Source organism: Euphorbia lathyris, chromosome 6, assembly GCF_963576675.1.
Source record: "Euphorbia lathyris chromosome 6, ddEupLath1.1, whole genome shotgun sequence".
NCBI lineage: Eukaryota > Viridiplantae > Streptophyta > Magnoliopsida > Malpighiales > Euphorbiaceae > Euphorbia > Euphorbia lathyris.
Genome location: NC_088915.1, coordinates 66,025,714 through 66,097,802, shown reverse-complemented (window position 1 = coordinate 66,097,802; position 72,089 = coordinate 66,025,714). Strand labels below are relative to the sequence as shown.

The following is a 72,089-nucleotide window of genomic DNA, read 5'->3' as shown; positions in this document are numbered from 1 at the left end:
AAATTATGTGGAAAGGTGTTTCAACAAGTACTATAACCGAGTACTCAACCTCTCCTTTCTAATCTCTAGAAATAATAAGTGTTTGTCCTAAACAATGATTGCTAAGACACCTTAGATGATTGAATAATCACTCTAGACTTTTACACAAAAGATATGAAATTTAGTGTAAGATTGCTTTGCTTTTGCTTGGAGAACTTTGCGTAGAAATTTGGTTAGCGTAATGGCTTGATCAAGTTCTCTGTTGAATGAAGCAACTGAATGGCTCTATTTATAGAGACGTCTGGGGTGTCGGTCATTTTGAATTTCGAAATAACCGTTGGAGGGAAACGGCTTCCTGTCGTTGTCATCCTGACTTGCTCATAGCTCTTGGCCAATCAGATTTGAGTATCTTCTGTCCTCGGTCAGCTTTTGGTCAGCTCGGCAGAGTGTCTCTCCATTTATGGTAATGTCAACTAGACAGCTTACTGTGTCTTCTGAACTTTACCCAAAGTGGAAATACTTTATCTGGAAGTTGTTCTTAGCCAGCTGCTGTCTTGTACTGTTTGTCGAATCAACTCAGCAGCTTCATCCCAAAGTTGTTCCTCGAAGGTCTTCTAGATCCTTCTTCCGCTGAGCTGTGTTTTGTACATAACGACAGCGTTTTGACATACGCGGGCCGAGTTGCTTTAAACTGTTTGACTTGGGCTTTGACTTCCGTATTGGGCTTGGGCCTTTTAATCTTGTGTCTTATAAACAATTTAACTCAACATTGAACAAACACATTAGTAGAATAAATCAAAGCATTTAAACTTAGTGTGTTTTAGAATATGTTTTTAATTATACTTAAACAATTTTGTCAAATCAAAATTATGTGGAAAGGTGTTTCAACACCAAATGCCCTGTATATGTGGAGCAAGAGGAGACGGATAACCATTTATTTGTTGATTGTTGTTTCGCAGGTGACATTTGGCGCATTGCAGGAGTACCTTTTCCGATCCTGGACAACATGAATTTTGACGATTGGCTCCTGCATGCTTTAAGTGGCTCAAACCAAGATTTGATCATCAGAATATGTTGTGCCCTGAAAGCAATTTGGGACCATAGAAACAGAGTCCTCTGGCACATGAGATGGTGGCCGGTAGATACCAGTTGGCGTATCAGCTTGGAAGCAGTTCAGGATTGGAGGGCCTATCAACACAAGGCGTCAACCAGAAGCAGCGGAGGGACGGTGTTGGCTGCGGTCACCGGAGTGGCGGCATCGAATAGTGCGGCGGAACAGCAGAACCGAATTGGCCTCGACGGCCCACCGCAAGCGCAGGTGATCAGACCCGCCCAGCAGACGCTGTCGTCGTCTATATTAAATCGGCAGCAGGCCGCGGAAGCCGCCCAGCAGCAGTAGCGGGCACAAAGGGGAACGACTGGGGGCGATGCTAATCCGCCAAATGACCCCGTGATGACAGAAAGACGTACCGCGGGGCAGATTGTAGTAACTCAGATATGGACAACACCGAACCCAGGCTTTGTCAAATGCAATATCGATGGGGCAATTTTAAAGAACTAAGGAGCAGTGGCATGGGAGCGGTTATCAGAGACGAAAAGGGATCATTCTTACTATGTAGTAGCAGTTTTGTCCGAGGTATCAAAGAGTTTCGTGTCATTGAAGCTCTTGCAATTCGTACGAGCTTACTCTGGCTTTCTAATATGGGATACACATCTGTTGAATTTGAATCTGATGCTAAACTTGTGGTAGATGCTATTCATTCTGGAAAACAAGATATCTCCGAGTTCGAAATGATAATAGAGGAATGTCGAGCAGTGTTAAGATCCATCCCATCATTTAAATTAGTTTTTATTTCTCGTGTAGCGAACAGTGCAGCTCATTTGGTAGCTAGGCTTGCCTGTTCCAATGCTAGCGATTTCTTTTCAACTGTAGTGCCGGAATGGCTTGTGAACACTATTTACATGGATGCAAATCCATCAGTTATATGATCTTCACTTTCTGGTTAAAAAAAAACATGAATATCACTAAGTTCAACTTGCAATACATTAAAAGTTTAAATCAATAAAAATGCATTTGTCAAAAAAAAAATCAATAAAAATGCATTAAAATTAACTTAATTTTTTTTTTGGTAAGAAGGGAAGAGAAAAAAAAACAAACAAACAAAAACCTAACCCGGGATCAGTCTAGGAAGACTGACCCCAATCCTATCCTCAAGAAGAGAAGGTAACAGAAAAGAAGGAGGAACGGAAAGGGTAGAAACACCTAACATCCCCCCATGCCCAGCAGCTGCCAAGCGATCCGCCACGCGGTTTTGCTCCCTATAAATATGGGAGAAGGTAAGAGAATCGAAGGCAGGACGAAGCCTCAAGATGGCTTTAATGAGATTCTGACTCTTAAGACAAACAGCCTGTCTATCCGAAATCCTGTTGATAGCCTCCAAATTGTCAGACTCCACCGAAAGTCTTTTAACACCCATGCGAATGACGAGTTTAATGCCAGACAAGATCCCCCAGAGCTCTGCAGTAAAATTAACTTAATAATAAGATTAAAATAGGCATTTGACAATAATTTAAAGTGATATGGATAAAAACAAAAGTTAATTTGTTTAGATTAACATGAAAATTATAATGTTGAAAGTTTTGATTCTAAAGAAATAAAGGTAATTTTCAAGAAACTCCCCAATGGATGAACTCTAGCCCTCGAAAGATTTTCAGAATTCCATTTGATAAAAATTTGATTACATTACGCAAAAGAAATTAATTTACCCTTATGGGGTGTTTGTTAAAAGAGATATAAGAGGTGGGATAAAGATAAAAAAAATACGAGATAAGTTCAGGGTCGGCTCCAGGGGGAGGCCGCCTAGGCGGCGGCCTAGGGCCTCCGATCGGAAATTTTTTAAAATTTGATAATTATTAAAAAAAAGTTATGATTAAAAGGCATATAGAATTAAATATATAACAAGAAGTAGTGATAGCTTGGATGGTAAAGACATAGTTGAGATGTTCACAAGGGTGGGAGATTAATTCCCTAGATTAGCATTTTTTTTGTTCACATTTTTTCTTATTTTTTCTTTTTTTCTTTGACATCACAAATGTATAAATTATTACTTTGTTATTATAGTTATTTTTAAATTTTTTATTTTTTTTATAAATTACAAGATGAAATTCACTTATGAATTACAATTTGTAATTTGGTATAAAATGTTATTTAGACTCTGATTTATTTAAAATTTTAATATTGGACTACTAATTTATTATTTGGTCACATTTGGACCATAAGCATTTTTTTGTTCACATTTTCTCTTATTTTTTCTTTTTTGCTTTTACATCACAAATGTATAAATTATTACTTTGTTATTATAGTTATTAAATTTTTTATTTTTTTATAAATTACAAGATGAAATTCACTTATGAATTACAATTTGTAATTTGGTATAAAATGTTATTTAGACTCTGATTTATTTAAAATTTTAATATTTGACTACTAATTTATTATTTGGTCACATTTGGACCATAAACTATTCAAATTGATGAAATTCTACTTAATTATGGTGAAGTCTTGATAAAAATTGTTTCCTTATAATATGTGCTGATATTTTGACATATGAGCTTGACATGTCGTACGTTTTAAAGTTGATTTACCCAAATAATTAATGAGATTAAAACAAGAAAACAAATCTCTAAACTAAAATTTATCAAGTCTAATTATCAAAATATCATCATATGTCAATAATTCTATTAAGTTTTCATCCAAATTGGATTGAAATTTCACCAATTGGGATTGTTCACTGGTCAAATGATAAAATTTTGGATAGATCAAGCGCCAAATGACAAGATTCCTTGGATCAATCGATGCCAAATAGTGATTCAAGCATGTAATTCATAATAAATATGCGACTCAACCAATTTTTAATCTCGAAGATAAATTCTTCTCTTTCTTTCCATAGAATCTTGCGATTAAGTTCGAGTTCAGCCGTCCAAGATTAATTTCCAGAAATTATAACTTTGTCGTCTGCTTGCTTCTCGTATGACTGGTGAGAAGAAACTTGATTTTAAATATATAAAAGAAAACTCGATTTTACATATACAAAAGCAAGAAGAATAATAATTTCTTAGCTTTATGTTATTATTATATGACTTGAATTGTAATCATATATTGGTTTAGGATTTAGATATGGAAAAAAAGTGCACAATGCGCCTAGGGCCTCCAAAATGCTGGAGACGTCCCTGGATAAGTTATCCGTGTTTATTTGGGAGATAGAAGAGTGAGACGGATGATGGATAAGCTTCTTATCCCTCAAATCATATACCTAGGAGGGGGTGGTATAAGGAGGTGAGATAAGCTCATGCGATTTTAATAGGATGGAAAAGTCCATCTTAACCCTCAAATTAATGTTATATAGTTTAAATAAGGTTAAAATAGTAAAATGTATTATTTTATCCTGATCCCTATCCCACATATCAAACATTGAATAATATTTCTCGACTATCATATTTTTATCCTTATCCCAACCATTTATCATTATCCCTATCCCAACCTTTATCCATATCCCTATCCCAATAAAATACAAACGCCACGTTAATCTAAAGGGTAAAATTACATCAAAGTCCAATTATGTAAGCCTAATCTAATACAAAGAGAAGGGCCAAAATAAGGGAAAATTATAAAACTGGGTCAAATGGGAGGCCCATTTACATATTAAACCCATTTACTAATTCTACTACATATCTAGACTGATTTTGTGTGACTTTCCAAAAATACCCCTGACCTTCCCACTTCCACCACTTGCGAATTGCCGCTCCCTCTATCTCCTTGGTTATGCGAAAAGTTGCTCCAGCATTAATGATTTCAAGACTTTTGATCTTCCTTTGTTCCTTTAAATTGCACGAAATCTGTACCATTTAGTCAAAATCATAATGAATTTCTCTTTTTCATCTCTTCATCTCTTGATTCTGCAACTTCCCAACCCTAGAAAACGAGTAAATGGTTTTTCATCTTCCTGTTCGTTGCTTGGTTTCTTTCTTCTTGTTATCATCAAAGAAATGGTTTTTCTACGTTATTTCCTTCGTTCTTCCCATGTTATCATATTGTTATTGTCGCTTTTGGGGGTGAAAGGGGCGAAAAATGTAAGTATCTGTTTGTTTTTTCTGCGTTTTTTCATGAATTCACTTCGCAATCGATGGTTTCGCTAAGCTTTGCGAAGAGAACGAGCCTGGAAACTGATGATCTACTTCGTGAATTGATGATTTTGTGAAGTTCTGCGAAGAGAAATAGTCTAAAACGTATGGATCTACCTCGCGAATCGATTAGTTCGCGAAGTCTGTGAATAGATCCTCACGTTTCAGACCTCGCAGACTTCGCGAAAGCAGCGATATGCGACGTACATAGCCACATTTCAAACCTCGCAGACTTCGCGAAAAAATTGATATGCGAAGTAAAATCACCTCTTCCCCTGCACATTTACATTCGCATGCTTCGCTAATTTTCATTTCGTGAAGCCAAAATCGTCTTTTTTCCTAACTAACACGGTTAATTTTTTCTGTAGATGGTTGACTACGTAACATCCCTTTCTGGAAGGCGGCGTACTGTGCTGCAGGGGAGATGATTTTCCTTCCTGTATAGGGATGAACTTCCCCAAGATTGACACATTCACTCCTGAAATGATTCGTTAGGAGAGGTTGTGTCAATCTCGGGGTGCACCATGGGACACCTCCATCCTATGGTGCCAATCTTCAAAGTGGACCTAATTTAATCCGGTGCCAATTTTGAAGCGGATGCGTAATCTTGGTGCGCACCGTGCGACACGTCCAGACCTTTTGGGATGGATGTGTCACATGGTGGACACCAAGATTACTCATTCGTTTCAAAATTGGTACCGGATTAGTTAGTTTCACTTTGAAATGATTAGTTAGTAGAGTTCATTGTGTCAATCTTGTTGTAAATTTTGATAATATTATGATTTGAATGTTGTTATTGTGGCAATCTTGTTGTAAATTTTGATAATGTTATGATTTTAATGTTCGAATCCGTTGTTGTTTGCCAATTTTTGCTATATACCACTTCGCGTATTAGCTTCAAATCATATCCAGCATTCGCATATGCGAACTAAATTCATCAAGCAAAACAAACTTCAGCTTCGCAGGCTTCGCATATGCGAACTAAATTCATTAAGTAAATTAAAACATTAACTTCGCAGGCTTCGCATATGGGTGAATATGCGAAGTCAGATGGGATGGGGCGAGCTCCGCGTAAATATTGAGGGTATTTTTGGAAAGTCGCACAAAATCAGTCTAGATATATAGTAGAATTAGTAAATGGGTTTAATATGTAAATGAGCCTCCCATTTGACCAAGTTTTGTAATTTTCCCGCCAAAATAATTATAAAACTATTAACCTAATGCCATATTCGTAATTTCAGTAAAAGAAACTAAATACATAAGATAAGGGTAAATTGGTAAAAAAGGAATAAAGAGCAAGTGTAAAAGGATAGTTTTCAAAATAAGTTATGAGGCCCAATTTACTAAAGATGTGTAGCCTTTTTTTTTTTTAAAATTGAATAAGGACAGTCAGTCTCACTTCCCGTACCAGGGTCTTGATGGGGTCACGGACCATATAGAGGTCGGCGGCCCTAAAGCTTGCTGCTTTATTAATTTGGGCTCACGGGTTGGGCCAGAGACTTCTGTCCTGAAATGGCCCAATCAATTCATTTTCTTACTATTGCGTTATCGAGACTTTCGACTCTTTCGGTACTTCTCGACTCTTTCAGTAAACTCATTATGATCTCTGATGCTTCATCGCGGCTTTGATTTGAACCTTTTTTACTCGATTTCTCTCAATTACCTGTTTTAACATTTTTTGTCAATTCTCTTTTGAAAAAAATTGATCCTAAATTGTTTGTTGAGTATAGAAAAAGCTCATCATTCTTGACCGGACTCAAATCTTTCATATAGAATGAAAGTGTTGTTTGCAATGAAATAGTCCAGAAGTAAATTATATTTATGATCTTTTTAAATTTTAATTATATTGTTGTTACAACTTACATTATAGTCTTTAAACTTTATTTTTTTGATATGCAAGTCATGAGTTTTATATTACTCAAATATATTAAAGTCTAAGGAATATTTCCTTTAGTATTAAGTATAATTTGATGTGCACAAATTATTCTTTTGAATGTAGTTTGTAGTCTAAATGGAACCTTATTGTACTTTGTTCTACGGGTTGTTTGTTATCTAATCAAAAGTTTTTGGGTTTTTTTTTTGTTTTGGATAATTACCAAAAAAAATTACCGAAGAACTAATTTGTAATTATTGATAGATTTTCCAATGAAAACGACAAAATTGAATTAATTTTGTTTTGTCGATTAAATTACATTAATGGTATCTGAATTTTACCTTAGTTCACATTTTGGTATCTAGATTACATTTTGTCTCAAAAATATACCTGAAGCAACGATAACCGGACAATTTAGTATATTTTACCGGTCAATGGCCGCTCAGTGTGAGTTTGATGAGTAAATTACATTGATGGTACCTGAACTTTACCCTAATTCACACTTTGGTACCTAGATTTCATTTTGCCTAAAAAATATATTTCAAGTAAAGATGACTCAAAATTTTAGTACATTTGACTGATCAGTGATCGTTCAACACGAGTTTGACCATTTTAAATTAAAAATTGAGATTCATCATACACTCAATTAACAAAAAAAAAAGTATTGTAATTTTATGTTAATTGAGTGTATGGTGAGTCACAATGTTTAGTTCAAAATGGTCAAACTCACATTACCCGATCACTCACCGATCAAATGAACTAAAATTTTCAGCCACCTTTACTTGAGTTATGTTTTTAGGATAAAATAAAATCTAGGTACAAAAGTATGAATTATGGTAAAGTTTAGGTACCATTAGTGTAATTAACTCATTAAACTCTTATTGACCGGTCATTAACCGGTAAAATATATTAAATTATCCGGTCATCGTTACTTCAGGTATATTTTTGGAACAAAATGTAATCTTTGTACCAAAATATGAATAAGGTAAAGTTCATGTACCATGGGTATAATTTACCCTTGTTTTGTCATAAAATCAATATTGGAGTGTGATTATACGTAAATGTTATCTCTAAGGCTTCTGAGAGAAACTTGGATTGGATGCTCCAGATTTGCATGATGGGTATCCAGCATATAACTATCTGAATTTCTCTAGATGGCATGTCAGGAATTCAGGCAAGAGTCATCAAAGTAGTAATTATCAAATATTCGGCTAAGAAGGACCGATATGGATATATCCTTAGAAATGTGGTAAACATGGAAGTTTATTATTGGAATAATTGTCCTCCAATAATAGGATTTGCATGGAGACTATAAACAGAGGACTAAGATAGTCCTCCACGTGTGCTGAAAAGTTCTAACCTCCATTGCTTTTATTATTCTTGAGAGATATAATAACTTTGGCATCAGAGTGTCTACACCGAGCAATCGACACTTCAATTGTTTTGGAGGAAAGTATTTGGATGGCAAGGGACCTTACGAATCTGTACATCAAAAATACACATAAAATATCACTAGTGTGGTGAGCATGGAGTTGAGATTTCCTTATGACCTCATAGACTCTAGGGATGACAATCGTTGATGGCGGTTCTAAGAAACAGTAGGAGGTGATGGTCATCGAAGACATTACAAACGAGGACGACTCTGACATTCCTCTAGAGAACACTCCACTCACAGAATCCATAAACAGATTCCTTTAGAGGGCCGAATCTAATATGAGGCCAGAAGATGCAAGTATTAGAGAATATTTTCAGTTATTTGTAGATAAGTATGTATCACAACAATCCTCCTACTTTATAGGCTAGTATCTAGCTTAGTATTTGAATACAATTGTAATCTGTATAAATACACATTGAGTGATCAATAACAATTACGGAATAATCCTATTTGTTACATGGTATCAAAGCCTAACTCAATTTCTTAAACCTAAATCTCCCTCCTTCCTTCCCGATCCCGACCACCACGGCCACCATTGCCGTTGCTCGCCAAGCTCGAGCTTTTGTTCCTAAACACCGAACCAACCCTAACCTCCCTCTCTTTTGCAAACGAAACACTAATCGATTCTCACCTCTCCTCCCAAAGTCTCCGAAATACAGACCGATCTTCTCCTCTGCAAAATTAAACACCGGTCACTCCCAAACTCCGAAATACAGACCGATTTTCTCCTCCCCTCCCAAAAATCCAAAACATTGAATCGATTCCTCTCCCCTGCAAATTTAAACACCGATCCCACCACAACAGCCATGAGAAACACTTCAAACAATTCCAACAATTCTTCAACCGGGCCGAACAACACAAACACGGTCAACTCCCACACCAACAACATAGAAACCGCCATCACCAACCATCCCTCCCTCACTGTTTCGAACATTTCTACATTTATCAAAATAACCTTAGACGTTGAAAAAGGGCACTATCTTACATGGGCTACTCTCTTCAAACTCCACGCCAAAGCCTTTCAAGTCCTCGACCACATCATTCCCCCACCTACATGTTGGAAATTAGTGCATGTATGTTTTTATGTGCATAATAAATGAAGCATTTAATATCAAGAAGATGGAGGATTATGCTTTGAACCTAGTCAAGAAGTTAAAAGGTTACATTGATCTCTACAACACATTAATTGAAGATGGAGATTACGAAACATCACATTCTATTTATAGGGTTCTTTGTTTCCTATAAATAGAGGCTCCATATTTCTGGAGAATTAAGAGAGAAGAGTTGAAAAAGGGTGTGAGTGTTTGCTTAGAAGTATTGCAGGAATTCTCACTCTGCACATTTGTGTAAATTGTGTTTGATCAAAACTGAGTAGGGTATACTTGGGTTTTGGATAGTGAGTGAGTGATTGAGTGTTGTAATACTTGTACTCCATTCTCCTATAGTGCAAAGAGCTTCTTGCAGTAGCTCCAAGGATTAGCCACTGTTTTGTGGTGAACCTTGTAAAAATTCTTGTGTTCTTTCCTCTTTGTTTATTTCTATATTCCGTGTTTTAATTCCGCATTTTGCCATTGTGTCCTGGAAGAGGAATTTGGTTTTTGTGTTTATTTTATAAATTCCTAACAACTAGTATAAGAGCTATCTGGTTTGGACAATGACAGGGTTAGACGGAATAAGTTCTGGAATAAGCAAGTTTGATGGAACTGACTTTTTATTCTGGAGATTACAGATTATAGACTATCTGTATAGCAAAAAGCTGCACTTGCCGCTTTTAGAAGTGAAACCAGCAGACATGAGCCAATAGGATTGGGAACTTCTCGATCGACAAGTGTTGGGCGTAATCAGATTGACGCTAACACGGAATGTCGCTCATAACGTAGCAGAAACCAAGTCAACAGCCGAAATGATGAGACTTTTATCAGATATGTACGAGAAGCCTTCCACAAATAACAAGGTACATCTGATGAAAAAGTTATTCAATTTAAGAATGGGTGATAGTTCTTCAATTGCAGAACATATAAACGAGTTCAATACCATTGTTACTCAACTAACGTCTGTTGATATTACCTTTGATGATGAGGTACATGCTTTAATTCTTTTGGCTTCATTACCTAATAGTTGGGAGCCTATGAGGGCTACGGTTAGTAATTCTGTTGGCAAAGGAAAATTGTCTTTTAGTGATGTCAGGGATCGAATTCTTGCTGAAGAAGTGTGAAGGATTGATTCCGGTGAAGGTACATCGACAAGTTTTGCCTTAAATGTTGAAAATAGAGGTAGAAGCAATAAAAAGAATTCTAATCGAGGACGAGGTAGATCGAAGTCAAGGAATGGTAGATTCAAATCAAGAAATGGATGGAAATTGGAGTGCTGGAATTGTGGAAAGCCTGGACATGTGAAGGCTAAATGCAGACTTCCAAAGAAGGAAGACAATAAGAAAGCTGCAAATGTTGTAGCAGATGAAGTACAAGATGCCTTACTTTTATCTGTTGATTGCTCTATTGAATCTTGGGTATTAGATTTAGGTGCTTCTTTTCATACGACATCAAACCGTGAAATCATGGAGAACTACTCAATTGGAAACTACGGGAAGGTGTATCTCGCAGATGGTGAGCCATTGGAAATAGCCGGAATTGGTGATGTTCATTTGAAGTTAGAAAATGGAACGGTGTGGAAAATCAATCAAGTAAGACATGTGCCTAGGTTAACAAAGAACCTTATTTCGGCTGGACAACTTGATAAAGCAGGTCACAGTGTGCACTTTACTAATGGATCTTGGAAAGTCAGCAAAGGAGCAATCGTTGTTGCTCGAGGTAATAAAACTGGTACTTTGTACATGACCACTAATTGCAAAGATACTCTGGCAGCTATTGATGCAGGTGTAAACTCAAGTCTATGGCACTGTAGACTTGGTCAAATGAGTGAGAAATGGATGAAGTTGATGCTATCAAAAGGTAAACTCCCTGACTTGAAAGGTGTAGAACATTGCATATGTGAAAGCTGCATCTTTGGCAAACAGAAAAAAGTGAGTTTCTTGAATGGTGGAAGAAAGCCTAGAGAAACAAAGTTGGAGTTGGTTCACACGGTCTCCTGTGCCATCTCTTGGAGGTTCAAAATACTATGTTACATTTATAAATGACTCAAGCAGAAAGGTATGGGTTTACTTCCTAAAAAATAAATCTGATGTGTTTGATACCTTCAGGAAATGGAAAGCTTTAGTAGAAAATGATACAAATTTGAAGGTGAAGTGTATGAGATCTGATAATGGTGGAGAATATGAAAATAGTGAATTCAAGAAGTATTGTGCACAGATGGGCATTGATGCGTGCGACGCCTAGTGGTAGAGTTTCTACGACGAAATGTATATATTATGAGTGCGGACTCTATATCTATGGATGTGATCTTTATATATTGCTCTTAACTCTACTAGACGCTACGACTACTTAGGGGCAAGTGTACCCCGTCGTATCAAGTAATAATTCGGTTAAGACCGGGTATCGAATCCACGGGATTTATAATTGCAAGTATTAGACGACTCGATTTTATACGTTATCTAAGCGGTGGATACTTTGGGTTGGTGTGAGACACAACTACAAACTACTCCTAACCTATTGGTGACACAGATTTATGTAATGGAAAACTCCACGGAGTGATATGGGTGACGATAAGTTATAAATATAATATGCAATAACCCCGAATATATTCGATTGACGATTTACTCTTGCAAAGACGACTACGTGTAGTTCGACCGACCCGTGAAGTACTTAGACTACGTGGTTCCTAGTCAAGGCGTGTCTAATGCTGGGGATCAGAAACTAGGGCCCGTAAGTTCCGTGGCTTGTCAATTCCTACGGTTTCCGGTTTGTCACTTCCGGTAAGGCAACACCTATATGAATCCCTAAAGATAGCCCGAATGGCGTCGAAAATCGCGTTCCCCTACACAATAATCAATTAAGAGTATCAAAACAAGCAATAAACATCAACACGTATATAGAAACGGAAATTGCAAATCATAAATTATAAATATGGAGGATAAATATATAGAATACAACCAAGCCTAGTACATAGGAAGAGTGCAAGCTAATTAGCAAGCGAAGAGGGAAGAATCGGCCCTCGGAACTAGCCAACCGGACTCAAGGCCGTCTCTTAGGACTTGGAGGTGGAACTCTCGAGCTTGGTGATGAATGATGGAGCGGAACGTTGATGGAACGCCGGAATAACCGAACAAGCTCTCGAGGTGGGAGAGTTTTTATTACATAAACTGAATCTAAAACCAAAACTATACAACAACTATCTAGAAGAAGCAAAATGTATCTATGTTCAAGGTAAGGTGTCTAAATGAGTGCTAGTCACTCTTATTTATACATCAAGCTAGGGGTATAATTGTAACTTCATAAGGTACAAGTATGGAGCAACATTATTTGGTAAAGAAATCCCATGATACGCCCCGCGTAAGGTGATATACGCCCCGCGTAAGTGCCCATTCCGTCAGAAATCTCCTGCATGTGGACCAATTCTATGTCTAATTGTCTCAAATACGCCATGTGTAGCTGAAGTACGCCCCGCGTAAATGAGTCTCTGATCTTTTTACGTTGAAGAACTACCTTTTACGCCCCGCGTAAATGGTGATACGCCCCGCGTATGGAGAGTTGACTCCGGGAGACAATGCAGTCTGACTTACAGGATTAGGCCAATCATTTCCGACATGTGTCATACGCCCCGCGTAAGGTGTCATACGCCCCGCGTATGCTGAGTCATTTCCACATGGTGCCTGCGGATAAGGCAATTATTTCTGACACCATGTTTTATGCCCCGCGTAAATGACGATACGCCCCGCGTATTTGAGTAGATTTTCACTCCTTCCTCGTACCTGAAATACAAATCTTTGAGAGCTGAGTTAGCTTGACGTTTTATTTTCTAATATTAATCAAAAATAAGGAAAATTATCCGAAAGTAAGGAATTTATTTTTATTTTGTTATTTTATTAAAACACTCTATTTTTTTAATTAAACTTATTTATTTCTTCTAAAATTAAACCGTAAATCACGCTAAAAGATAGGGACGAAACACCCCTATCAAACCTCATCGGACTTTAAAGTTTTACTTGTCCTCAAGTAAAAGAAATCGAAAGACAAGGGATTGAGATAATTGAGAAACAAACCGAAGGTTGGTTTTACCCAGTGCGTGATTTCAAAGTTACGGTTTTATGCAAAGGTTTCGGTAAGTAGCTACGCAAGCAATTGAGTACAAAAACTTATTTGAGACCTCCATGATTAAGTTTAATAGGCGATATTAACGGGAGCCGATCATCTTTTGAGAACTCGGTAGTACCTCACCAAGGAATTTCACTCTTACGCTCAATTTTTGGTGGGTCGGTGTTTTAGCACTCTTCTTTGCACTTACTCAAGATCATGTTGAATTTGCATTTTCATCCGGGTTTTTCCTCCTATAACATGGTTAGGCAACATTAAAAATGAACCCGGAGGGGGGTTGTAATGTGGGTGGCTTTTTAGTGGTTAGTTTAAAGAGACTCAAGTTCCAAAATACCGTTTTGTGATTGCACCGTGTTTTTATTTATTTCGGCCTTGGCGATTTTTACAAAATATACTTCAAAATTGCTCGGGTGGAGCTTGAGAATACCTTTTCGTTTTTATTGTATCCTTTGTTTTGATAGAGGCACAAAAACAATATTTTGAAGGCTTATGGTGCTCATTTGTTAAGGCTGTGACTTTTTCCAAGTGATTTGGGTGCAAATTGATTTTGTCGGTATTCGAACAAGAGGAAAAAGGGTTAAATGTTAAAAATGATATTAACAAAAAAGTTGGTTAATAGGCTCGAAGGGGTTTCCTAATGTTTAGTGAAAACGAGAAAAATAAATTAAGAAAAATTAGCCTAAGTGGGTTCGGTTTATCATCTATTGCCTTTTTACCAAAAATAAGTGTACTTAACCCGGTATTAGATGCAAATTCTATGAGTCGAGTGAAGTCAAAGCTCTCGAAAAATTGTGAAAGAATTAGAGTTCTCGTACGAACTCTTTTAGGCTCAAAAATACCTCACAAAGATTCGGGTTTAAATTGTGTACTATCAAGTCTTCGCTAAATTCTCGACTATCCCGTTTTTATTGCCTTTTCAAAGTTCATTATGGAGATAACATTTGGGTTAAGACTCAATGCCTTAGTTTAGTACTAACCTAAGCTTTGCACAAATTCCCTAATTTCAAAACCAAGACTAAAATCCCTTAATTAGGTCATCCCCTTGTGTCGACGTCTTTTATTTTTGACGACAAATAACGGAACTTTAGTTAATTTCCGAAGGAGGTGTAGCGTGTCGGAAGAATTCAAGAGTCAATAAATTTGTTTAATTATTTTGATAATTATTTGATTTTTATTTTTGTTTTTGTTAGTGCAAACCAAACTAAAAGTGCGGGGTTGCACGTCCCTCCGCGTTATTAAAATGACGCCTATTCCAAGGGTGTCGCAAAAAGAAAACAAAACAAAAACAAAAATAAAGAATGAGCTGAAAAAGGGACCCTTAAGGTCAGTTCCTACGCGAGGCGTATCCCTGGGGGCGCCCCGCGTAGAAGAGGCTTTTTAAGTGCACCGGGGCGAGAGACTCAGATACGCGGGGCGCACGTAGAGGGATGCCCCGCGTGTTCCGGCTCTGAGCCATCTTATTATGGAAAAGGTGTAGCACGCGGGGCGTAACAGGGATACGCCCCGCGTGAATGTTATTAACTCACGCAAAAACAGAAATAACAAAGCACGGTGCGCGGGGTGTATATGCCCTGCGTGGCTTATTCTTCTTTGGATAAAGTGGGATTTTTTTTTAAAAGAAATGACATGCGGAAAATAAAAGTTGGGAAAGAAAACTCCCTTATTCGAGCTTGGGTTGCCTCCCAAGAAGCGCTACGTTATAGTCGGTGAGCTCGACTTAGCATTTCCTCCTCGGTGTATGCTTCCATTCGCGTTAGAAATGCAAATTCTTGAATAAACAATCCGTACCTACAAAACGGATTGTTAGCTTCAAAAGAATTTAACAAAAACCAAAAACTATATTTACAGAAATTATTGAAGAGTTTCGTTTGCTCCTTTTTTACTCCTTTGGTAGTTCAAAAAGAGTGAAATATTCCGAGTTAGAAGGAACCTCAAACTCTTCTAGCTTTGGATTTATTTCCATAGGCCCGCACACAACCGGCTTATCGATTAGGATTTCCAGCTCCTCGCAGTTGAGACATCCTACATGACTTGGGGACTCCTCTTGAGAGGGCTCAATTAACTCGACCCCTACAATTTGACCACCCGGATTGGCGTCTCGAATTGATTCGTCCGCGGTTGAATCAATACGAGATGTCAATCTAGTGATTTGATTTCCCAAATCCCTGCAATATGCCTCATTGTTAGATAATCTCACTTGAATATCTTTAAGGATAGAGATTACCACATCAAATTGCGAGGGAGATTGTTGGTGCGAACATTCGTCATCCATGAGATCGTCCCACAGATGACAACTATGATACCATGGAGAAGATTACTAGTATGAAACAAAATAAATTATTCACAAAAAGAAAGTAATATGTACAAATGCTTAGACTAACAATAAAACGTTTTTGTCTAATATTGCAAGAAATTATAAATCCCCGGCAACGGCGCCAAAAACTTGATGCGTGCGACGCCTAGTGGTAGAGTTTCTACGACGAAATGTATATATTATGAGTGCGGACTCTATATCTATGGATGTGATCTTTATAAATTGCTCTTAACTCTACTAGACGCTACGACTACTTAGGGGCAAGTGTACCCCGTCGTATCAAGTAATAATCCGGTTAAGACCGGGTATCGAATCCACGGGATTTATAATTGCAAGTATTAGACGACTCGGTTTTATACGTTATCTAAGCGGTGGATACTTTGGGTTGGTGTGAGACACAACTACAAACTACTCCTAACCTATTGGTGACACAGATTTATGTAATGGAAAACTCCACGGAGCGATATGGGTGACGATAAGTTATAAATATAATATGCAATAACCCCGAATATATTCGGTTGACGATTTACTCTTGCAAAGACGACTACGTGTAGTTCAACCGACCCGTGAAGTACTTAGACTACGTGGTTCCTAGTCAAGGCGTGTCTAATGCTGGGGATCAGAAACTAGGGCCCGTAAGTTCCGTGGCTTGTCAATTCCTACGGTTTCCGGTTTGTCACTTCCGGTAAGGCAACACCTATATGAATCCCTAAAGATAGCCCGAATGGCGTCGGAAATCAAGTTCCCCTACACAATAATCAATTAAGAGTATCAAAACAAGCAATAAACATCAACACGTATATAGAAACGGAAATTGCAAATCATAAATTATAAATATGGAGGATAAAAATATAGAATACAACCAAGCCTAGTACATAGGAAGAGTGCAAGCTAATTAGCAAGCGAAGAGGGAAGAATCGGTCCTCGGAACTAGCCAACCGGACTCAAGGCCGTCTCTTAGGACTTGGAGGTGGAACTCTCGAGCTTGGTGATGAATGATGGAGCAGAACGTTGATGGAACGCCGGAATAACCGAACAAGCTCTCGAGGTGGGAGAGTTTTTATTACATAAACTGAATCTAAAACCAAAAGTATACAACAACTATCTAGAAGAAGCAAAATGTAGCTATATTCAAGGTAAGGTGTCTAAATGAGTGCTAGTCACTCTTATTTATACATCATGCTAGGGGTAGAATTGTAACTTCATAAGGTACAAGTATGGAGCAACATTATTTGGTGCAGAAATCCCATGATACGCCCCGCGTAAGGTGATATACGCCCCGCATAAGTGCCCATTCCGTCAGAAATCTCCTGCATGTGGACCAATTCTATGTCTAATTATCTCAAATACGCCATGCGTAGCTGAAGTACGCCCCGCGTAAATGAGTCTCTGATCTTTTTACGTTGAAGAACTACCTTTTACGCCCCGCGTAAATGGTGATACGCCCCGCGTATGGAGAGTTGACTCCGGGAGACAATGCAGTCTGACTTACAGGATTAGGCCAATCATTTCCGACATGTGTCATACGCCCCGCGTAAGGTGTCATACGCCCCGCGTATGCTGAGTCATTTCCACATGGTGCCTGCGGATAAGGCAATTATTTCTGACACCATGTTTTATGCCCCGCGTAAATGACGATACACCCCGCGTAAATAATGATACGCCCCGCGTATTTGAGTAGATTTTCACTCCTTCCTCGTACCTGAAATACAAATCTTTGAGAGCCGAGTTAGCTTGACGTTTTATTTTCTAATATTAATCAAAAATAAGGAAAATTATCCGAAAGTAAGGAATTTATTTTTATTTTGTTATTTTATTAAAACACTCTATTTTTATAATTAAACTTATTTATTTCTTCTAAAATTAAACCGTAAATCACGCTAAAAGATAGGGACGAAACGCCCCTATCAAACCTCCTCGGACTTTAAAGTTTTACTTGTCCTCAAGTAAAAGTAATCAAAAGACAAGGGATTGAGATAATTGAGAAACAAACCGAAGGTTGGTTTTACCCAGTGCGTGATTTCAAAGTTACGGTTTTATGCAAAGGTTTCGGTAAGTAGCTACGCAAGCAATTGAGTACAAAAACTTATTTGAGTCCTCCATGATTAAGTTTAATAGGCGATATTAACGGGAGCCGATCATCTTTTGAGAACTCGGTAGTATCTCACCAAGGAATTTCACTCTTACGCTCAATTTTTGGTGGGTCGGTGTTTTAGCACTCTTCTTTGCACTTACTCAAGATCATGTTGAATTTGCATTTTCATCCGGGTTTTTCCTCCTATAACATGGTTAGGCAACATTAAAAATGAACCCGGAGGGGGGTTGTAATGTGGGTGGCTTTTTAGTGGTTAGTTTAAAGAGACTCAAGTTCCAAAATACCGTTTTGTGATTGCACCGTGTTTTTATTTATTTCGGCCTTGGCGATTTTTACAAAATATACTTCAAAATTGCTCGGGTGGAGCTTGAGAATACCTTTTTGTTTTTATTGTATCCTTTGTTTTGATAGAGGCACAAAAACAATATTTTGAAGGCTTATGGTGCTCATTTGTTAAGGCCGTGACTTTTTCCAAGTGATTTGGGTGCAAATTGATTTTGTCGGTATTCGAACAAGAGGAAAAAGGGTTAAATGTTAAAAAGGGTATTAACAAAAAAGTTGGTTAATAGGCTCGAAGGGGTTTCCTAATGTTTAGTGAAAACGAGAAAAATAAATTAAGAAAAATTAGCCTAAGTGGGTTCGATTTATCATCTATTGCCTTTTTACCAAAAATAAGTGTACTTAACCCGGTATTGGATGCAAATTCTATGAGTCGAGTGAAGTCAAAGCTCTCGAAAAATTGTGAAAGAATTAGAGTTCTCGTACGAACTCTTTTAGGCTCAAAAATACCTCACAAAGATTCGGGTTTAAATTGTGTACTATCAAGTCTTCGCTAAATTCTCGACTATCCCGTTTTTATTGCCTTTTCAAAGTTCATTATGGAGATAACATTTGGGTTAAGACTCAATGCCTTAGTTTAGTACTAACCTAAGCTTTGCACAAATTCCCTAATTTCAAAACCAAGACTAAAATCCCTTAATTAGGTCATCCCCTTGTGTCGACGTCTTTTATTTTTGACGACAAATAACGGAACTTTAGTTAATTTCCGAAGGAGGTGTAGCGTGTCGGAAGAATTCAAGAGTCAATAAATTTGTTTAATTATTTTGATAATTATTTGATTTTTATTTTTGTTTTTGTTAGTGCAAACCAAACTAAAAGTGCGGGGTTGCACGTCCCTCCGCGTTATTAAAATGACGCCTATTGCAAGGGCGTCGCAAAAAGAAAACAAAACAAAAACAAAAATAAAGAATGAGCTGAAAAAGAGACCCTTAAGGTCAGTTCCTACGCGAGGCGTATCCCTGGGGGCGCCCCGCGTAGAAGAGGCTTTTTAAGTGCACCGGGGCCAGAGACTCAGATACGCGGGGCACACGTAGAGGGACGCCCCGCGTGTTCCGAGCTGTGAGCCATCTTATTATGGAAAAGGTGGAGCACGCATGGCGTAACAGGGATACGCCCCGCGTGAATGTTATTAACTCACGCAAAAACAGAAATAACAAGCACGGTGCGCGGGGTGTATATGCTCCGCGTGGCTTATTCTTCTTTGGATAAAGTGGGATTTTTTTTAGATTACTTTTACTTTCGAATATCTTTCTTTCTTGCAAGGTACTTGAATATTTGGTAAAATCCAAATAGGAACGAAAAAGGATCTAAAACAGAAGAAAAGCCCTACAAAAGTAGTCAAAGACGACGTAAATCGAAAGCGCCAAGTCGAGGACACGAACGAAAGCAAGAAGTAAGAAAACCTGCCGGGCCGCGACAGTGGATTCCAGACCCGCGGTCGCGACACGCACGGTACAACCAATTCTCCCCTTCGTCCGTCGCTCAGCTCAGTGCTACGTCATTCACGGCCGCGGATTACTATCCTCGGTAAGTGCAGAAATTCACCAAGAGCATTTAACACATGCTGAAAATCCAAGAAACGCGTTCGTTCAAGTGGATAAAGACGTCCTTTCACAACAGACATGACTCTTATCCAACGGATACATCACTTCAAACACAACCCTTCAACATCTATAAATAAAGAGTTGATGTTGAGAAAAAGGGTAATGAAATGCTATAATATAGATATAGAAATCAGAGCGTAGAACTTATGTCGAAGTTCTAAGTAAAAACATTTCGAGAGTTAGAAATTAGATTCTGTACAAAACAAGATGAGGTACACATATTGTTTATAGTTTAATTACAACTCAGTAGCGTTTAGACATTGCTCCAGTTTTAGTTTGCATCATGGTAGTGGCCGACCGAATCCCTATTACGAAGTTACAGCGAGAAGATTGAGTAAAGTGTTCGCCCCCGAGCCTGACAACCTCCTAGGAAACCCAAGGAAGCGGAACCGATCAAGCCCTTCACTTGCACGCCCTCGAAGAACTCGATGCTCCTTATTCTCTGTAAACTTGTATCAATTTACATTTCATCTAATAAAGTCCGTTCTATTCGACAAATCGTTATGCAGCACTTATGGTAACCAATCCAATATAAGTGAGGCTGGTGTTTTCATTAATATGCACTTGAATTCAAAATCATTACAAGGAAACTTTGTTGAACACTTAGGCAAATTATCATCTCGAAAGAGTGTTAATTTGAGTAAGGGCAACTATCCCGAAAGGGTTTTGTCGCGTTCAAAGCCAATTAATTAGAGGTTCCGTCATTTATTTCATCATCATAATAATACAAAGTTTAAGTTGTTTTCTTTGCTTAATGCAAATGAACAAATTCATTCCTTTTTCTAATAAGTTCTAAATGTTCCTGTTTTGTAAAAATTCATCCTTAAAATCAGAAGATCTTTCTAACAATCGATTTATTCTAAATATATAATCTTATTCCAGCATTTTCAAATACTCAAAGTTTTCAAATTCAATCAAATAAATTTCCTAAATTCAATTACTCCAATTTTCACTTTTTATTTACATTTTATAAATCTAACAAGTTCGAAATTAAAGATTCAAAAATAAGTTTTTCGTTAAAAAACGTATCTCTGTGGGATCGATATTTTTATTACTACAAACGAAACCGTGCACTTGCGGAAATCGCTCAACAGGTTGCCTCCCAAGAAGCGCTACGTTATAGTCGGTGAGCTCGACTTAGCATTTCCTCCTAGGTGTATGCTTCCATTCGCGTTAGAAATGCAAATTCTTGAATAAACAATCCGTACCTACAAAACGGATTGTTAGCTTCAAAAGAATTTAACAAAAACCAAAAACTATATTTACAGAAATTATTGAAGAGTTTCGTTTGCTCCCTTTTTTACTCCTTTGGTAGTTCAAAAAGAGTGAAATATTCCGAGGTAGAAGGAACCTCAAACTCTTCTAGCTTTGGATTTATTTCCATGGGCCCGCACACAACCGGCTTATCGATTAGGATTTCCGGCTCCTCGCAGTTGAGACATCCTACATGACTTGGGGACTCCTCTTGAGAGGGCTCAATTAACTCGACCCCTACAATTTGACCACCCGGATTGGCGTCTCGAATTGATTCGTCCGCGGTTGAATCAATACGAGATGTCAATCTAGTGATTTGATTTCCCAAATCCCCGCAATATGCCTCATTGTTAGATAATCTCACTTGAATATCTTTAAGGATAGAGATTACCACATCAAATTGCGAGGGAGATTGTTGGTGCGAACATTCGTCATCCATGAGATCGTCCCACAGATGACAACTATGATACCATGGAGAAGATTATTAGTATGAAACAAAATAAATTATTCACAAAAAGAAAGTAATATGTACAAATGCTTAGACTAACAATAAAACGTTTTTGTCTAATATTGCAAGAAATTATAAATCCCCGGCAACGGCGCTAAAAACTTGATGCGTGCGACGCCTAGTGGTAGAGTTTCTACGACGAAATGTATATATTATGAGTGCGGACTCTATATCTATGGATGTGATCTTTATAAATTGCTCTTAACTCTACTAGACGCTACGACTACTTAGGGGCAAGTGTACCCCATCGTATCAAGTAATAATCCGGTTAAGACCGGGTATCGAATCCACGGGATTTATAATTGCAAGTATTAGACGACTCGGTTTTATACGTTATCTAAGCGGTGGATACTTTGGGTTGGTGTGAGACACAACTACAAACTACTCCTAACCTATTGGTGACACAGATTTATGTAATGGAAAACTCCACGGAGTGATATGGGTGACGATAAGTTATAAATATAATATGCAATAACCCCGAATATATTCGGTTGACGATTTACTCTTGCAAAGACGACTACGTGTAGTTCGACCGACCCGTGAAGTACTTAGACTACGTGGTTCCTAGTCAAGGCGTGTCTAATGCTGGGGATCAGAACCTAGGGCCCGTAAGTTCCGTGGTTTGTCAATTCCTACGGTTTCCGGTTTGTCACTTCCGGTAAGGCAACACCTATATGAATCCCTAAAGATAGCCTGAATGGCGTCGGAAATCGCGTTCCCCTACACAATAATCAATTAAGAGTATCAAAACAAGCAATAAACATCAACACGTATATAGAAATGGAAATTGCAAATCATAAATTATAAATATGGAGGATAAAAATATAGAATACAACCAAGCCTAGTACATAGGAAGAGTGCAAGCTAATTAGCAAGCGAAGAGGGAAGAATCGGCCCTCGGAACTAGCCAACCGGACTCAAGGCCGTCTCTTAGGACTTGGAGGTGGAACTCTCGAGCTTGGTGATGAATGATGGAGCGGAACGTTGATGGAACGCCGGAATAACCGAACAAGCTCTCGAGGTGGGAGAGTTTTTATTACATAAACTGAATCTAAAACCAAAACTATACAACAACTATCTAGAAGAAGCAAAATGTAGCTATGTTCAAGGTAAGGTGTCTAAATGAGTGCTAGTCACTCTTATTTATACATCAAGCTATGGGTAGAATTGTAACTTCATAAGGTACAAGTATGGAGCAACATTATTTGGTGCAGAAATCCCATGATACGCCCCGCGTAAGGTGATATACGCCCCGCATAAGTGCCCATTCCGTCAGAAATCTCCTGCATGTGGACCAATTCTATGTCTAATTGTCTCAAATACGCCATGCGTAGCTGAAGTACTCCCCGCGTAAATGAGTCTCTGATCTTTTTACGTTGAAGAACTACCTTTTACGCCCCGCGTAAATGGTGATACGCCCCGCGCATGGAGAGTTAACTCCGGGGGACAATGCAGTCTGACTTACAGGATTAGGCCAATCATTTCTGACATGTGTCATACGCCCCGCGTAAGGTGTCATACGCCCCGCGTATGCTGAGTCATTTCCACATGGTGCCTGCGGATAAGGCAATTATTTCTGACACCATGTTTTACGCCCCGCGTAAATGACGATACGTCCCGCGTAAATAATGATACGCCCCGCGTATTTGAGTAGATTTTACTCATTCCTCGTACCTGAAATACAAATCTTTGAGAGCCGAGTTAGCTTGACGTTTTATTTTCTAATATTAATCAAAAGTAAGGAAAATTATCCGAAAGTAAGGAATTTATTTTTATTTTGTTATTTTATTAAAACACTCTATTTTTGTAATTAAACTTATTTATTTCTTCTAAAATTAAACCGTAAATCACGCTAAAAGATAGGGACGAAACGCCCCTATCAAACCTCCTCGGACTTTAAAGTTTTACTTGTCCTCAAGTAAAAGAAATCGAAAGACAAGGGTTTGAGATAATTGAGAAACAAACCGAAGGTTGGTTTTACCCAGTGCGTGATTTCAAAGTTACGGTTTTATGCAAAGGTTTCGGTAAGTAGCTACGCAAGCAATTGAGTACAAAAACTTATTTAAGACCTCCATGATTAAGTTTAATAGGCGATATTAATGGGAGCCGATCATCTTTTGAGAACTCGGTAGTACCTCACCAAGGAATTTCACTCTTACGCTCAATTTTTGGTGGGTCGTTGTTTTAGCACTCTTCTTTGCACTTACTCAAGATCATGTTGAATTTGCATTTTCATCCGGGTTTTTCCTCCTATAACATGGTTAGGCAACATTAAAAATGAACCCGGAGGGGGGTTGTAATGTGGGTGGCTTTTTAGTGGTTAGTTTAAAGAGACTCAAGTTCCAAAATAGCGTTTTGTGATTGCACCGTGTTTTTATTTATTTCGGCCTTGGCGATTTTTACAAAATATACTTCAAAATTGCTCGGGTGGAGCTTGAGAATGCCTTTTTGTTTTTATTGTATCCTTTGTTTTGATAGAGGCACAAAAACAATATTTTGAAGGCTTATGGTGCTCGTTTGTTAAGGTCGTGACTTTTTCCAAGTGATTTGGGTGCAAATTGATTTTGTCGGTATTCGAACAAGAGGAAAAAGGGTTAAATGTTAAAAAAGGTATTAACAAAAAAGTTGGTTAATAGGCTCGAAGGGGTTTCCTAATGTTTAGTGAAAACGAGAAAAATAAATTAAGAAAAATTAGCCTAAGTGGGTTCGGTTTATCATCTATTGCCTTTTTACCAAAAATAAGTGTACTTAACCCGGTATTGGATGCAAATTCTATGAGTCGAGTGAAGTCAAAGCTCTCGAAAAATTGTGAAAGAATTAGAGTTCTCGTACGAACTCTTTTAGGCTCAAAAATACCTCAGAAAGATTCGGGTTTAAATTGTGTACTATCAAGTCTTCGCTAAATTCTCGACTATCCCGTTTTTATTGCCTTTTCAAAGTTCATTATGGAGATAACATTTGGGTTAAGACTCAATGCCTTAGTTTAGTACTAACCTAAGCTTTGCACAAATTCCCTAATTTCAAAACCAAGACTAAAATCCCTTAATTAGGTCATCCCCTTGTGTCGACGTCTTTTATTTTTGACGACAAATAACGGAACTTTAGTTAATTTCCGAAGGAGGTGTAGCGTGTCGGAAGAATTCAAGAGTCAATAAATTTGTTTAATTATTTTGATAATTATTTGATTTTTATTTTTGTTTTTGTTACATCATAAAGGACATGTATGAGAGAGTATGCACGAGTGTACGTACTAGTGTTGGGAAGACTGAAGAGTTTCCTATTACGATTGGAGTGCATCAAGGTTCCGCACTAAGCCCATTTCTTTTTGCCATCGTTATGGATGAACTAACAAGTTCACTTTAAGATGGTATACCATGGTGCATGCTGTTTGCAGATGATATTGTGTTGGTTGATGAGACGAAAGAAGGAGTGGAGATGAAGTTGGAACTATGGAGGCAAACTCTAGAATCTAGAGGCTTTAAGTTGAGTCGAAGTAAGACAGAATATTTGGAGTGTAAGTTTAGCGGCCGTAGGAGTAGGGAGGCAGGGACAATCACCCTAGATGGGAGAGTTGTTCAGGCCTCGGATTGCTTCCGGTATTTAGGATCTATTATCCAAACGGATGGAGAAGTAGATGGAGATGTTGCTCATAGGATTAAAGCTGGTTGGTCGAAGTGGAAGAGTGCTACGGGTTTCCTTTGTGATCCCGGCATGCCTAATAGATTGAAGGGAAAATTCTACCGGACGGCAATTAGACCAGCATTGTTATATGGTACGGAGTGTTGGGCAGTGAAACACTGCCACATCCATAAGATGTCGGTGGCGGAGATGCGTATGTTGAGATGGATGTGTGGTCACACGAGAAAGGACCGGGTGCGTAATGAAATAATTAGGACAAAAGTAGGGGTCACATCTATTGAGAATAAAATGAGAGAAAACCGACTAAGGTGGTTTGGCCATGTGAGACGTAGAGCGCTTGATGCGCCGGTTAGGAGAACCGAAGAGTGGCAAAGGGATGTAGTGGTGAGGGGTAGGGGAAGACCTAAGCAAACTTGGAGGAGGGTGATCGAGAGTGATATGAGTTTATTGGGAATTGAGGAAAATATGGTAGTGGATAGGACGGAGTGGAGGGAGCGAATCTGTGTCGCTGACACGACTTGATTTTCACGGTTTTATATGATGGTTCATGTTAGCCGACCCCGAATCATTTCGGGACTAAGGCTTTGTTGTTGTTGTTGTTGTTGTTTTGTTAGTGCAAACCAAACTAAAAGCGCGGGGTTGCACGTCCCTCCGCGTTATTAAAATGACGCCTATTCCAAGGGCGTCGCAAAAAGAAAACAAAAAAAAAACAAAAATAAAGAATGAGCTGAAAAATGGACCCTTAAGGTCAGTTCCTACGCGAGGCGTATCCCTGGGGGCACCCCGCGTAGAAGAGGCTTTTTAAGTGCACCGGGGCCAGAGACTCAGATACGCGGGGCGCACGTAGAAGGACGCCCCGCGTGTTCCGAGCTCTGAGCCATCTTATTATGGAAAAGGTGGAGCACGCGGGGCGTAACAGGGATACGCCCCGCGTGAATGTTATTAACTCACGCAAAAACAGAAATAACAAGCACGGTGCGCGGGGTGTATATGCCCCGCGTGGCTTATTCTTCTTTGGATAAAGTGGGATTTTTTTTTTTAAAAGAAATGACATGCGGAAAATAAAAGTTGGGAAAGAAAACTCCCTTATTCGAGCTTGGGTTGCCTCCCAAGAAGCGCTACGTTATAGTCGGTGAGCTCGACTTAGCATTTCCTCCTAGGTGTATGCTTCCATTCGCGTTAGAAATGCAAATTCTTGAATAAACAATCCGTACCTACAAAACGGATTGTTAGCTTCAAAAGAATTTAACAAAAACCAAAAACTATATTTACAGAAATTATTGAAGAGTTTCGTTTGCTCCCTTTTTTACTCCTTTGGTAGTTCAAAAAGTGAAATATTCCGAGGTAGAAGGAACCTCAAACTCTTCTAGCTTTGGATTTATTTCTATGGGCCCGCACACAACCGGCTTATCGATTAGGATTTCCGGCTCCTCGCAGTTGAGACATCCTACATGACTTGGGGACTCTTCTTGAGAGGGCTCAATTAACTCGACCCCTACAATTTGACCACCCGGATTGGCGTCTCGAATTGATTCGTCCGCGGTTGAATCAATACGAGATGTCAATCTAGTGATTTGATTTCCCAAATCCCTGCAATATGCCTCATTGTTAGATAATCTCACTTGAATATCTTTAAGGATAGAGATTACCACATCAAATTGCGAGGGAGATTGTTGGTGCGAACATTCGTCATCCATGAGATCGTCCCACAGATGACAACTATGATACCATGGAGAAGATTATTAGTATGAAACAAAATAAATTATTCACAAAAAGAAAGTAATATGTACAAATGCTTAGACTAACAATAAAACGTTTTTGTCTAATATTGCAAGAAATTATAAATCCCCAGCAACGGCGCCAAAAACTTGATGCGTGCGACGCCTAGTGGTAGAGTTTCTACAACGAAATGTATATATTATGAGTGCAAACTCTATATCTATGGATGTGATCTTTATAAATTGCTCTTAACTCTACTAGACGCTACGACTACTTAGGGGCAAGTGTACCCCGTCGTATCAAGTAATAATCCGGTTAAGACCGGGTATCGAATCCACAGGATTTATAATTGCAAGTATTAGACGACTCGGTTTTATACGTTATCTAAGCGGTGGATACTTTGGGTTGGTGTGAGACACAACTACAAACTACTCCTAACCTATTGGTGACACAGATTTATGTAATGGAAAACTCCACGGAGTGATATGGGTGACGATAAGTTATAAATATAATATGCAATAACCCCGAATATATTCGGTTGACGATTTACTCTTGCAAAGACGACTACGTGTAGTTCGACCGACCCGTGAAGTACTTAGACTACGTGGTTCCTAGTCAAGGCGTGTCTAATGCTGGGGATCAGAAACTAGGGCCCGTAAGTTCCGTGGCTTGTCAATTCCTACGGTTTCCGGTTTGTCACTTCCGGTAAGGCAACACCTATATGAATCCCTAAAGATAGCCCGAATGGCATCGGAAATCGCGTTCCCCTACACAATAATCAATTAAGAATATCAAAACAAGCAATAAACATCAACACGTATATAGAAACGGAAATTGCAAATCATAAATTATAAATATGGAGGATAAAAATATAGAATACAACCAAGCCTAGTACATAGGAAGAGTGCAAGCTAATTAGCAAGCGAAGAGGGAAGAATCGGCCCTCGGAACTAGCCAACCGGACTCAAGGCCGTCTCTTAGGACTTTGAGGTGGAACTCTCGAGCTTGGTGATGAATGATGGAGCGGAACGTTGATGGAACGCCGGAATAACCGAACAAGCTCTCGAGGTGGGAGAGTTTTTATTACATAAACTGAATCTAAAACCAAAACTATACAACAACTATCTAGAAGAAGCAAAATGTAGCTATGTTCAAGGTAAGGTGTCTAAATGAGTGCTAGTCACTCTTATTTATACATCATGCTAGGGGTAGAATTGTAACTTCATAAGGTACAAGTATGGAGCAACATTATTTGGTGTAGAAATCCCATGATACGCCCCGCGTAAGGTGATATACGCCCCGCATAAGTGCCCATTCCGTCAGAAATCTCCTGCATGTGGACCAATTCTATGTCTAATTGTCTCAAATACGCCATGCGTAGCTGAAGTACGCCCCGCGTAAATGAGTCTCTGATCTTTTTACATTGAAGAACTACCTTTTACGCCCCGCGTAAATGGTGATACGCCCCGCGTATGGAGAGTTGACTCCGGGAGACAATGCAGTCTGACTTACAGGATTAGGCCAATCATTTCCGACATGTGTCATACGCCCCGCGTAAGGTGTCATACGCCCCTCGTATGCTGAGTCATTTCCACATGGTGCCTGCGGATAAGGCAATTATTTCTGACACCATGTTTTACGCCCCGCGTAAATGACGATACGCCCCGCGTAAATAATGATATGCCCCGCGTATTTGAGTAGATTTTCACTCCTTCCTCGTACCTGAAATACAAATCTTTGAGAGCCGAGTTAGCTTGACGTTTTATTTTCTAATATTAATCAAAAATAAGGAAAATTATCCGAAAGTAAGGAATTTATTTTTATTTTGTTATTTTATTACAACACTCTATTTCTGTAATTAAACTTATTTATTTCTTCTAAAATTAAACCGTAAATCACGCTAAAAGATAGGGACGAAACGCCCCTATCAGGCATCAAGATGGAGAAAACTATCCCAGGCACACCTTAACAAAATGGGATAGCTGAGCGGATGAATAGAACACTGAATGAGCGTGCCAGAAGTATGAGGTTACATGTAGGTTTGCCAAAATACTTTTGGGCAGATGCAGTTAACACTACAGCTTACTTGATAAATAGAGGTCCCTCAAGCCCGCTCGATTTCAAACCGGAAGAAGTATGGAGTGGGAAAGAGGTAAACCTTTCTTTTCTGAAAGTGTTTGGTTGTTTATCTTACGTTCATGTGGATTCTGCAGATAGGTCTAAGCTTGATGCTAAATCAAAGAAGTGTTATTTTATTGGCTATAATGAAATTGAGTTTGGCTATCGCTTTTGGGATAATGAAAATCGGAAGATCATAAGGAGTAAGGATGTGATCTTCAATGAGCAAGTCTTGTACAAGGACAGCTTGGCAGAAGTTATACAAACTGATTCTGAAGTTAAAAAGTCAGAAATAATTCTCCCTGAAATTCAAGTTAATATGCCAAGGCATGAAAATGAAGAGGTGATCATAGAAGATGAGCCACATAGTCCTGAGGTTACCTTAAGAAGATATTCTAGAACCATCAGACCACCTCAAAGGTATTCTCCTGCACTTAATTACATTTTATTAACTGACAAAGGTGAGCCAGAAACCTTTAATGAGGCAGTACAGGTGGATGATTCTAGCAAGTGGGATTTAGCCATGAAAGAAGAAATGAATTCTCTATTGTCTAATAATACGTGCGAGTTGACAGAACTACCACCAAGAAAGAAAGCCTTACAAAATAGATGGTTATTTCGGTTAAAAGAAGAACAGGACAGTTCTACAAGGTACAAGGCAAGACTTGTTGTAAAAGGATGTCAGCAAAAGGAAGGTATTGACTTCAAAGAAATCTTTGCTCCAGTGGTGAAGCTGAACACAATCAGACTTGTGCTTTCTCTTGTAGCAAAAGAAGATCTGTACCTGGAACAAATGGATGTGAAGACGGCATTTCTTCATGGTGAACTAGAAGAAGAGATTTACATGAAGCAACCACAAGGTTTCGAAGTGCATGGCCGTGAGACGATGGTATGCAAACTTCAGAAAAGCCTTTATGGGCTTAAACAAGCTCCAAGACAGTGGTATAAGAAGTTTGACTGTTTTATGATTGATAATGGTTTCCTGAGATGTCAAGCTGATCACTGCTGTTATATTAAAAATTCTGGAAGTCATTACACAATTTTGCTATTGTATGTAGATGACATGTTAATTACAGGGGCAGATAAGAGGGAAATTGACAAGCTAAAAATGAAGATGTCAGAAACTTTTGCCATGAAGGATTTGGGAGCTGCAAAGCAAACCCTAGGAATGAAAATCTCAAGAGATAGGGTGCAAGGTACTTTGAAGTTATCTCAAGAAGAGTATGTGAAGAAAGTTTTGCGCAGATTCAATATGGATGGTGCAAAACCTGTCAGTACACCACTGGCTTGTCACTTCAAATTATGCAAAGAACAGTCACCCTCAACAGAAGAAGAGAGAGCTCATATGGCAAAGGTTCCCTATGCCTCCGCTATTAGAAGTCTCATGTATGCTATGGTAGGCACAAGGCTGGATTTAGCCCATGCAGTGGGAGTTGTGAGCAGGTACATGAGTAATCCAGGGAAACAACATTGGGAAGCAGTGAAATGGATTTTGAGGTACTTGAAAGGTACTTCTGATTATTGTTTATGTTTCAAGAAATCAGATATAGGTCTGCAAGGATACACAGATGCAGATATGGCTGGTGATTTAGATAGCAGGAAAAAGTACTTCTAGTGGTGTTTTCACACTTGGTGGCACAACTGTGAGTTGGTTCTCAAAACTACAGAAGATAGTTGCACTATCAACTACAGAAGCAGAGTATGTTGCTATTATGGAAGCTAGCAAGGAGATGATTTGGTTACAATCATTTATTGAAGAGTTGGGGAAGAAACATGAGACAAATATTCTATATTGCGACAGTCAAAGTGCTATTCATTAAGCAAAGAATCCAACTTTTCATGGAAGAACAAAGCACATTCAGGTGTGATACCATTTTATTAGATCAGCATTAGAAGATGGAGCTTTAATGCTCGATAAGATTCTTGGAAGTAAGAATCCTGCTGATATGTTAACAAAGACTGTGACTGTTGATAAGTTGAAGTTGTGCGCAACTTCAGTTAGCCTCAATGCATGAAGAGGTTGTTTGAGCTACTGCTTTGATTCGTTGACTTTGCACTGAAGTTGATGTGAATATTAATTAAAATAAGTCTTCAAGTGGGAGATTGTTGGAAATTAGTGCATGTATGTTTTTTATGTGCATAATAGATGAAGCATTTAACATCAAGAAGATGGAGGATTATGCTTTGAACCTAGTCAAGAAGTTAAAAGGTTACATTGATCTCTACAGCACATTAATTGAAGATGGAGATTACGAAGCATCACATTCTATTTATAGGGTTCTTTGTTTCCTATAAATAGAGGCTCCATATTTCTGGAGAATTAAGAGAGAAGAGTTGAAAAAGGGTGTGAGTGTTTGCTTAGAAGTATTGCAGGAATTCTCACTCTGCACATTTGTGTAAATTGTGTGTGATCAAAACTGAGTAGGGTATACTTGGGTTTTGGATAGTGAGTGAGTGATTGAGTGTTGTAATACTTGTACTCTATTCTCCTATAGTGCAAAGAGCTTCTTGCAGTAGCCCCAAGGATTAGCCACTGTTTTATGGTGAACCTTGTAAAAATTCTTGTGTTCTTTCCTCTTTGTTTATTTCTATATTCCGTGTTTTATTTCCGCGTTTTGCCATTGTGTCCTGGAAGAGGAATTTGCTTTTTGTGTTTATTTTATAAATCCCTAACACTACAAACACCGCCCTGCACCAATCCAATCCCGATCTCTAGTCCCGTATTGACGCTGTGGTCCTGGAATGGATTTACAGCACCATATCAATTGACCTGTTGCACACAATTATCGAAGCTGACTCCACCGCAGCTAGAGCCTGGACCCGTTTACAGGAGATTTTCTCTGACAACAAGCATTCTAGGGCTCTATTTCTTCAACAGGAATTCTCCAAAATCAAGCTCGACAACTTCTCTGATATTTTATCCTATTGTCAACATCTCAAGTCTCTGTCTGATCAACTGTCGAATGTGGACTGCCCCGTCACGAACGATCAAATGGTTTTGCAACTTATCTCTGGATTGACTGATGCATATGATACCGTTGGTACTCAGATCAGACATGGAGATCCTCTTCCCTTATTTCAGAAAGCCCGCTCTATGCTCACACTTGAGGAAACTTCTCGTGCCCATAAGACAACACCACAGTCAGACACCGTTGCCCTTACTGTCGCCACTGCTGATTCCACACCAGCCCAATTTCCACCTACTCGTCCTGCGATACATCGCCCCAACTCCTTTAATCGTGGCGCCAGGCATGGTGGACGATACCACTACCGCGGCAGACACAATAATAGAGGCGGGCAGCGGTGTTCTGTCCCTCCCCATCGCGACGGCTACAACCAGCAGTGGGGTTATTCACTTCCGTGGCCTCTGCAACAGCCATAGGCGACACCTCCTTGTCCATTCCCAACAAATAATTGGGTCAATAAGCCCTACACGGGTCGCCAACCACAGCAACCTGGTATTCTGGGTCCCCGTCCCAACACACAGTAAGCTCACCTAAGCATGACTCATCCCTCCTATGCACCGACTGACATTGCCGAAGCAATGCATGCCATGTCTATCACACAGCCTCCAGATCAGTGGCATATGGACACAGGAGCCACCTCCCATATGACAGCCCAACAAGGTACACTTACCTCTTATTTTAATTCAAGCCTCAATGAAAATATTATTGTTGGTAATGGTCACTGTATACCTGTTTGTGGATCTGGCACTGCTTGGTTAAATAATCGAACCCAACCTTTGAAGTTAACTAATGTGTTGCATGCTCCAAAACTTATCAAAAACCTCATTTCTTTTCATCAATTTACTAGAGGTAATAGTGTTTCTGTGGAATTTGACCCTTTAGGTTTTTTTGTGAAGGATTTACAGACGGGTACAAATATTATGAGATGTAACAGTAGCGGAGACCTCTATCCTGTCGCGTCTAGCTCCTCTTCGTCACAGTCTTCCCCTCATGTTTTTACTGCTTTGTCTTCCGATATCTGGCATAGTCGTTTAGGACATCCAGGGCTTCCTGTTTTGAATGCCCTGTTAAATAAAAATTTCATTTCCTGTAATAAAGTTCCAAATGTTTCTGTTTGTTCCTCTTGCATTAATGGAAAACAAGTAAAATTACCTTTTCACTCCTCTTATAATCTTACTTGTATGCCATTTGATTTAATTCATAGCGATATTTGGACTTCTCCAATTTTAAGTTCAGGTGGTCACCGTTACTATGTTTTATTTTTGGATAACTATACAAAATTTCTATGGACATTTCCCTTAGCCCAGAAATCACAAGTCTATAATGTTTTTCTTGCATTCCGCTCTCTAATTCGCACTCAATTTCAACGCGACGTTAAAGTTTTTCAGTGTGACAACGGGGTGAATTCAATAACAATTCCTTTCACCAATTTTGTCACACTAACGACATGCAATTTCGATTCTCATGCCCATATACGTCTCCCCAAAATGGTAAATCTGAACGCACAATTCGCACGATAAATAACATAATACGCACTGTTATAAATCATGCGACAGTTCCGTTTAAATGCTGGCACCACGCTCTTGAACTAGCAATATACCTGCTCAATATATATCCCCATAAAATTTTAGGATATCACTCTCCCACTAAAATTCTGTACCAACAGGACCCTACATATTCACATCTACGTGTCTTTGGGTGTCTATGTTTTCCCTTAATCCCTTCAGTGTCACGTCATAAATTAGAGGCTCGTTCCCATCCGTGTGTATTCATGGGTTATCCATCCAATCACCGCGGATACAAATGTTTCGACATGTCCACAAACAAAATTACAATCTCTCGACATGTTATTTTTGACGAGTCTAAATTTCCTTTTTTGTTAATCACAGCGTCCACTAATCCTAGTTCAAAGTCAGTTCCAGTAGCCGAAGGCGGTCTGCTCCCCGCTGATCGCCTTCCTATATCACAAAATTCACCCTCTATCATTCCTTCGTGCGTCATTCCTTCCACATCGTCCAAATCTACATTAGTCGTCCCATCGCCCGTGTCAGTCCCATCGTCTGTGTCTGCCCCGTCGTCTGCGTCTTCCAAGTCTGTCACGTCTCCTGCGTCTCCATCCTTTATTTCGACTTCCACGTCCGCGTCGTCCACCGCGTCCCTTGAGTCTCCCTTGTCCAATCCCCTCTCATCCCGTCCCGTTCCGTGTCGGTGTACATCTCCTGATTCACCTAATTCGACACCACCCTCCTCACGGTCGAATAACCTTGACAGTCCACATGCACAATCCCAAACAGCGATTCCCCCTCCATTACCACATCCCACCACACATAACATGGTCACCCGAGCCCAACACGGCATACGAAAACCACGTCCTATGCTGAACCTATCCGCATCCACACAACCCGTCATCTCCCCCATATCAAAGACACCAATCCTTGCACTAAGTGATCCAAACTGGACACAGGCCATGACTAACGAATTTGAGGCTTTAATTCAAAATAAGACGTGGGTACTCGTACCCCGTCCCAAAAATGCTAATGTTATTCGCAGTTGGTGGATTTTCAGGCACAAAACAAAAGCATGTGGCTCCTTTGAGCGCTACAAAGCAAGATTGGTTGGCAACGGATCGGGACAGTTGGCCGAGGTTGATTGTGGTGAAACATTCAGTCTCGTGGTTAAACCGGCAACAATTAGAGCTGTCCTCAGTATAACCCTGTCCAATGATTGGAATATTCGGCAATTAGATGTCAAAAATGCATTCCTGCACGGGGATCTTAATGAGACTGTATTCATGCACCAATCATTGGGTTTCTGAGATCTTGTGTATCCGGATCATATCTGTCTACTTCGAAAATCCTTATACGGTCTTAAGCAGGCTCCTCGGGCCTAGTATCAGCGGTTTTCCAATTTTGTAATCAGGGTGGGATTTACCAACAACATCTCAGATAATTCTCTCTTTATATTCAGACAAGGCACAGACACAACCTATCTTCTCTTGTACGTCGATGACATTGTTCTCTTCACCTCCTCTGACAAACTACAGACATTTATTCTCTCAATTGAACTCTGAATTTGCAATGAAAGATTTGGATCCACTGCATTATTTCTTGGGGATTTCAGTCACCCGCTCCCCTGGTTCACTATTTCTGTCTCAAAAGAAATATGCTTCCGAAATCATCGAGAAAGCTGGTCTTGGCTCCTGTAACGCAGCCACAACTCCTGTCGACACCAATCAGAAGCTCAGTATCTCATCTGGCTCCACTTATCACGACCCAACTGAATATAGGAAACTCGCAGGCGCCCTACAGTATCTGACTCTTACTAGACCAGACATCTCCTATGCCGTACAGCAAATCTGCTTGTCCATGCACGATCCCAAAACATCACACATGGCTGCACTTAAACGTATCCTCTGGTATATTCAGGGCACTCTTGATCTGGGTCTTCATCTCTTGGGTTCATCTCCTACTCAACTGACATCTTACATCGATGCCGATTGGGCGGGGTGTCTGGATACCCGTCGCTCCACTTCCGGTTATTGTGTGTTTCTTGGGGACAACCTCATATCATGGTCGGCAAAACGACAGCCCACACTGTCAAGGTCTAGTGCTGAGGCCGAGTACCGTGGGGTTGCCAATGTGGTGTCTGAAACATGCTGGATCCGCAACCTTCTTCTTGAACTTGGATGTCCAATCACAAAATCTACTCTAGTCTATTGTGACAATGTCAGCGCTGTATATCTCATCGGTAATCCCGTTCAACACCATCGCACCAAACATGTTGAGATGGACATTCACTTTGTTCGGGAACGGGTAGCAAAAGGCGAAGTACGTGTCTTACACGTCCCATCACGCTATCAAATAGCCGACGTCTTCACCAAAGGCTTGCCACTACCCCTGTTCGAAGACTTCAGAAATAGTCTCAATGTTCGGCCTCCGAACCTTTCCACTACGGTGTATTAGAGAATATTTTCAGTTATTTGTAGATAACTATGTATCACAACAATCCTCCTACTTTATAGGCTAGTATCTAGCTTAGTATTTGAATACAATTGTAATCTGTATAAATACACATTGAGTGATCAATAACAATTACGGAACAATCCTATTTGTTACAGCAAGTACTTTTTGTGTGGTGTTGACCAAGATAGCTTCTCAACTACGGAACAATCCTATTTGTTACAGCAAGTACTTTGTGTGTGGTGTTGACCAAGATAGCTTCTCAACTCGGACAGACGACAGAGATCCCTCTTATGTCCACCGGTTTAGTGGACGAAGTACAAGTTAGCTATGTCCTCCAAACTCCGGTCGGCGGTGATACACTGTGATTAGGTTTACGCCCTAGAATCTTATTCCCTCACAACACTAGTGGTATAAGGAGGAGTTCCTACGTAGAGAACATTGTTGTTATGAGTGGGGGCTAGTGAATAATCACATTAGTCTAGTGATGGGAGGTCAGTTGAACAACCTAATCCCCATAATGTTTGAAATGACTATTTTGAGCATCGGACCAATGGTTCAGCATTCTATTGGAGATGCATCGCAAATGGGAAGTCAATTCCAAGCATTTGGTCTAAAAACGCAAGGATAAAATAATATAGATTAGTAAACAAGGTTTTTGAAGACCAAATTAACAAGAACATGGAACCGAATATTAATTATATGGTTATTAAGAGAAAGTGTGTTACTAATCATCTGATTGATGTGAAGGAAGTATTCGGATTGATGAAGAAATGTGACCTCGTGTTGGACCTTGAAAATTGTACATTTAGAGTTAGTTCACGAAATTTGTCTAAGGTATATGATCATCTAGAAGGGAATATAACCCAATATTGAGAAGATAAAGGTATTCATAGACATGAAACCTCCTAAAAACTTGAATGAATGAGGTAACTTGAATGAATGAGGTATAAAAATTGAATGAGAGCATCACGTCCTTAGATAGACTATCTCATCTTCGGCAAAGAGATGTTTGCCCTTTTATGAGGCTATAAAAAGGCCAATTATTTTAAAGGGAGTGAGGAATGTCAAGTAGCATTCAAAGATACGAAGAAGTTTCTCTCTAATCCCCCGCTAATGATGAGGTGATTTATTTGTATCTATCAGTTATTGATAACACCATATGCATTGTGGTAGTGAGAGAGGAACTGGGCCAGCTGTTCCCAGAGCAAAGTCATGAAGGATATAAAGCTGAGGTATTCTAAAATATAAAAGATGGCATTAGTAATCGTGTATTGTGACCATACTTCAAGGCACATGTAGTAATGGTTCGCAGGAACATGCATTTAGAAAACAGTCTTGCAAAATCTAGAGACTTATGGATAGATGGTAGAATGGGATGTTAGACTTAGTCAATTTGACATACGGTTTGAAAAATTTAAATTACTTCGGTCCACAAAATGAAAGGGTAACATCTGATTGGTGTAATTAAATGATCAGAAATTTAGTATGTCAATTCAACCTTTAAACAAAGTCATTGAAACTGAGTTTTTTCTTTCACTTCAGGAACTAATCACATCACATCTCATCACCTCATCTCTTAATTTGTTTATGTCCAAGTCCTCTCACCATATTTTAATCAAGATAATATAGCTATGGACTATGTTGCACCAAAACTCTTTTTCGCTAGAGCTTTTTTGCATCTCGTGTTCATGTTCGTTTCCGTTTTCATTACCGTTTTCGTGCACTGTACACTATGGAACATCATATCATAGATGAAAGAATAACAAGAAAACAGACAAAAACGTAAACATAATAATTATGCATCAATAGGATATTACAGATCAAACGGTAATTCGCGCTACAAAACTACGCACTAAATTATCAGCAAATACAATAATTCGATGTTCTTGGACCGAACAATGAAAACATAGGCAACTCCAAATACTAAGAAAGAAACTAGAAAGATTAGTACAAACTGCTGTTCTGCAAAGGGAGTTAGAAAACCTGGTTACCTTACTACATCATTTACAACTTCTTGTTTTTTTTCATAAGCTAATGCCTATTATCCAACCAACTGTGAGCATTCTCTTGCAGTCAGTATATATGGCAATTCTCGTGATGCTGTTGCAGAATTCCCTGCGAAAAAACGCGACATTTATCAGATAAAATCGACTTATTTTGAGCAGGAAACATGAGAAACCTATGCTGCTTACCTTAGTACAATTGCTCCCAACAGCATTTGTTATTGCTGGAGGATTCAGATGGAACTGTTCTCCGACACGCGGCAGAAAAGAAGCTCCTGGATCGAGAGAAATGGGGTTGTCATCCTTATTAGCAACATGCCTATCCTCGGTTAGCTGGAAACCGAAGAGTCTGCAGCTGCTTTTACAGGAGGATACCAAATCTTGACTTGCTCTAAATGGTGACTGAGCTACATGAGGCTGTGAAACACCGTGTTGTTGAATATGTCCAGAACTTATTCCCCACGGATTGTCCCTTTCGAGAATGTGAGAAGAATGTGAGGACGACGAGAGCTTTTCACCATATGTTCCAGGATTGCGAAACCAGCTTCGAGCATTCCCTCCGTGCTCCACTTGATCATTGTAATTGTTGTACACGGGAATTTGGTTAGGAACTGCATTGCTAGCTTGCTGAAACATTAGTACCGATGATGGTGAAGATGCCTGCTGCGTTGGCGGGCGCATATGAGCATTAAAACCCTGCAACATTGCAGGCCATCTATTTCTCGAGCTCGTCACTTGAGCACCATCGGAGCTTCCAAAACAACCATTTTGATCACAAGCCTCGTTAGAACCAGTGGAGGCTCGTCCAAATGTTGAACTTGGAATGATTTCTTGACCTTGCAAGACCTTGTGGAATCTAAAAGATTCACCAAAGCTCATGCTTTTAAATGTAACATCAGAGTTCAAAGCGGAGTCCCTGGCACCATTTCTTGTTTTAGAAAACCCAGTACCGTGCATGCCAGGTAAATGCCTCCGCATCTCTGACGGATGCTGATTCTGATCAGCACCATCATAAGGAGAATTAAAACTCATAATTTCTTGACCTTGCAAGACCTTCTGGAACCTTGAAGGTTCCCCAAAGTCTGATGCACCAATCCCATCTGCTAGGAAAACACAATGACCAGTCAATAACGCATTAGTAATCAAAGAAAAAATAGCATCTCCTAAGAAGGCAAGACAGACCAGGAATTGGAAATTCAGGCTTTGACGAAGGTAATCCCGATCTGCACCTTTTCAGACCAGATGCTACAAAGCTATTGGAATTCGGAACCGGACCAGATGGCTCAATTTCCCACGGAGAAACCCTGCTGTGCCTGCTAGTCTCCATATCATCCCATCTTACCTATAAAATGCATAGAGGTAAAACAAAGTATGAGTGCCTCCAAGAGATATGCAGACCGAGCAAATGGATGCTTCAGCTTTCAAAGATAAAACTGAATTAACTAACACGTACCACGAGGCATCTCCATTTCGAACGAGGCCATCTCGCAGGATCCAGGTCACTGATTCCGGTTACTATTCCCATGTATCTGCCAAAGAGACTTCAGTCAGCATTTTGACAATATAATCAATATCAAGTACTAGATAACCAAAAATATGAAACCTTCTCTCCGCTGCATCTTCTGTTTCGAAACGCATTTTGAACCTCATTCCAACAGAAAACGAGTGGTCAAGGCTCTTTACGAACTTGTGAAAAGGTACTATGAACTCTGAGGAGCTGGCCCTACAAAGTACCAAATACACTAGGAAACATTAGAGACAGAGAAATTAGATTGAAATCATGGACAGTCTTAGAATGTCATTTTGCAGAACTAACTGGCACATACAAGTGAACATTCATTATATGCTAATGATGATGAACACATTTGCATCATGCCAAAACATTTACAATCTCCGTAGTTAATTGTTTAATCGAAAATATCCGCTTGCAAGTTCTCTCTTTGTTCAACCCCAGCAGTTTTTCAGTTCAATAGGAAGCATGAAAATACCTTGGATTGTAGTAAATGTTGAAAACACTTCTCATGGACATAGCATTAACTACATCAGTGAGAGTGTTGTGGTTCAACTGCTGACTACATAGAGTTGGAAAAGCAGCAGCTCCTTTGACTTGTGCGGCTCTTCGGATTCCTAGTCTCAGTTCTCCGTCCTCCCCCCTGACATAACATACTACATAAGAATCAATAGCGAAAATCATTTACAGCTTCCATAAAAACAGGATTCTGTACCTAAGAAACAACACAGCATCTCCGGAAACAAGTTTCTTCTTATTAACAAATGCACTCCATCCTGTAGTGAGCAAATGCCTCCGGGGTTGCCCTGTTTGGACCGAAAAGGAACGTGCATCAATTCAAAGGAATGATTTTTCAGTAAAGATAGAGGCACATATGCAATTTCCTAATACATACCGCGGTAGATGTGTCGAAACTTCCACTCAAACCCGTGCAGATCCTTGGCTACAAGCTCTTGTGAAGGCCTTTGCTGAGTATAATCCTACAAAACCAATTCACTTGATTCAACATACATAACAACAACATAACAGGCATAGCAAGATCCAAGTTGCAGTGCACCCGAAAATGCTCACTCGAAAACTAAGAAAACACATGAACTTCGCTTACCAAGGGAGGAAAGCAGTCCTCAGCAGCACGACGAGGGACCGAAAAGCCTCCATGTGTGCTAGTATCTGAGGCAGTAAGGGTTTTACAGAACATATGAGGTGTAGTTGATTTCACACTCGCTTCCATATCCTCCTCTTCTCCATCCCCCTCAATTTTCCCTTGGTTGAACTTCTGATCAATTTGCTACACAGAACAGCACAATGTTTCAAGGCAAGATCAACTCCAACTCAGAAATTTCAATCATCCCCAAACTAGAAAACACCACAAGGAGACAACATTTTCAAAACTCCAACCCAAGAATCAATTACAAGAGCATTTTTTTCCCATTTGGTAACCATTAAAATCATTGTAAAATGAATCTATGAAGCTATTGCCTTAAATAGTCATGGTTCACTTGTCCAATTATGTTTACTATCCTCTAATGGTCTCAAGAAGAAACATTCACTTAATTTATAATCAAAAGGAAATATAAAATTAGAAAACACCAACCTCAGACTCAGGAAGCAGTGAAACTTGTGCATAAACCTCATCATTATCTGCCTCTGCCTGTCAAAGAAAAATAATTAAAATAAAAAGATTGCACATTTAACCACAAAACAACAGCAGATTACATTCCAATTGGTCCTCAACCTTCACAAACATAAAACAATATAGTACTCAAGTACTCTTGGTAATTTAAAAACACTTAAAATAAGTTCAATTCTCAAGAACTGAAAACCAAAAGCTGTAAAAACCCCCCATTTGGGCACAAATAGAAATTCATAAAAGTGATAAAATTTACATGGAGTTTGACATCAACAACCCGGCAGAAGACATGAGAAGGAAGATCATAGGCTGCAAGAGGTAAATCAGGAAGTTCCTCCAAGTGACCCTGAGGGAAGTAAACCACAACACTCCCTCTCTTTGGTAGAGATATAAGTGGACCAGCACAAGCATGCCAAAGCTCCAAACAAACAGACGAAGAACCACAGGGAGTTGGATTAGAAGCACTTAAAGCAGAAGCAGAAGAAGAGGATGGAGAAGACAAAGACCCAGAAGACGGTGTCGTTTCATCCTCCTCAGTAGTATTAAGATCTATCATACCCACCATTATTCCCCCAAAACCAAACTAACCAACAAGGATAAAGAGTTGAACTTGGAAAAGATTTAGACAATTGAAGAGAAAAGAGAGAGCTTTCATGGCTGCTGCTGCATTAGTGCAAGTTAAACATAAAAAGAGATTGGGGGAAGAGGCAGCAAGAGTCTTAAAAAGAGAGAGACCCTTTTCTTCCTCTCTCTCTTTCTCTCTTTCTCTCAACTCAATGTGCTTTGCTTTTGCAATATATCAAATCAAAGCTTGCTTTTTTATCATTACTGCTCAATTTTTTTGGGGCTGAAATAGAATTAATGGAGGATGGGAAGTGATTACTGAATCCTTTTCTTTTCTTTTCTATTTTTGAGGGGTTTTCTTTTCTTTTTCTCATCAAAAAATAAAAAAAACTGAGACGCAGAGCAGCAGTGTATTGCTCTGCTGCTATGCTGCAATGCTGAGAAGACTGCTGGAGGATGTGATGTGTGGCAGAGAGATAGAGAGAGAGTGTGTGTTGCTTTTTTATTTATTTATTTTTACTACTTTTTATGAGGGTTTTGTTAGTTAATTACCCAATACCCAAAAAATAATAATTATAATAATATCCAAATCTAACTAAACTAAACTAGATATTAAGAAAATGTATATATAGAGTGGGAGTGAGAAGGGTTCTCTGTACGGATCCCTGTATTTCCGGGCGGATGTCTATTCTGTCCCCTTCCACTACCTATATTTCTCTCATGTCCCTCCCCCTCTATTTGCTTTACTATGCCCCTAATCCTTGTTTAGAGTAAATAATTATAACACTCCATTCCCCAACTTCAACAAAATATACTACTCCATTGTTAGCCGGTGCGATTAGGGATGTCAAGGAACATAGCATTCGTGACTAATATCAATTCTAATTCTTTATCTGTTTATCTATTGAATTACTCATCCCGTCTCATTACTTTAAGAATTATACTCTTTGAATCTCATTCTTGTCTCATTTAATTCCTGGATACTCACGGGTATTTTTACACATTAAGAATCAACAAAATCATCCACGAAATCAACAAAACCTTGTAATAGAATTGATGAATCAAGAATCTGATCTACAGAATTGAGAAAGAAGATTACAAAAGAGAAGATGAAGAAAAATAGCATTTACACAAGCAAGAGAATAATGAAAAGAAGTGAGGTCTAACTATCTAACAGATTCTTGTGTGTAACCGATTATAAGAGGAGAAAAGACTAAACTACCCTTTAATGTAAAATTACAGATTATATTCCAATTACCCCCTCAAGTTGGAGTGCAAATAGTTAAGTTAAAACTCCAAGTTTGTTTAAGAAATAATTAAAAAGCTTTGTTGGTAAAGTTTTAGTTAAAATGTCTGTAATTTGATGCAATGTTGGTCTGGACAAATGATGAAACAATTCTGCCCTATGTTTTTCTCAAATAAAGTGGCAATTCAACTCTATATGTCTAGTCCTCTCATGAAAAGAATCACTGGTAAGATATATGACAAATTGATTATCACACAAAAAAGAAGTGGAACTAAGCTTGTGATGAATAAGGTAACCATTGAATATCATTTATAACATAGGTCAATCACCTATATTCGGCTTCAGTTGAAGATCTAAAGAATGTTGCCTGCTTTTTACTCTTTCAGAATATTGATGTATGCCCTAAAAAGAAAAAAAACAGTAACATAACGCATGGTATCAACACAAGTTGCCCAATTAGAATCTGCAAAAGCCTTTAGGGCAATCTCAGATTTTGTTGAATAGAATAAGCCTTTCCTTGTATCACCCTTAATGTATAACAAAACTCTTTTAGCAGCTTGAAGATGTTGACTTTTAGGTTGAGAAAGAAATTGACTCAAGGTATTGACAGCATAGGTGATGTCTAGGCTTGTATTTGTCAAATAGATGAGTCTGCATATAAGTCTTTTGTACTCTATTGGATCGGGCAAATAAATCCTTTGATTCTTAGATAACCTCAATGTTGAGTCCATAGGGTTTCTACTCATTTTGCAACTACAGTAATAAGCATACATCCTCTAGTGATTCCAAAGCATACTTGTGTTGTGAAATACTTAAGCTTGTAGAGATGTTTACAGTTTCCAATAAAGTACTTCAAGGTACCTAAATCTTTAATTTTGAATTGAGCATCTAAGTTAACTTTAACAACAATATTATTATTTAAGCATTCCCAACTAATATAATATCATCTACATATACCAAAAGAACTATGATATATTGTTGATGATGTTTCATAAACAGAGAATGATCTCACTCACACAGAGTATAACCATGCTTAGAAAGAAAAACAAATACCCTTGAAAACCATTGCCTACTAGCTTGTTTTACGTACAAATATCTTTGTAATTTATAAACTAAATTAGGTTTTGGTAAAGATAAATATGGAGGTGGCTGCATGTCAACTTCTTCTATTAATTCACCTGCAAAGCATTATTCATATCACACTAGTGTAAAAACCAATTTCGAATCATAGTTATAGCTAACACTAATCTCACAATACTAAGTTTAACTACATGTGAAAAAGTATCTGAATAATCTATCTCTTCTACACGTGCATATCTCTTAACAATGGAACTAAAATGGTCAACAATAAACTCATTATTAGAATCATCATTTTCAATATGATCATTCATAACCAAAGTATCATTTGAAGTTGGAATAGGTAAAGTATAATTTTGTTCAAAAAGTATGTCTATTGAAGTACATGTTTGCCTATTGACCATGGAATTCACAATTGGCATAAAGAGTGATTATTGATATACATCTTCATCATTTGGTAAGACACTAGCTAAAAAATCTGAATTTTTTTTTTTAGGAAGCTAAAAAATCTGATTTTTTTTTAGGAAACTAAAAAATCTGAAGTTAAAAACCGATTTTGTTCAAGAGACTAAAAAAGGACACCATTATGAAAAGGAAATTGATGTTCAATAAATTTAACATCTCTTGAAATAGTGTAAGAATGTGTTTCCAAATTTTAGACCTTATACCATTTTACCTATGGTTCAAAACCAACAAATACACAAGGAATATTTTTGGCATCAAATTTGTTTTTTCTGGATTGTCAATTAAAAATATACACTAAGCAACAAAAAAAATCCTCGGATTTTCATACACATGAGTTTTACCATTCAAAAAAGATTAAGGAGTTTTATTTAAAAAAGCTGGAGTAGGCATCATATTAATAAAAAAACTGCGTGCAAAATACAATCAGCCCAAAAAGAAAGTGGTAAAGAGGACTGAAACCTCAAAGCTCTAGCAACACTCACCAAATGTTGATGTTTCTTTTCAACAATATTGTTTTGTTGATTGGTATAAGGACATGGAAAAAAATTTGATATAAATACCCATCTCTAAGCAAAAACTAGTAATTTGCAATTCAGGTGCATTATCACTCCAAAAAACTTTAATTTCTTTTGAAAATGCACTTTAACATACTAATAAAACTCTTCAACACATTTGGTTGCCTGTGATTTATTCTTTAGAAGATATATCCATGTGTATCTACTCTAATCATATATCACACTGAGAAAGTATTTATAACCAGCAATAAACTCGGTGTGTAAAGGTCCCCAAATGTCTAAATGTACTGACTCAAATGTTGAAGCAGTTTGAGTAACACTAACAGGAAAAGAAAGTCTTTTCATTTTAGCTAAAGGATAAACATTATAGTCTATATGTTCATATTTATTACATGTAAAAATACAAGAAATGTCACTTATTTTATCTAATTTTGAAAAAGAAAAATGCCATAACCTATAGTGCCATAATTCCTTAGCAGAAAAGGGTTTAGGTTTATTATAAGGAACGGAAAGAGATGAAGCGGGACTAATAGGAAAATATGTTGAACTTTTATCTGGTAAAATGTAGAAGCCATTGTTGAGCTTAGCTCAACCAATCATATGTTGATGCTGAGTGTCCTGAATATTGCACACATCAACATCAAAATGACACTCAACAATAATAATAGATAAAATATTGAACTTGAAACTATGAATAAAGAAAACATTGTACACGATAAATGTAGAATTAACTTGCATGGTGCCTATCTTAGTGACAACAATTTGCTGACCATTAGACAATTTAACCACCATATTAACTTTCTTAATAGTACTAAACAAAACAATGTCATTAGTTATGTGATCTATAGCAAATTGTCCAAGATTGTAGAATTCTTATTACTACTATACCAAACTTTAAAGTTGTTTCTATTCCTTGATTAACGAACGAGACTGTCATATTGGTTCGTTGTTGTTGGAGAAGTTTTATGGAAATAAGCCCTCATTTCCTACCACTAAACAATTCCTCCCTATTGATTTGGAAATAGAGTGAAAATTTAAAAAGCGAATATTAGGATACATTAACATTTTTTTATTGATATTCACTTTGAGACGAAAGCATCCTTAGCAGAAATGTTGTTACACTTATTATTTAGTTATCATCAACTTTATATAAAGTCGAATCAAATCCAAAATGATACATGTCAATTTATGATTTTTAATTATTTGAATGTCACTTCCTCATGTTGACACGTATCATTTTGAATTAATTTGATCTTGAATGCTAAGTTAAAGGAACAAATCGATACTCATTTTGATCTTACTAATAAATTTTAGGAGCCAAATTGATGTTTAACTCGACTAATTTTACATGTTTATATATTGGTCCGTAGTTGTTGGAGAAGTTTTATGGAAACAAGCCTTCATTTCCTACCACTAAACAACTCGTCCATATTGATTTGGAAATAGAGTGAAAATTTAAAAAGCGAATCTTATGATACATTAACATTTTTTTATTGATATTCACTTTGAGATGAATGCATTGTTGTTATACTTATTATTTAGTTATCATCAACTTGATATAAAGTTGAATCAATCTAAAATCATACATGTCAATATATGATTTGTAATTATTTAAATGTGTCACTTCCTAAACATGTATCATTTTGAATTAATTTGATCTTAAACGCTAAGTTAAGTTAAAGGAACAAATTAATACTCATCTTGATATTGGACTAAATTGATCTATTAATGAACTTTAGGACTAAAATTGATCTTTAGTCCCGCTAAATTTACATGTTTATATATTGATTCGTAGTTATTCCAATTCTTAATTTTGTTGGAAAAGTTATAAGGAAAACGAGCCCTTATTTTTTTATTGATTTGGAAATAGAGTGAAAAATTAATAGTGAATATTGGGAAACATTAATATTTTTTTATTAATATTCACATTGAGAAGCATGCATCATTAGCTGAAATGTTATTATAGTTATTATAATTTGTAATAAAAATATGCATTTATAATATATATTGTTATTTGATGAAAATATATAGGTGAATGTAGTAATGCTAATATATTGGAAGATCAGACTTTGCCAAAGTCCAACATTAAGTGAAGCTTACAAATGATATGATGTGTCCATGGATGTTAATGTGCATATGAGTGGAAGTGATTCAGATTTTATTTTCATTTACACTTTAATTTTCAGGATACATTGTTACTTGACATTTTCAATATATATTTAAACTGTTTGACATAATAAGAATTAATCTCACTAATGTGAGATACATGTATTTATTTAGACTGATTATGAGTTTTATGTAACCAACTCATACGTCAGTGGGATAAAAACTGTGGATTGGATTGAATTAGAGTATATAGGTTGAGGCCCAAGGTGCTCATGGGCTTTGATAATCTCGGCCCGTAAAAAACACAAGCTTTGATCATCTCGGCCCGTACGAATTGCACAAAAAAAATAAAAAAATCCATCGAATTTATAAATATTAATCTAAAATTTTATCATTTAATTGTAAAAAAAATAACAATGTTTGTGACTAAGAGAATTATAAATCCAAAGAGATTAACCTATTTAAATATACTGAGAAAGCCACTTGAATCCATCTCCATATCTCATTTTGCGGACAATGTTGTACATGAACACTTTATTTAATTTATATATGAATATATAATATTAAGTAATTTATATATAAATATTTAATTACAAAATGAATATGTAAACTAAATATGCATAGCTCTAAAGGATAGCTTTATTCATGGGTCTCACCAGCAGATTCTTTGTTTTTCTTGCTCTTTTCCTTCTGCATCTCTTCTCACTTTACCCTTTCTATCTCCATCTTTTCTTCGAAGACCATCTTCTCCTTCTGTAATTCTTTCTTCGAATTCACTCTGTCCAGCGCTAACACTTTTGACAAATCCATTTTCTCCTTCTCAATGTCGAGTGTCTGCGTCAATTTGTTACTTTCGGTGGTAGCATAAACCTCGACAAATTTTTCTAGAGCAGCAGCTAAAGCCCTTATGGCATCTGATAGTGTCGTCCCTGACTGATTGGTCATCTCCGTCGACACCGGTGGACATAGTTGGGGGGAGGGAGCTTGTGTTTCGGGAGCTTGTGTCCTATTGGAAACGTTACATTGAAAAAACAAATCCAACGCCCCATAATGAACCCATATCGACCTAACATCAGAGGACTCGACTTTAGCTCTTTATGCCTTGTATCTTCTTTTAAGCGAGTCCATTTTGGTTCTGCATTGAGTAATTGTTTTCTGGGTTCCATGACTAGTATTAACCTCTCGAGCGACATCCTCCCAGTCCTTCTCACGAATAGGACCAATATTCAACTCCAAGTACCTCCTCGTCCAAACATCAATCAGAGTGAAGTTTGCTGCCTCACTCCAGCAATCTTTAGCCCGGGAGTAAGAATTGTCCATAGAAAGAAGGTTAGGAGAATGTTTAGCAGAGACAATTTTAGCAGAGAGAATGTTTAGCAGACTAAGAAAATGTTTTTCACAGGTTAGAGATATAAATAAGAGAAAGGATAGGAGCCTATTTTGAATTGAAGTATATGACAATATTTATTTTTTTGAGAAGTTATATGGATGGTAATAATTTTGATTAAGTGACTATATGGTAGTAATTTTCAATTTAGAATCAATTAGAGATTATATGCCAATAAATAAAAGATTACCTAAATTTAGTTATTCACATTGAATTGAAGTATATGGCAATATATATATATATATATATATATATATATATATATTGAGAAGTTATATGGATAGTAATAATTTTGATTAAGTGACTATATGGTAGTAATTTTCAATTTAGAATCAATTAGAGATTATATGCTAATAATAAAAGATTACCTAAATTTAGGTATTCACATTGAATTGAAGTATATGGCAATATTTTTTCTTTTTTTTTACCCATAACATTGATAATTTGGTTCAATTTCAGTCACTATTATAAAGCACATATATTTTGTTCCTTCTTCCGCACTAATTGCATATCAGTTAGTTCTAAAAAAGAATTCATATGTTTTATAATTAAATAATAAAATTTGAAATTAATATTTATAAATTCGGTGGATTTTTTTATTTACTCATTGAAGTTCATATATATCTAAAAAATTCCTCGTTGAAGTTCATATTTTATTGGATAAATAATTTATTAGTCCTTAAGTTTTTGCATATTACACTACTTCATTACTCTGTTTTTAAAAACACAGTATAACTTTCGTGAGTGTTGACAAAACTATCTACTTAGGCTCTCCCTGTGGTGGAGCCATGACTCAAACCTCGGGGGGGTGGGGGGCTCCATTGTATATAGAATTTTTTTTTTTCGTATGACGACTCAAGAATACTAAAATAAGTATTACTTCTTACATCAGTATAAACAAAATAATAACTCCAAACTTACACAATGTTTTAAAATAATAACTCCAAACTTACATCAAGACGTAAATAATAATTACAGGCACGTAACGACACCAAGCCTGAACTTTTGGACTAAAATCCCTATATCACAAATTCAATCCAATTCAATTTAATCAAAATCCTTAGACACCATCATTTCAATTCAATTCACCAATTAAATCCAATTGAATCTAACTCAATTTAATCAAAATTCTTAAATATCACAAATTCAATGCAATTCACCAATTCAATCCAATCCAACTTAATCAAAATCCCTAATATCCCTAAATATCACCAATTGAATCTGATTCAATCCAATCCAATTCAATTTAATTCACCAATTGAATCCAATTCAATTTAATAAAAATCTCTAAATACTACCAATTCAATTTTATCCCATTCAATTTAATCAAAATCCCTAAAAGCCTAAATATAAAATCCTTAAAATCCCTAAATAAGCAAAAACCCTAATTTAAAGATTTACCTCTCTGTGTCTCTCCTCCTAAGCAGCGGCGATGGCGACGTCTCCTCTCCTTGTCAGTCTAATTCGGGACGGTGACTCTTCCTCACGCCGTCGGCGTTGCAGCGGTCAACCTTCCTTCCTTTCGCGATTTGCAAAGTTTCACCACGAAGGAGAATACTTAATTCCCATCCAATTTTCTTTTTGCTGCATACACGTCCTTTCCAATGTTTTTAGTTAGACTTAAATGAAACGACGTCAATGTTCTACAAAAAGATTTCATGTTTTTTATAATTAAATGATAAAATGTGAGATTAATATTTATAAATTCGGTGGATTTTTTGATTTTTTTGTGCAATTCGTACGGAAGACAGTATTTTTATTTATTTTTTCACATCTCAACATATGTTTATGATTTGTTACTCGTAAAATGCATGCTCTTTTTTATTATTATTATTCAAAAAAAACTACGGTTTCCTAAATTTGATATTTATCAATCCCTAATTGACTTAATGATGCGATATAATAATAACATGAAAAATGGTGTTATTCTAATCAAATTTTGAAGTGAAATAATAAAAAATTTAGATTTATCGGGTGCCAATGTATAAATTTCAGCATTAGTTTCACTCTATGCAAAATCTGTAACAGATTGAGTATCGATCACCAACAAAATTATCTGTCGACAAGGCTTAAAATCTATAGTTTATAACATGTTAGATGAATATTTGTTTTTTTACTCTGCCACTATAATCAATCTAACACTTAGCTGACTAAACTTGTTGAGCTTAGCTCAACCAATCATATGTTGATGTTGAGTGTCCTGAATATTGCATACATCAACATCAAAATAACACTCAACAATCCTACTAACAGATAAAATATTGAACTTGAAACTATGAATAAAGAAAACATTGTACAAGATAAGTGTAGAATTAACTTTTGGGGATTTTAATGATATTGCTCTTATGAGCGATCAAAGAGGGGGTGGGAACCACTATGTTAACAGGTGCCTTAACCATAAACAGAATATGGATTTATGTGGGCTTTCGGATCTGGGAGCTGCTGGCCATAAATTTACTTGGAAGCGCAATAATGTGTTTGTTCGTTTGGACAAAGTTTATGCGAATGTTGCAGCTATGGTGTCTATCTTAGTGACAATAATTTACTGATTATTAGGCAATTTAACCACCATATTATTGAATTTCTTAATAGTAATAAACAAAACAATGTCATTAGTTATATGATCTATAGCACCACTATCCAAAATCCAACTAACTCTTAAATCCAACAAATTAGAAGCAGTGAACGAATTCAAAATGTAAGAAGAATTTGGAAGTATACTTGAAACCATATAAACATTACCAGTTTTATCTTGATTTACATCACCAGCATCCAGAATACCCATCAATTATGTATAATGAGCTTTAGGGCTTGTTTGGATGGAGGTATTTTAAAGTAAGTGAGGGTAAGTGAGGGTAGCTAATCTTGTTTGTTTTGAGGTGTAATTGAATATAATAGTAAGTGAGGGTAGGTGAGGTGAAATTTGACTAATTTTCTTTACACCCCAAATTGGAGGGTAGGGAGGTAACAGATTTTCCTTTTCCAAAATTACCCTCTATATTTTATTTTAAAATAAGACATTGTTTGGATATAAAAGTAATTTTGTATATAACTTACCTTACCTTACTTTACCTTACCATCAAACCAAACACAATTACATTATTAAACCATCACTTACCTTACCTTCTATCCAAACACAACAAATTATTTCATTCACTTCACTTACCTTACCCTACCTTACTTTACTTTAAAATACCCCCATCCAAACAAGGCCTTAGACAACATGATGCTACCCACATGATCTCCTATGGAAGACTAGGCAACCAAGAAAGAAACGAAACTAGGTTGACTTGATTCTTTAACAATAACATTCTTAGTAGTATTTCCTTTCTTGTTCTCTGTGAATTTAAAATTTGGCGGAAACCCATGTTTTCTATAACATTGATGCACTGTGTCGCCAGGTTTTGTCACAATGGCTACATTTAGGACTTTCCCTTTTGTTATCATAAAACTGTCATTTATCATAGAATTTGCTTTTCTTGTTGTAAAACTAAGGACAGAGCTAAAGTAATATCAGACAAAGGTTTCATCATAAATATATCTGACCAAACATATAGAGGTGGAAAATTAATAAGTTCTTCCCACATAGTCATTTGTTGTGTATAATGGTCAGTAATAGTTAAAGAACTTTAAGGAAAAGTATACAATTGCTCCTACAATTCAAAAATCTTAATAAAATCTCATTGGCCAAAACGTTTTTCCAAGTTATTTTGAGCATCAACATAATTATCAAACCATTGAACACTTTGTGCAATTGAAGGAATAACTGACCTACTAATCCCTGAGAAAATCATCATATGACAACGCTTCTAGGAAAACCGATTCATATTTGTTATAGCATGAATTTCCAAAGTTCATCAATGAAAGTCATTCTTGGTTGGAGGAATGGGACGGGTTTAACATCCCTGGAAAATCTCTCCTTTTTCTTCAAGCAAAGGAAATTTTCATGAAAATATGATATTATGGCACCCCTAGGAACTGGAAAGGAAGTCATTATCTATTTCCAATACAAGCATAGCCATATAACTTTTATTTCATCAATTAACCTTGATTTCTCATAAGATGTTGTGAACAAAATGTCAAATAAGCAAAAAAACTTACCTTAAGAATGTTGGTACCACATTCTTCTGCAGTTTTTTGTGTGCTACAATTTCTCTGTTGAGTCTTTGGATGAGACCAAAGAGAGATTCTTGGAGGAGATGGTGCATATTTATGCAAAAATGAGCCATAAGCACCATATTTAGCCTCTGAAAGAAAAAATGTCCACCAATCATTATCATATATAAAAATATCCCACCAATACTTTTATGAATCTTGAACAACTTTCATTTGGAGTCACTTATCCAATTCCTTTTTAGAAACCTCAACCTCAAAATCCTTTTGAAAATGGCCCAACACATTTTGAATCTTCTCATCCTTTAGCAAAATAAAGAAACTATGATTCACTTGCATAAAAAGAAGCATGGTAATACATGAAAGATATGACAAGTGCACACCTTATTCAAATTGACAAATCATTATTCAAATTGACAAATCATTGTAATAAAAGGTCAATTAAATCAACTGCAACAAATCTAGCCCTCTACAATCGAATGATCGTAATCCACAAAGAATTTAGTTAAGAATAATATCTCAAGTATAACTTTTATTCAAATGATTGTATATCTCTAAGTATAAATTTTATTCAAATGATTGTCAATTAAATCAATTGCAACAAAATCTAACCCTCTATAACTTTTATTCAAATTATTGTATATCTCGAGTATAAATTTTAATGCAAACTTAATTAAAATAGTCATTCTGCAAGTGCATGTTTTTCATAGCATTTCCCTCCCATAAAAAATATGACAAACTTAGCTTGACAATCATCCTTTCCTACTTTCATGTTTTCTTTAAAGCTGACAAATAATTCATTTTAATGGTTATACCTAAAGCAAGAGTATAACCAAGTGAATCAATATTTAAATCATAAACCAATGCATTTTGCATATTAAACCCATTAACTGCTCAAGTGTGTTGGTCCCTTGTTTAGTTGCAAGTATAGTTCCAAGGGGGGGTTAGGAACTATTTAAACTTTTTTCGCAATTTAGGCAGACTTCTTTTTCTAAAGAAAAAGGTTTGAACAGCGGCGCTGAGTAAACAGCAAGATACTGGCTTAGTCAACAGGTGACTAGGTCAGTTCCTCAGCTTGAGTCAGGAGATAGCACTTGGAGTCTATTCCTGAACTCAGACGTTCAACGCGCACAACTCAACTTAACCTCTTTACTTGGTCAGTTTTGATTATTTAAGGCAAGCAATATAAATTAGGAGTTAAGGTTTAGAAATACTTCACTCAGCAGATTTATCCAGGTTCGGCTTCTTCTAAGCCTACGTCCTGTCCCCGGAACACTTCCGAGATTTCGAATCCTCTACTGAGCTCTTTAAAGGTAGAGCCTCAAACCTTTTACAATATCAGCAATTGAGTATGACAAGAGTACCTTCCTCTATACTTCTACTCAATCCTAATCTCTCCGCTGAGTACTTAAAACCGAGTACTCAGCCTCTCCTTTCTATTTCTAGAAATGATAAGTGTTTTTGTCCTAATACAAAGATGTGCTAAGACACTTTAGACGATTTACAATCACTCTAGACTTTTACACAAATATGAAAATGTAGTGTAAGAAATTTGCTTTGCTTCTTGCTTGCAGAACTTGTAGAGATTTGGTCAGCGTAATGGCTTGATCAAGTTCTGTGTGTTGTGAAGCTTGTGATGGCACTATTTATAGAGACGTCTGGTCATTCGGTCATTTCGAATTTCGAAATAAACATTGGAGGGAAACGGCTATATGTCGTTGTCATCCTGACTTGCACAGAGCTCTCGGCCAATCATAATCGTGTATCTTCTGTCCTCGGTCAGCACAGCAGATGGTCTCTCCTTTTATGGTAAAGTCAACTGGACAGCATACTGTGTCGTCTGAACTTTGCCAAAAGAGGAAACACTTTGTCTGGAAGTTTTCCTTTGTCAGCTGCTGTCTTGTACGCTTTGTCGAGACTACTCAGCAGCTTCATCTTGAAGTTGTTCCCGAAGGTCTTCTAGATCCTTCCGATTGCTGAGTTGCGTTTTGAACAAAAACGGTAGCGTCTTGACATACGCGGGCCGAGTGTACTGAGTTGTTTAACTTGGTCCTTGGTTTCTGTATTGGGCTTGGGCCTTCCAATCCTTATGACTTATAACATTTATACTCAACATTGAACAAACACATTAGTAGAATAAATCAAAGCATTTAAACTTAGTGTGTTTAGGATATGTGTTATAATTTATATTTAAACAATTTTGTCAAATCAAAATTATGTGGAAAGGTATTTCAACAAACTCCCCCATTTTGATGTTGGCAAAACTATTCAGCAAGGCATTCAGTATGAGCTCCCCCATGATAGTTGACCTTATATCATTCAGCAAACTCCCCCGTAAGGGTTGCACTACTGACTTAGTTTTAATTGCATCATTTAAGAATTTAAATGAGTGAGTCTAAGGTCAGTTTTTAGGTGTAGGTCAGCTATATTACATATTCTATTTACTCAGTGTTAAGCGGAAGTTTTAGATATACAGAGCGCGCTGAGCAAATTATTCATCAATGAGTTCTTTATCAGAATGTTTCATAAGATCATAGTATGATGTCAAACATGTTATCAGCATATCATTTAGTCAATAAATATTATAAGTGTTAAGTATGGCTGATGAAGATACAAAGTAACTCAGTACTATAAAAGCATATATCATAACTCAGTATTGAAATCAGGAAATAAAGTATGATATATATATTGAGAGAAGTCAGCAAGTATATAGACAAAAGAAGTAAACTAGACAAAATGGGTTACACAGATGTGGCTTAAGCATGCTAGTCTATCTATTTCTTTTTCTTGCCCTGTGACTGACTTCGCTCGTACTGACGTCGCTCATGCTGAGCTCTGGCAGCTTGCGCTTTCTCCCCCGTTTTGTCAACTTCAGGGAGCTTGAACGCATCAGTTAAGACAGCATGAGAAAGTTCTAGTGAAAGCTCTTTTAGTTTGTCAGCACTTTCGTTCACGCCATCAAAAATGGCAACCCCATCAGCTGAGACTTCTACTGGTATATGAAGATCAGCAGCACTGAGCATATTTACACTGAAGGCTTGAGCTTTGGCTTGCCAGATGAGAGCTTCAGAGAGGCCAGCGAAGACTTGGTGGAATGTCTTCAGAAGTGCTGAGTCATAGTGATGTCGTTGAATATTATTATGACGGATATGGTTGAAGGATTGTTGTGCGAGGGATAGCAATTCATTCTGCTTCAACGCGTCAGTATCCATTTCTTACTTGTTCAGGTTAAGTAGCCTGACAGCCTCACTGATTTGCTCAACTGAGCACTGACTATAGGACACCATTTGCTCATTTGTCTTGAGTTGCTCAGTATGCAGCTGAGCAAAAAGCATCTTCAGTTCTGAGGAAGTGGCGTAGTCAGTGTTCACAGCAGATAACCTCTGGACTTGCTGATGTAGCGAGTTCAGATGTTGAATTATGGACAGTTGAATCTCTGCCAACTTGGCAAGTGAGTCTTGCTTTGCTTGCTGGGCTTGAAATGATAAGACGACATTCAGCAGGTCCTTGAGTCCCTTGACTTCGTTGAGAAGTAGAGTGACTTGGGAGAGCTGAGTTGTCTCTGGGAATGAGGATCCAGCAGTAGGTGAAGCAGACTGTTGAAGATCTTGGATGAGAGCTTGCACTGAGTCGATGAGATTCTTGCCGGACTCAGTGGCATCCCTATGTACATCCGTATGACCAGAAGAGAAGGGTGTGAGAGGAGTACCATGGTCAGTGATAGGATGAGTTTGCTCAATCTGCACTTGAGATGGAGGAATTGTTGTGTGATCGGCAGAGAGATTGGTTGTAGAGGTGTTAACTCGAACACTGTCTGTGCTGACGGCAGAAGGATGGGGAGTCAGCACCATGCTTGAGGAGACAGCATGAGCAGTGGTCGGTTCAACCTGACTGGTTGAAGTAGTGGAAGTATGATGCCCGGCATGTTCCTGTTGAGAAGAAACAGAGGCTTGTTTTTCCAACGGCGTTGTAGTAGAGGAAGTTGAGGGCCGTTTGAAAAATTTTAATTGGACGGTAGAAGGATCTTTTGTTGTCTTGGAGAGGACAAGTTCAGGAATAGATGGTGATTGCAAAGGGGGTTCACTGACCATTTTCTCACTGGCCTTAACCAGCTTTCGCCTTCTACGTGGTGGAGAGGTATGATGAGCAGGTTCTTCTAAGTGAGTAGGTTCTTTTTCCTCATTATGGGTCTGGTCAGCTTGATCCACTTGCTCAATTCCAGCAGCTAACTCAGTGTCAGTCTGCACAGCTCCACCAGCTAACCCAGTGTTAGCGTCCTCAGCTTCAATTTCGCTGTCATACTCTTCAGACTCCTCAGCGTCATCCTGACCGCTGGTTTCATCGTCTTCTTCTTCTTCTTCTTCTTCAGTATTATCTCCATCAAGTTCTTCCTCAACTTGGGAGATGAAGTGGTCATCTAACTGGACCTCAGGTTCCTCAGCATCAGTACCTTGGCATTGAGTGAAATGAGAATCACCTGGTACAATAAAATCTATCGGCATGATGTCGAGAGGTGCCAGTGTTGAAGACTTCTGCTTCTTCTGAGATAGCTCAGCAGCTTCCTCAGTGTCAGGCTCATCTTGCATGCTTCTCTTCTCAGCTGACTTTCCAGCTGACCTCTGCCTCTTTACTGGAGACACAGCATTAGGTGCCTCAGCAGATTTTCTCTTGCGAGAAACTGGGGCCTTAGTTCTTCGCCCTTTCTTAGGCTCAGCAATAGTCTCCTCAGTCTGATCAGCTTGGCCAGCAGCAGCAGCAGCTTTTCCTTTCTTCAAGGGTTGTCCAAATTTAAGTGCCCTGAGCGAGGCAGCTGTGATTTCAGTTCCTCTAAAAGATTCCTCACCTTCGAGGTCAATCTTGTGGTTGATGAGGATCCTGGTGATGATTGATCCCAACCTCATTGTACCCGTGCTGCGTAGGAACCCAGCAACTAAGAAAACTGGCATGTTGATGGGGGTGTACGTCAGCATGTGCCATATGAAGCACTGTTCAAAGTTGGTTGCTGATGTAGTGCAGTTGATCTTTGGGTAAATGAAATAGCTCAGCAGGTAGTGAGCCATCTTCTGATGCTGTCCCATTGAAGATGCTGAGATCTCTCCTGAGTGACCCTCAGGTTTGCAGAAGGTATGGACGTAGTCGGTCTTGTCCTGATCTCCTGACTTTCTCAGCCTTAGTCCCTCAGTTTTGAGCTGGAGGAGATTTCCTATGTACAGAGGGTTGATGAAGATGGTTTTCCCTTTTACTTCAGTGCTCAGGTAGTCGGCGGAGTCACTGGCAACCTTGAGGTTGTGGTAAAATTCCCTCACTAGGTCAGGATATGTCTCATCCCTGACCGAGAACAGCCCAGTCCATTCATTCTTGGAAATCCACTCAGCAAATGGCTGTTCGTTCTGTACAAAGTGCTCCGAAACCCATCTAGAGGGTTCTACCTTCCATTCACGTACATTGTCGAAGACCTTTGAGTAGGTCCTGATCTTAACAGCTTTCCCTTGGCCAGAGGTTTGGCCAGTTTTACCCTTGCTCGGTGTAGAGGGGTTTCGTGAAGGTTCATCGGAGCTGGACTTTTGGTGGCCGGCACCGGAGACGTTGAAGGATAGCTTAGTCATTCTTTTAAGATGGAGAGAATAGAGGTATTTGAGAGAGAGAAATTTGAGTAATTTCTTAGCCTTAAGAATTTGTTAAGCGTAAAGAGTAAAAAATGGGGAAATGCCCATAATTTATAGACAAGTTGAACGGTGTGGATCTTAACCAAATCCATGTGTCAGTTTTGCCTTGGGATCATGTACCGACAAGGATCCTGGCATTTATGACACATTACGGCGAATACGTCATCCTAGGTTATACGCGTGCTTGCCATTTATGCTAACAGATTAATCACTCAGTATTTAGAATGTCAAGCGTTTGATATTCTGAGTGGTTAGTGCATTATTTAAGGATGATTTTAAGTTCAAGTTCTAAACTAATTTACTCAGTGTGCAAGTTTACTCAGTATTGTATATTCAGTCAGTTTCAAGGAGATACTCAGCAAACAATAAATCATTCAGCATGTAATTCACTCAGCATTCAATATTCATTTAGCACAGGAATTTACTGAAGAGGATTAAACATACCAATTGCTTCTCTCAGTATGCTGAACTGCTCACGTGCCAGTGGCTTCGTGAAGATATCCGTAAGCTGTTCATCCGTTGGGACAAAGGTCAGCTTAATCTCACCCTTGAGTACATGGTCTCTAATGAAGTGATGTCGGATGCTGACATGCTTCATTCTGCTGTGTTGTATTGGGTTCTTGGACAGATCAATTGCACTTTTGTTGTCACATTTGACCTCAATTGTCTTCGTTTGAACACCATAATCTTCAAGTTGTTGCTTGATCCACAGGACTTGAGCAACACAGTGACCAGCAGCAATGTACTCAGCTTCAGTGGTGGACAAGGCTACTGACGCCTGCTTTTTGCTGAACCAGGATACAAGACAGCTTCCTAAAAAGTGGCATCCTCCAGAGGTGCTTTTACGTTCCAGCTTATCTCGTCCATAGTCAGCGTCAGTGTATCCGATAAGTGTAAAATCATGAGTATTTGGATACCACAAACCTGCGTTCACTGAGCTTTGCAAGTATCTAAGGATTCTTTTTACAGCAATGTAATGAGATTCCTTAGGGTTAGATTGATATCTAGCACAGTAGCATACTGAAAACTGAATGTCCGGTCTACTGGCTGTTAAGTAAAGTAGAGAGCCTATCATACCTCGATATAACTTGCTGTCTACTGACTTACCATTCTCATCAGCGCAGAGGACAGTGTCAGTGCCCATAGGAGTGGATATTGGCTTGCAATTTTCCAAGTCATATTTCTTTAAGATCTCCTTGGCATATTTTGCTTGACTGATGAAGATGCCATTGTTTCCTTGTTTAATTTGAAGACCGAGGAAGAAGTTGAGTTCTCCCATCATAGACATTTCAAACTCAGTCTGCATTTGTTTGCTAAACTCCTTGCACATTGATTCGTTAGTTGCACCAAATATTATATCATCAACATAAATTTGGGCCAGCAGGGTATCTTTACCCTTTTTCTTAATGAATAAGGTTGTATCAGCTTTGCCCCTGACGTAATTTCTAGTCAGCAGGAAACTGGTCAGCCTCTCGTACCAAGCACGTGGTGCTTGCTTGAGGCCGTACAGAGCCTTTTTGAGTTTGTAAACATGGTTTGGGAACTTAGGGTCCTCAAAACCTGGAGGTTGATTTACATAAACCTCCTCGTTTATAACTCCATTAAGAAATGCACTTTTGACATCCATTTGGAATAATTTAAAATTCATGTAAGATGCATATGCACATAATATTCTAATTGCCTCCAGCCTTGCCACTGGGGCAAAGGTCTCACCGTAGTCTATACCTTCTTGCTGACTGTAGCCCTGAGCTACAAGCCTTGCTTTGTTCCTGACTACATTTCCTTGTACGTCCATCTTGTTCCTGAAGACCCATCTTGTTCCGATGGTCTTTTGACTCTTTGGATGAGGCACTAACTCCCATACATCATTTCTTCGAAATTGATCGAGCTCCTCTTGCATTGCGTTCATCCAGAATTCATCGTACTCAGCTTCAGCGAAATTCTTCGGTTCTTGTACTGAGACGAAAGCAACATTACTGAGGTATTTCCTGAGTTGATTCCTCGTCATCAGGGTATTCCCAGCAGAATCAAGGATTGCACTTTCGGAGTGCCCTTTAGGAATCCTTATTTCTTTGGGTAGATTCATGTCTTGTGTTGTTCCTGTTTCAACAATCTCTGCAGAAGTAGATGGGTCAGTAAAAGTAATCTTAGGTTCACTCTTACTCTTGGTCAGCCTTTTCGTGAATGACTCAGTAGCTGGTTCTGAGTCAGCGATGGTTACTGAGTTTGGATCATCTTCGGTCAGCGGCTGGTATCTACCTGCAGGGTCAGTTTCATCGAACTCTACATGTATTGACTCTTCTAAAACTTGAGTTCGCTTATTAAAAACTCTGTATGCTTTGCTGTTTGTCGAGTAGCCCAGAAAGATAGCTTCATCAGCTTTTGAATCAAACTTTGCTAAGCTATCTTTGGTATTTAAAATAAAACATCTACAGCCAAAGGCACGAAAGTATCCAATATTGGGCTTTCGTCCTTTCCAAAGTTCATAGGGGGTTTTCTTGAGTATAGGTCTAACTAGAGCCCTATTAAGAATGTAGCATGCTGTGTTAACAGCCTCACCCCAAAAATACTTTGGAAGCCTATGCTCATCCAGCATTGTCCTGGCTATTTCAACCAGAGTTCTGTTCTTCCTTTCTACAACCCCATTTTGCTGAGGTGTTCTAGGAGCAGAAAAATTGTGGTCAATGCCGCTGGCTTCACAGAATTCAACAAACTTTTGGTTTTTGAATTCTCCACCGTTATCACTACGGATATGAGCTAATTTTAGGTCTTTTTCATTTTCAATTTTTCTAACCAAATTTGAAAATGTCTCAAAGGTCTCATCCTTGCTGGTCAGCAAGATAACCCACGTATACCGAGAGAAATCATCTGCAATGACCAAGGAAAATCTTCTTCCACCCAGACTCAGCGGCTGGACTGGACCAAAGAGATCCAAGTGTAGTAATTCTAACGGACGTTTAGTTGAGACAATGTTTTTACTGTGAAAAGATTGTTTGGTTTGTTTTCCAGCTTGGGAAGCGTGGCATAATTGATCTTTTTGGAATTTAAGTTCAGGCAGTCCCTCAACCAATTGCTTTCTTGCTAGTTTGGCCAGGAGGTCCATGCTTACATGACCAAGTCTCCTGTGCCATAGTCAGGAATTTTCTTCCTTTGTTACTAAGCATACAGTTTTTAAAAACTTTTTCTCTAAGTCTAGCATAAAGACATTATATATCCGAGGGGCAGTTAAAATTAACTCATTAGTTTTACCCTCGTATATTTTACATCCAGTAGCATCAAATATAACTTTTCTCCCATTGTCACATAGCTGAGCTACGCTGAGTAAGTTATATTTGAGTCCGCTGACTAGGGAGACAGATTCAATAGTAGGATTACCTCCGATGGTTCCTGAGCCTACTATCTTACCCTTCTTGTTGTCTCCAAAACTTACACTCCCTCCTCGTTTACGTTCAAACGTGATGAACTGAGTTTCATCACCCGTCATATGCCTTGAGCATGCGCTGTCAATATACCACATCTTTGACTTCTCGGCACATCTCAGGCTTACCTGCATTGTAACTAGTTACTTTTAGGTACCCAATTCTTTTTGGGTCCTGACTTGTTAGGTGCAACAGGTATAGCATCATATTTTATTTTATGACGACATACATGGACAGTATGGCCATTCTTTCCACAGAAGTCACAACTGACCTTCTGTTTAGGGTTTTTTACTGACTTGTCAGCACCCCAGTGCTGAGCATGCCAGCACACTTTAGTAGTGTGTCCTAACTTCCCACAAAAGTCACACTGGACTTTTCGCTGGGGATTCCATCTCTGCTGAGTACCTTGGTACTGAGTTCTCAGAGGAATGTTATTTTTCTTAGGAACCTTTAGTTGGTTCTGGATGGTTGTGACGTCCTTCCTCAGTTTCTTTGAAACTGTCTGGACTTCAGACACATACTCATGCATGATCTTCATGTTATCATGCAGAGTCGAGTTGTCCTGAAGAAGGTATCTGAGGTCACTCAGTTTGACCTCTTCCACTTCATCACAGCGCCTGCTGAGTGCTCTAACCTTTTTATTACACTTCTTAACAAGTGTATAGAGATCACTCAGGGCATTAACCATATCGTTTCTGAGCTGGGGAAGAGAAATTACCTCATTTGATTGCTCTTCATCATCTGATGCGATGGATGGGTCAGCATGCTCAGAGACGCATGGCTCAGCAAGTTCGTCAGCCATAAAGCATATCTTCGCTGACTCGGTGGCCTCAGTTTCTGTTGATGAAGATTCATCACTGTCACTCCAAGTAGCCACCATTGCCTTCTTCCCACTCTTCTTGTCTTTCCTCAGCGTGGGGCAGTTTGACTTAATATGGCCAGCTTGATGGCACTCAAAGCATGTAATGGGCTTTGAGCTGTCCTTTCTGTATTTGCTGTCGCTTGAGTCAGCCTTATACTTATCAAACTTTTTGTAAGGCTTTTTAGAATATTTGTCGTTCTTCCTGAACAGCCTCTTCATCTTTCTTGTGAACATGGTCATCTCCTCATCATCAGTTGAACTCCCGTCAGTGGAGTCAGCCTTCATGACAAGTGACTTCTGCTTCTTATCATCAGATTTTTCCTTCACCTCAAAGTTTTTCATGGATATCTCATGGGTCAGCAATGAACCGATGAGTTCGTCATATTTGTAGGTGGTTAAATCCTGAGCTTCCTCAACTGCTGTCTTCTTTGCTTGCCAGTCTTTTGGAAGACTCCTGAGTATCTTTTTGACTTGTTCTTCCTCAGTGAAGATTTTCCCAAGTCTCTTGAGCTCATTAATGATGTTGGTGAACCTTGCGTTCATGTCTGAAATGCCCTCATCATTGTTCATCTCGAACAGCTCGTACAGTCTCATCTGCTGATTCACCTTGGATTCTTTTACTTTGTTTGTTCTCTCGTATGTGACTTCCAGCTTCTTCCAGATCTCTTGTGCCGACTCACAACCTGAGATTTTGTTATATTCTGCAGCATCGAGCGCACAGTGAAGCATATTGATAGCCGAAGCATGGTTTTGAAGCTTCTTAAGATCATCCTCTGTCCATTTGGCCTCAGCTTTTATAACTGTTTGGCCAGCCACAACCTCAACAGGTACAAACGGCCCTTGGACTATAGATAGCCAGGCACTCATGTTTGTAGCCTGAATGAAGTTTTTCATCCTATTCTTCCAGAAGGTATAGTTTGACCCGAAGAATAGGGGAGGCCTAGTAATGGAAAACCCCTCAGGCAGTATTTGAGTTGTTTGGTTTCCAGGGAGAAACCGAGTGCTGTTTTCGCCCATGGTAGGGATCAGCTCAAGGTTGTTAGACCTTTTAAAGTGAGCTTTTAGGCTCTGATACCACTTGTTGGTCCCTTGTTTAGTTGCAAGTATAGTTCCAAGGGGGGTTAGGAACTATTTAAATTTTTTTCGCAATTTAGGCAGACTTCTTTTTCTAAAGAAAAAGGTTTGAACAGCGGCGTTGAGTAAACAGCAAGATACTGGCTTAGTCAACAGGTGACTAGGTCAGTTCCTCAGCTTGAGTCAGGAGATAGCACTTGGAGTCTATTCCTGAACTCAGACGTTCAACGCGCACAACTCAACTTGACCTCTTTACTTGGTCAGTTTTGATTATTTAAAGCAAGCAATATAAATTAGGAGTTAAGGTTTAGAAATACTTCACTCAGCAGATTTATCCAGGTTCGGCTTCTTCTAAGCCTACGTCCTGTCCCCGGAACACTTCCGAGATTTCGAATCCTCTACTGAGCTCTTTAAAGGTAGAGCCTCAAACCTTTTACAATATCAGCAATTGAGTATGACAAGAGTACCTTCCTCTATACTTCTACTCAATCCTAATCTCTCCGCTGAGTACTTAAAACCGAGTACTCAGCCTCTCCTTTCTATTTCTAGAAATGATAAGTGTTTTTGTCCTAATACAAAGATGTGCTAAGACACTTTAGACGATTTACAATCACTCTAGACTTTTACACAAATATGAAAATGTAGTGTAAGAAATTTGCTTTGCTTCTTGCTTGCAGAACTTGTAGAGATTTGGTCAGCGTAATGGCTTGATCAAGTTCTGTGTGTTGTGAAGCTTGTGATGGCACTATTTATAGAGACGTCTGGTCATTCGGTCATTTCGAATTTCGAAATAACCGTTGGAGGGAAACGGCTATATGTCGTTGTCATCCTGACTTGCACAGAGCTCTCGGCCAATCATAATCGTGTATCTTCTGTCCTCGGTCAGCACAGCAGATGGTCTCTCCTTTTATGGTAAAGTCAACTGGACAGCATACTGTGTCGTCTGAACTTTGCCAAAAGAGGAAACACTTTGTCTGGAAGTTTTCCTTTGCCAGCTGCTGTCTTGTACGCTTTGTCGAGACTACTCAGCAGCTTCATCTTGAAGTTGTTCCCGAAGGTCTTCTAGATCCTTCTGATTGCTGAGTTGCGTTTTGAACAAAAACGGCAGCGTCTTGACATACGCGGGCCGAGTGTACTGAGTTGTTTAACTTGGGCCTTGGTTTCCGTATTGGGCTTGGGCCTTCCAATCCTTATGACTTATAACATTTATACTCAACATTGAACAAACACATTAGTAGAATAAATCAAAGCATTTAAACTTAGTGTGTTTAGGATATGTGTTATAATTTATATTTAAACAATTTTGTCAAATCAAAATTATGTGGAAAGGTATTTCAACAAAGTGCTCACGTAGAATTATATGTTGAAAAACCCATGTTAAGTTTAAAAATAATATGGTCATAATAGTTACTTTCTGATTCAAGTTATAAAGTTCATTGAATGTCATCATAAAATGGACCCTTACAATGTAAGAGAGCAATATCATGGTCCATATTAATGTTGTTAGAGCAGTCACCCTCATAATACTGGGGAATCTCCCCTTCCTCAAGCTTAGGATTATCAGGGTCCATCCACACCTCCCAAAGAAAGAAAAACTTAAGCCTAACCCAAAAGCCCCGAAGCTATGTTCTCTAAACCCTAACACTCGAAACAAAGAAAAAAATGGCGAATTCGGGCAATTGGGTTCGGGAGAAGCAAAAGTTGGAAGGGTGACTGGTAAATCAATCGATGGTTTTATATGTATTCTACAAATTTAAACTAGTTAAAGTTTTTAATTTAAGTTTTTGGTAATTATTAATTACTGTAATTGAAACGTTTTCAAAGTCAAAGCAAGTTGCAAATTAAGGAGTAATGAGCGTGTAATGTTTACCTCTTTCGTATTTCCATTTTTGTTCTTCGTTGATTGCGAGACAATAAACGAGTGGAAGTACCATTTCTCTTTCTCAAGCTTGTTCACCCTTACTCAAGGCCTATTTAGCCAATTTCCTCTTAAACTTGGCTTCTATGTGATTATCAAACCATTGAACACTTTGTGCAATTGAAGGAATAACTGACCTACTAATCCCTGAGAAAATCATCATATGACAACACTCCTAGGAAAACTGATTCAGATTTGTTGTAGCATGAGTTTCCAAAGTTTCATCCATGAAAGTCTTTTTGTTCTTTGCTCTTAAGGCTCGGTGAAATTCTCGACTCCAAGAATGGTAATTATTACCATTGCGCAGTTGCGCAACCAACCTTAAACTAGGATTTTTGCCTAGATGCATATAATAACAACTTTAAGCATTCAAAGAAGGATCAACCATGATGTCTGTTTATACAACTGTAGCCGACGGATTCATATCGTCAAATTAAGAATATATAAACAATTTTGCAATAAGGTTTAGGCTGAGCATTGAAAGAAAACTTAAAATTTGAGATGATTTCAAACGATAGGATGAACAACTTGAAATTAAATTTTGATTTAGGAGAAAACAAAAATTCCTCCAAAGAAACCAGATGAATTGAAAATTCACAATGATGCACGGAAGTGCTCTAATAGGGTAATAGAATTGATGAATCAAGAATCTGATTTACAGAATGGAGAAAGAATATTATAAAGGAAAAGAGCAAGAATATAGACGTTACACAAGAAATAGAATAATGAAAAGAAGTGAAGTCTAACTATGTAATAGATCCTTATATATAACGAAATTCTAAAAACAGAAAAGACTAAACTACCAATTTCATGTAAAAATACAAATTATATTCCTAGTAATTTTTAATCAATTACATTATTAATAATTAAAAACACTAAAAATAAAAATAAATAATTTATTTGGATACAACGATAATAAGTTGTGGGATCAAATATCTCTACCTACATATAAAAATATTTATATGTTTTATAAAGATAGTGGGTACGGTAACATGTAGCATGTACCTGTTACCTACCAAAGTCGTCGTGGATATATACGGTAAAACTCATACACGTCTCATACATGTCATAGATAAATTTTTTGAATCACATAACTTTCACATACTCTTGTACACAGGGTTCAAGTCATCACGTTAAGATCACATAGTGTAGGATAACCTCAAAACCCATACTTATTGTCATCCCTACTTGCGATTGAAGTTAGGGCTGATATCGACTACCGATGGATTTGGATCAGAAACTGTGTAGGGTAATTTTATGTTATACACTTTAAAAGTCATGTTTAGATAAGAATTCCTAGATGATGGTATTCCTATTGTATAGCTTCCTATTTTGTTAAGGGTATTAGTTCTTAAACCCAGAATATGATAGTTTAAGTCTTCTTATACTAATTATGATTATTAGAGGACTATATAAGTGGGAGTTCAAAGAATCTTAGGTACATTAGACACACTTGCTCTAGTCTACTTGTTTTGCCATTCTTTGAGAAGATCCTGATTTAAGAGTTGCCTATCGGTCATTGGTGCCTCCCTTGTTTTACAGGAAGTAATCAAATAAAAAGAAAAAGGGCAACATTTGGCCATTGAAAAAATCTACACAATTTATCACTAATAATTTTTTATTTAAAAATAATTTTAATCACTACACCATAGAAAGTCTATTGCAACGATGCTGATTCGTTATGTTTGGCATCTAAAACTGTTGCATTATGGCCAAAAACGGACAAAGGCAACGATTTTGGTCAATATATTTTCGTTGGTTTATTCACGGTTGCCTTTTTACACGAAGGCAACAAAAATGTTCTCAAATGCAACGAAGAATATATCGTTGCTTTAGTTTTGAACAAACGACAACGGTTGAAGGATACAAATGTGGCAACGAAAAATGAATCCTAAAGCAACGATTTTACATTTATTAATCGTTGCCCATGTAAGAGAAGACAACACTATTTTAAACAAATGGCAACGTTTTTATCCCAAAAGCAACACTATTTCAAATCCAATAGCAACAGTATTTTATAAAAAGGCAACGATTTTTTAACTTTTAGCAACACCTTTTGTTATACCAATGCAACGACTTGTAATGTAAAGACAACGATTTTAGTTCACAAATATAACGGTGTTTAAAGTAAAAGGCAACAATGTTTAGAGTAGAAGGCAACAATGCTTGTAACGTAAAGGCAATGATATTTACAATTAAGCACAACGATGATATTTATAATCCAAACAACACATGTTTAAATAAACATCCAAAAGTACCTAAAAATTAACATCCAAAATCCAAAAGTACCATCACAAACATAAATAAATAAATCTTCACGTGCATCTGAATGGAGCTGATAGTTCTCCTTTTAGCTCATTCTTCACTTCCATTTTGCATTGCTCCATTACATCATCAGACATGGGATTCTTACACGTAGCAACTGAACTCCTGTCAACTTTTGTTTTCTTGATGTGGTCTATCCTACCAACTACCCATTCAAGGCCATTAGATGGTGCTTCTTCAATTATTTCATCAATCCGCTTAATGTTTCCCTCCAGATGACAACTCTTCAATCCTTGCCTATAATGCCAATCCATACTGAACCAAATGAGAATGATGATTAAAATAATAATGTGCACTTCTAATAGCTAAGCATTTAACAAGTAAGAATGTGAAAAGATATGCTGAAAGAATATGTCAGGAATTTAATTTGATTAGCACATTTTGATTTTAACACCATAATATGAAATATGAGCAATATAAAATGAGGTTATCATTTCAGATTTGAGAGGTCAGATACTATCAAGATATTTTACCTTCTTGATTCCTATATCACTGGAACAAAGAACTAAAGGTTACATGGGAAATAAGTTGTTAAACCCCATTTTACAAACATTGGCTCAAACAATACTGAATTTTGGAGCTCATAAATACTGTAAATTACTGAACTTCATAAAAGTATATAATGTATTAAGGACTAATTTTATCATGTCCATAAAAATATACAACCCTTTGTAATTACCAAGAACAAAATAAAAGAAATTTTTATTCAAAAGTTGTATTGAAAAATCAGTGAAACAGAACATACAAACATCATCTGAACATTAAATTCAGAATCCCAGGTGAAAATCATTAGAACTACAACCATAGAATCTCATTTGTACTTGAGAAGATACAAACATGCTATACTTGTTAGTTTGCATATGTATAGCATAATAAATATGCTACCAAAAGACCCTAAAATTCTTCAATTTGAGCAAATATTAAACTATTGATTTCTTTCGTTATTTATTCCGAGTTAGGAATATAAGAGTAATTGCTCAAAGCAATTATGTACAAACCATAACTTAACCAAAAAAAAAAGATCTAGTAATTCAATAACCATAAAATGCTTAGTGAATACCACTTATTTCACAAAGATAAATGGTAAAGTACTTAATCTCATGTAGATAACAAAGAAAATATCAAGTTAATTTATTCTCAACAACAAATTTTAATAAATTGAATCTTCTAACTCATCCAAATGAGTAATTTTGTAATGCAAGAATATAAGAAGTACCTTTTAGTCCACTGATTATTATTATGAAGAAAATATGTCAGTCACTAAATACAGGAATTTGCTGTAAAATTAATATTGAAAAATTAAAAAGTAGTTGTAAGATACAATTTATCTCCAATGCAAAGCTCTAGTTAGGACATATTAAAAGAGAACAATTGAATAAAAATTAGGCATCTAGAATTGTGTTTCTACTTGATTCACAGGTAGAAAATGGCCCTCAAGCTTTCTTTCTCTATGTCCTGCTAATTTTTTTATATCCACATTAGAACCCTCCATAGTTTTTCTACATTGAACCATCTACGTTATACCCAAATTAAAATGCATAATATTTCAGAAGAACTTTAAGGATATTATTCAATTAATTTAGTAAGTCTCAAGTGTTTGATTGTTTTTTTTTTACTATTCTAAGTGTGAAAATGATGCTAAAGTCTTTAAGCAAATTAGGTTCTTCAGGCTCATAGTTAAGAGCGTTTCAAGCACATTGTCCCATTCTACATTAAGCTAAAATTTCTCACAGTTAGATTCGAATCTTATACTTATTGTTTTAAAAGGCTATGATATCATACACCAAAATCAATTTAATTTTTTTTTGGATAGATAACTTTTTTTTGGAAATAAATTTGATACTGATGATCTGAATTACAAGCAAAGTCCTAGAGATATTATAATCACAAAATCAGAATCATTTTGAGATGCCAGAAAATAAGTTCAAAAATGGCTACGCAACCATTACAAGTACTTGAGGCTTCGTGAAAAGGACTTACCAAGTCCTTCAAGTTCTTCTATCCCGAGTGTCTGAATTGCATGAATAAGATATGCCATTGTGTTATGTGATCCACTTTGATCTGCTATAATACAACTCTTTCCCTCATTTACAGGTGTAAATGCCATCGCCTGCACTTAAACAGATGCAAAGAAAAGCCACGATAGTCTTATCCCAGACAAACAAGCACATTGATACAATTACCATCTAATTAAATTGACCAATTTTTTTAATAATTAGGCAGAGTTTAATTAATAGCATTGGATAATAATTTAATCAATTAACTCCTAAAATAATAGTGAAATTAAATCACTACCAAACTGTGTGTTTGGCTCCAAGTAATTTATCTTCATCTATATGTCTGGCTAATGTCGTCCATGCTCTTGCATTAAACTAATTCAAACAAACACTTACCGAATGGAGCTATTTCGACTGCGAAAATAGTGAAGATTTTCGTTGGAGCAATTCGTCGATCACCAATAGAGCAGGATTGAGCAAGATATAGATGAAAATTGTGCAGTTTTTATTTCAGTTGATAATCTCAGGGCAGCTCATAGAATGTTGCTTGAGCTAACACAAGTGGCTTCCCATATGGTCCATCTTAAGCAGAAAGATTTGCAGCTTACTTCTCCAAAGCTATTACCGATTAGTGTTATAAATATATATGAACCAATTGAACTAGGATCAAATTACAGGGATCATTAGGTTCCTGTATACAGCAATGAGGTTACATTTTTGTTGATTTCAACATTAAATCCATGTTCAAGCATAGCATCTAATACATATCATTATGTAATCTGCAGTTACACTCTAAGAATAAATACTCGATCCAGGAAACTTGACAACTTTAATTTCAAACACTAACACACATGCAACAACCTTTAACTCACCATGATGAGAAGAGGTCAGAAAATCAGGGGAGGACTTAAAGTACAATCAGTTGTTTAATCATCCTCTTCTGTGCTAGAAGTCTGGAAATTATATAGAAAAAAAAGAGTTAATACAAATTATAAACTAATAAAACTCATGTCAAAATATGCAACAAGGCTGTGAAAAAAAGAATTAGAAAAACATCTAAAACAGAGAAGAATCAGTTAAACACTGTGAAACCAAAAGTTAGACCCTTATTAAAACAACTAAAACAATATTCATAACTCTGTAATTTTAGTTCGAAATCATCAAAGCTCAAGCCCTTTGTGAAATTATTTCACCAAGTTAATAATTAAATTAAGCTTTAAGAAAATGGAAGTAAATTTCAATTCTCTTAAGCACAAGTAGACAACAAGTTAACTATAGTGGATTTTCCATTTCATAATGGGTTTTAGTTTATGAAACCCAACATCCTCAACACCAATAGTCCAAAGATAATGGTAGAAAACATGTAAACAATCTGAAGATAATTGCAAAATAAATAACACTAGGCAGAAAACAACACTAAAATTCAAATGGATTCCAACTTATTAATTAAACAAATTTTTCAAAGCTTTAAATCATTGCCAAAACTTCAATGGGTTTCTAGTCTGAAGGTTAATCCTTTAAATAATTGTCAAAGCTTAAGTGGTTTTTTGCCTACTGTAACATTCCGATTAGATAGATGAAAGAAAAAGATGAAAGTTGCGATTCAAACCTGGAATTACAAAGGGGGTGAACTGATTATGATGAATTGAGAGAGTTGCAGCCCAAGAGTTGATGAGTTCCAGGAGACCGGGTAGGTGAGGTGGTCGGATGGGTGATGAAGTTCGAACTTCGAACCGATGAAGATGAACAAAGCGGCTGCAGATGGGTTTCAGTTTGTATTTTAGATTTAGGGTTTCCTGGGCTTCGTGAGAGAGAAAGGAGAAAACTGTTTGATTAGGGAGAAAGAGCGTAAGTAGTAGTCTATTATTTTTAGTGGGAAGTGAAAAGTTTGAGTGAAATTAATGGTGGGAAATAGAAATATTATTTTGGGGGGAATTTAGGGTGGAAAGTGAAAATATTATTTTTGGAGTAAATTTTTAATTAATTGTACTAAATTCTTAATATATTAATTAATTAAAA

The 72,089-nt window shown here is 37.7% G+C and overlaps 1 protein-coding gene across 2 annotated transcripts; it reads right to left on the bottom strand.

Annotated features, from left to right (window-relative positions):
- Window positions 1-37,964: 37,964 nt before the first annotated feature.
- Window positions 37,965-42,384, bottom strand: LOC136233086 (auxin response factor 3-like). 2 transcript variants are annotated; one of them, XM_066022637.1, is made up of 11 exons: window positions 41,593-42,384; window positions 41,301-41,357; window positions 40,812-40,994; window positions 40,602-40,686; window positions 40,422-40,512; window positions 40,185-40,349; window positions 39,800-39,919; window positions 39,650-39,725; window positions 39,379-39,538; window positions 38,386-39,299; window positions 37,965-38,308 (listed from the first exon to the last, which is right to left on the bottom strand). In XM_066022637.1, the coding sequence occupies exons 1-11, from the start codon at window positions 41,899-41,901 to the stop codon at window positions 38,267-38,269; spliced, it is 2,202 nt and encodes a 733-aa protein (XP_065878709.1). In that variant the 5' UTR covers window positions 41,902-42,384; the 3' UTR covers window positions 37,965-38,266. The 2 variants fall into 2 exon arrangements, with proteins under 2 accessions (XP_065878709.1, XP_065878710.1); XM_066022638.1 differs by having other exon boundaries at window positions 38,386-39,296; window positions 41,593-42,382.
- Between the last annotated feature and the right edge of the window lie 29,705 nt (window positions 42,385-72,089).

Bases quoted from the DNA above. Each gene is read 5' to 3' on its own strand.
- LOC136233086 (XM_066022637.1), bottom strand. From the start codon at position 41,901: ATGGTGGGTATGATAGATCTTAATACTACTGAGGAGGATGAAACGACA. The intron at 39,726-39,799 runs GTTTCATATTTT...TCTCTTTGGCAG, and splicing joins GAAGATGCAGCGGAGAGAAG to ATACATGGGAATAGTAACCG. The intron at 38,309-38,385 runs GTAAGCAGCATA...GTTTTTTCGCAG, and splicing joins TTGGGAGCAATTGTACTAAG to GGAATTCTGCAACAGCATCA.